Raw genomic sequence first — 72,089 nt, 5'->3', positions numbered from 1 at the left:
AGACGCAGCTGGAATAGAGGTGAGTAAACCTCACGTGGTTCATATTACGAACCCAATACATTTAATTACGTTATTTTATTGCAATCATATGAACTATAGTTGGTATTAATAGGCATTCCTGTGTGAATGTCTATATATATATTATTTACGTGAAATAATATGTATTGTTGGAGTTGTGTTGAGTTATTGTTGAGAAACAATATATTGTGAGAGGTATTGAGTTTATTGTTGAGAAACAATATATTGTGAGAGGTGTTGAGTTTTATTGTTGAGGAACAATAAATTGTTGTGATCTGTGGAGATCACTAGGTCACGAGGTGACCATGGCATCTATTAGTGAATCACGCTCTCGTACCGGGCTGGTGGTTATTAATAGTATTAAATCGTAATCACGTCTGTGGCCGGACGAGTGGTTACGTTCAGTTAGAGCTCTAGTCTGTCTGCCAAATGTGGAGTGACCTTATGAGTGAAATTGAGAGTAACTCATAAGTGTCAATATATATATGGTAACCTTATGAGGGAAATTGAGAGTAACTCATAAGGGTCTATATATATATGAGTTTGTCTACCAAATGTTGGGAAATCTTATGAGCGAATTTGAGAGTAACTCATAAGTGTCTATATATATATATATATGAGAGTGAGTGATCTTATGAGCTAAATTGAGAGTAACTCATAAGTGTATATATATATATATATATGAGAGTGAGTGATCTTATGAGCTAAATTGAGAGTAACTCATAAGTGTCTATATATATATATGAGAGTGAGTGATCTTATGAGCTAAATTGAGAGTAACTCATAAGTGTCTATATATATATATGAGAGTGAGAAAGTAACGTGGGTTTGTGGTGGTCTTGTAATTTAATAAATCAACAGTTCTTTCTTGTTTACTCATACTAGCTGTCAAAAGCTTACCGGGTTTTGTGTTGTTGCAACTCCCGGTACACTATTCAAATTGTGTAGCGGGTAATCCTACAGGACGGGAGAACCAGGACGGTGATCGTGCGGTTAGAGCAATTGTTAGAGTTTTACAGCAATTGTAAGTTGTGAGGCGTGTTATGCTCATTTAGAGCTTTACAATATTGCTTGTGAGAGTGAATTGTAATAATGAACTCGAGGTTTCGAGATTTGGAGTTTGTGTACCTTGTGGTGAGATTATATTGAGAAAAAAATTCAGAACGTTTATTTGATTAAGTGGTTTAATTCATGTTTCGGATTTGAATTTATTATTCAAAATTCGGGGCGTGACAATATAGAAGTCTGATAAAGGATGACTGAGAAACACCCAATAAAGAGACAGATATTTTTTATGATGAACCTAGGGCCGTAAGGGTTTGTCAATAAGAAAAATTTGATGGTACATTATGGTGCAACTATTTTTTTTTTTTTTTTCAAGCAATGATGGAGAAATTTTTAAAGATGTAAATCACATACCTGCACCTTGCACTAAATCAGAGATTTTCCTCCACAGTCAAGTTTCCATGCACAATATCGTCTTGAGGCACAAAGCCAATGATTCTCTTGTATGTCATTGGTTCAGCTTTTCCATTTATTAGAATTGAACCTGTCACAGTGCATCCAGTTACTTTTCCTGATAATGCAGAAAGAAATGTTGTTTTCCCAGCTCCTGAAGGACCCATGATTGCTGAAACTCGACCAGGGAAAAGTTTTTCGGTAACACTCCTCAAAAGATTTTTGTCTTTTCCTTTCAGAGTGAGAGTTAAATCTTTAAAATCTACTTCAAGCTACTATACTTAGTTTGATTTATGTACTGCTCGTGTGACAGAATGCAGTTAAACTTAAAGAAAGATATAAGCATGAATATAGGAACTGTGGGACTAGAGTTTCTATATCAAAGGAGCCTTTGCTAGTAAATTTAGAAGCAATAAAATTTCTATTAGAGGCCAAACTGTAACACAGAAAAGGGAATGCTCACCCCTTGGATATCTCATTCATCAACATCGATCAACCCCTAGAAGGGTAAAGCCTGCCCTGGTCAAAATATTTCCTTCATCCCGCACCTAACTAAAAAAAAAGGGTCACATACCCAAGTTTCAACAATCACATGCAACATTGCAAGTTTATGGAAGGAAAAGATTGTCAAGAGCAGATGACGTTACATACCATATTCACCAAATTGGCGACAGAGGTGGAGGGGAACATGTTGCTACTGCTGCTTCGATCAAGTGCTTGCACACGCCGCTCGGACGAGCCCGACACGAGAAACCCGGCTGTTGAATTTGAAGCATCAAGTTGAATCGGATTCGACAAGAGACGAGACTGAATTGAGATACCCAAAGCGAATAACCCCTGAATCCAGGTCAACCTAGTGGCCACCAAGTTCTTCGAAACTCAATTTGGTGGGTGACATTGAGATTGGTAAGAAAGGGAAAGAGGGGCTGTGGGAGAAAACGAGGGTTTGAGAGAGAATAATCATGAACCAAAGCATACAGATCTGGCCAGAAGAAAAGGTGAGAGATAGATCGAGAAGGAGAGAGAATCACCCATGGTGAGTGAATTTGTTTTCCTCAGAGCTAAAGAATCTGAGCTCAAATTTTGTTTGGTGCATTCGACGAGGAAGAGATGAGAGAGAGTGAGAGAGCGGTCAACTAAAATGTGTGCGGGAAAACAAAAATTGAGAATTTCAACTTTTGGCGAAAAAAAGGGCGGGGCTGCTCCTGTTTTTTTTAGCTCGTCCTCTTAAGGATATTAGGACACCTCAATAAAACTGTGTCCTTATAGGGTGTCCTAATAGCCCATATTTTGTAGTAGTGTTTTTATTAATTACCAAGAAACAATATGAACAATCATAAGAATTTTGTAATTAATTGCTACTAATCAAACTTGTCATGAACTCATGACAAAGATTTCAACTTGAATTTATAACAATATTAAAAGCTATTAAACATATTCCAACTATAGTTCCTTTTCTAATATGGATGTTTTTTTAGTCATTTCATTTACCCATATAATCTGATTTTAAATGTAGAAAAATTAGAATGTGTATTAAGTATCTAGGGATGTGTTAATAAAATTTCTCATATTTATATAACAGAAAACACACATGATACGTTTGCTCATTTTCTAATACTTTGTAATGAAAATCAAAGATTCATAAAATCTCCACGAAGGTGATAAAATTATTAACCTTGAACCAAAAACTTGGTAAAAAATGAAACAAATGTTTACATGCAAATGAGGTTACAAATTAGCTCAAAAGAAGTCCAAGTCAAGAGTTCCTTTCTATAGAGATATGTTTTTCAGGAATCCATACCTAAGGAATTCTTCAGGAAATGACATACAATTATGTGAACAATTCAAACGTGCATACATTTAACAGCTAGCATTGCATTCAACTATCTGAAAATTTGTTGGTAGAGAAGGACAGTGATTTCGATCAACTCGATCAGCAAAGTAGATGAAATTGAAAAAGGACAACCCTCATGAAATTTCTGACCAAGTTTAAAAAAAATTATTTCCCAGCAACCCTCAACTATATGTGTAGTAGCAACTAGCAAGTTAGAGAATCTGAAGAGGTCTTCATTATGAGTTGGCAGGTTGATGCATGAAGTAGTTCTTTGGTCAAATGAAAAAAATATGACCGATTAAATAATTAATTATTGGCCTGGTCTCCTGGAATATATATTATAAACTCAAATTTGATGACAAACTTCGTAATTGGGTCAAAGCAAGCCCCACTGGTGGCATAGATCTGTGATCAGACTTCAATTTGATGAGACTGGATCTTCCATTGGAATATGATATAAATGGAAATTAGTAGGAAATTGTTCAGAGATCAACTCATTTTTAATCAAGATCGAAGGTAGTCTCTCCAACACATTGTATGTTTGGTTCAAGGAAAAGATAGGCTTTCTTTCTTTTTTTCTTTGGTCGAAGTGTGCAGGGTTGGATTTCACAATTGTTTTTTCAACCTTACCATTTGTTTCAAAGTCAGTGATATTAATTAACCACAAAATAAGGATATTCAAACAAAAGCTGAACAAGCAAATTAACAGGTAACAAGAAAGAGAGTTTTGAATAAATTTTTGAAGAAGTTTTATACCGTTGAAAAGAAGTTATTTACATTAGTAGTTTTATATTGGAAAACTGAACAGTCATGATATATGAATTTATGACGATGAGTTGGTTTAATTCAATAAAACTCATTATAGTAATAGAAAGATATACTGAATTATATGTTTCTTGGACATTAGGGTAACTCATCATATATACTCTTGAAGAAGCTCGATCAATAAGTAGGTAGTCCTTCTCAGGCCGGAGCTAGTACGTGGGCATTTTAGGTAGGAGTTGAATTCTGACCAAAGAGCTAGCAGAAGAAAATAACATCTTGATAACCAAAGATTTGAGCCATGCTCGCTCATAATTTAGGTTTAACTACTGAGCCAATTACATATATAAGGTCACTTTTAGATATAGTGTAGCATTCAGTGAATCCAATTAAGTAGCAAGGGTGGTATACACGCAATCAGGTCGGAAACCAAAACCTAGTTTTCATAAGGGTACCAAGAACAATTTTTTTTTTTTTTGGAAGTCAAAAGATAGAGAAGTGTCAGGTGCGTTGAGTAGTGATACTAAAGTCAAATGTTCAAACATCAGTTTTCCTCGTCTTCCAAAATTAGTACCCTACACGTGAATTATTCTTGCAGTTACAATAAATATGTATCAAATTTCAGCTGAGTTAAGAAGGAAGGAAAATTTAACAAAACTATTAAGGGTATATTTTTTGGGAACAATTTTTTGCACAATATGGTAATATAACTTTATAGATTGAGCTTTCTTTTACTCAGCTGATCTATTCTCTTGTCGCCTAAACCCAATGCTGGCACTAATTATTCTACCAAATTGACTAAATTCTATATTTTGTAACTCTAAGTAATTGAGGTATTTGGTCGCCGTAATCAAATTAGATATATATTTTTTTTTATTGAAAATAAATTAGATATCTTATTCCTAAAATATATATATATATATATATCTTATATAATTAAGCTCAATTTTTAATAAATTGCAATGCACATGTAAAGATTCATGACAGCCACGAAGTCTAAAAATGATTCTCTAGGAATTATTAACTGCTATTGAAGGTACGATTTAGTACAATATAACAAAATCTAAGTCGAATCTTAATCGACAGTTTCTTTCCATCAATATTTACAGGAATGCATGGCTTAGAAGGAGAAATAGCAATCGCATGCAATCAATTAATTAACCATTCAAACCCACTCCTGTTTATTTCAACATACACATTGTATGTTAATGTGAATGACAGTTTGATTTTGATATACAACTTATAGTAAATTTCGTTCCAAGACATGAGACTATATTTTGAAAATTGGTTTGGTAGGACGTTTGGTTTATTTTTTTATATATTTTGTTTTTAAAATCACTCATTATAGTAAATTAAGTTAATCATTCTGTGTTACTTGGACATGCATTAGGGTATAAATTAATATACCAGAATTTCTCCCCAATTTCCTTAGCTCCACGACAATGGCACCCCTCAACTATGTCTGTATAAATAAGCACCTAAGGTAAAGCAAAAGTGATCCATATCTCCATCGCCAAGATCCTTGAGAAAATAGAAATATTACAAGCATGCCTTCTCCTCAGGAAGTGTTGGGAAAGGGTTCAGATGGACAGGGTGGTTCAAATGGAAATGGTGGCACTCGGCCACCGACTGCTCAAGATGTACGTGGCCGGCCGAAATGACAAGGAAAACTGTTATGCGAAGAATTCCTGAATGATACTCTTCTCTGTTCCGGTCTCTGCAGATATATGCATGCAAGTCTTAACTTATAGTTACAAATTATCTTAATTTTTTGTGCATATTACAAGTCTATTCAAATATGTAAACATATCGTTTTATTGTTGTGAAAAGGAGTGGCTGGTGCTCCCAGAATAAATCCCACTGGTTGTGTACTAGATCGAAGAAATTAATATATACAATATACATATTTATTATTTCAATGTGTTCATAACTTATGCTGTTTTTCAATATATATAATAATTCATGTGAATGGCTGCATTTTTACTTTACATTTATTCGACGGGGGATTCCAGATGGAGAGCAGACACCATGAAAGTATATGCTCGTTGAGTTCAATTGTGATCACATTACTTAATTTTTGAAAAACTGATAAAACGGAAGATCAAGAACAATTTCTATTTTTTTTTTTTAACAAACCAAAATAGGGCGACTATCATTCATCTAAAGTCATAAAGGGTCATTACATATTCTCCCTCTACTATCATAGGGTAGACAAAGAGTTTGTGGTAGTAGCACAGTGATACATAGATTAGGTCCAATCATTTGACGATTCCATGCTGAGAAAGGGAGCCTATAGACTATTGACTACTACATAGTAAATAGGCAGAGTAAACTAGACTCGATGACGCTCGCTAAAACCTAGAAGCATAGCTACCTAACAAAGTAGGGAATTATTTTAATCAAAAGACTAAACTAAAAAGCTAAAGGCCCAAATGAAAGGCTCACTGGGGTAGCTCAACGGAGAAAACCCAAACCCCCAAGGCTCAAACAGGATTTGGAGTAGGCCTAAACTTCATCTCCTCGTGCATCCGTGCAGAGCCATCCGCTCCCACCACATGTCCACCATATCTTGCCGCGCCGACCACGCTCAACCAAGCCGCTCCGGCTTGACACAGCATACAACGCCCACCGCTTGGCCTTGCCACTCACCCCTTCAGAATCCCAAGCTGCCCGGATGCCCGGAACCTCCAGATCCTCACCGCCGCACAGTTCCACAAAACTTCGCCGCCGCTCAAAACCATCAGATCCACGCCGCCGCCCGAATCTGCGGAACCCACGCCGGACCTTCCATCCCTGCACAACGCAAACACACCCAGAGATGTCATCTGGAACCTCACCCAGCCGCGCCCACCACCTTGAGCCTGACGCCTGTCCCTCTGACCTCCCAAGCAAATAGCGTTCAACACCCGTCCGGCAGCGGCCCAATAGCGGCGAGGCGAACCCTCACCTGCCCCGAGCGCCGCCGGGTGAGCAGAAGTTCTCAAAATCTCGACTTAGGGATTCCGGGTTTGTTGGAGCAGTAGGTGCATGTTAGTTTAGTCTATAAACAAGAACAATTTCTATCAATATAAATTCTAATAAGGTAATATAGGCTTCCCATATAGAGAGCAAAATTCATGGAGAGGTTGGTTCTGATAAAATAATCGAGGCATTATTGAGAATGTAGAATTGTAGAGTGTTGCCCAATATTGGAAAATTGTGACATTCAAAAAGAGTTTTTAAAAATTTGGTAATTCCACAACATTTAAAAAAAAAAAAGTTTTCTTGTGATTAGAGTGAATTACTTGTATATATGTATATCTTGAAAATTCTCCACAAGTCTCACTTGTTGAGAATGAGTACCTTAGTTTGGTTGATAACTTTTAACTCTTAATATATTTTGAATCTGAACGTTAATATTATGAATCTAACATGTGATGAGAACTGTTTGTCGGTCCTCTGTTGACTCTTGTCTCCATTATTCAATTAGCTAGAGATTCAAACGTTGAATTCCATTATTCCTTTTTGTCATTTGTGAAGCTTAATATTAATTTGTTAAGAATCATCAAATATATGTCAACTTAAATGGTTAACAGAATCGAATATAAATGCAAATATAAATGCATGTGTAAGTTCGAATCAATTGTAGTGCTGTAGATGTGTATGCGTGCACGTTAGAATTTAAAATAAAAATATATATACTGATTCGTATATGTTGGGACCAATAACTATTTTAAATTCATGTTAGATTCGAACTCATTATATATATAATGGGACACTATTTCAATCATGTGTTATTTGCACAGGGTTACTTGCTTTGATATTAAACCGTCAAGTACTTCTTGTAAATACCACATGAACTTTCTTTGCATATGTCTAATTGAGTTTCTTATCTTGAAAAAATTATGTGCATAAGTTTCTTTTATTTCATTTTCATCAATTTCTTTGCTTGATCGGTCACACGGTCGATTGAGAGCCCTTACACTATTTAGAAATTTTTTGGTCAGCTTTATATATAGAGTTTTACATATATAAGAATGAGATTCAATAGGGTTTTACATTTTGAGACGTCTGATCAATTTATAGTCCTTTTCTCTCTGGCTAGAAGCATTACGAGGGTTTAGGGGTTGAATTTTGACCTTTGAACGTGGAACTATATATATAGGCCTAGGCAATTGGCAAGAAAACCTAGTCTTCATGGGTGAGATGACTAGCTAAACTTCTTTTATTTGCAAGAATTTATACTTATTGGTAAATAGAGGTCAAAACATAGAGAAGTTTCAGTTAGAGTACTAAAGTCATATATTCAAATATTAGTTTAATTAGCCGCGTCTCATCGAATTCAAATTAACTATCTGCAGTGGATTCTCTCTTCATTATTACCTTTTCCATGGTCAGTAGCTATTCGCAAAATTCTACTCTGCAAATTGGCATGGGTAGATTTGTTGTATTCACTGGTATCTCTATATATATACATGTTTCTTACCAAAAAAAAAAAAAAAAAGGCTGGGTTCATTTTTTTGATACATTTTAATGCAAATGTAAAGATTCATAAGTAATCTCTAGGACGTTAAATAATCATTTAACAAATCAACCAATTCACTCAAGGAATTAAATTACATTTTAAGGTACCGTTTAGCTCAATAGAAAAAGTCCAAGCAAAAATTTCTTTCCGATTACTTTCCCCGAATTCATGACTGAGGACTAGTTCAAGCTGGCAAACTATTAATTAAAGCGTTCAGATTCACTTATGTTTAACGGCCAGACTAGCGTTGTATCTTACCATCTGAAAACTTGTTGGTATAGGAAGGACGGTCTCATTTTGATCAAAAAATAACGAAGACTATCGTGTTACGTGCTTTGATATGCAAACCGTCAAGTACGTACTCCTTGTCTAAGTTTGATCTATTTATTTATATGATCTTTTGACTGGTCATACCAGTAACCCTCGACTACGTATGGCTATGCATATGAGGCATTGGAAATAAGTTCACAAATTTTAACAATTTCTTACATTCAGTTTTGGATAACATAATTTTCTGTTAAACTTCTTCCGTTGGATATGATAATACAAACTCATATATGAAGTTCATGGGAAACAAGAAAGAAATATTCAAATTGAGAAATTTTTCAATAACTCATACATGTACCGTTGAAAAGAGCGACTCAGATTAGAACATTTGATACCAGTTCAAAAAATAAAGAGTTATATGTAATTTTATGTTATAAGCCCACCCACTCAACCGTCGACACGCCGGATCTATGTGTGACCATGATGCTTCCACAAAACTATAGTTGGCATTGGGTTGTAGTTTCTATTGCCAGCTAGGACGTACTGTTTGGTTCAATTTAACAAAATTCCCTTTAGTAAAAGAATTTCAACATTCCATGTTACTTAAACATTAGGGTAACTCGTTATAGAAAAGTTCCCCCACAATTTCACAAATTAATTCCACGACACCTGCAACCCTCATCTATGTATAAATACACATAGGGCAAAGCAAAGGATAACAAAATCCCTAGCTAAGACAAAAAAAACAGTATTCTTAAGTAGTTGTAAGTTGTAAGCATGTCTTCTCCTCAGGAAGCTTTGGGACACGGTTCAAATGGACAGAGCAGCAGTTCCAAGGGAAATGGTGGCTCTTCTAAGCAACCAACTGCTCAACAAATGTTCGGCCAGCAGCCAAAGCCAAAGCCAAAATAGAAAGGGAAGCAATGTGCCAATTAAGTGAAGAACAATTCAGAATGCTGTCTTATATATGTTTTAAGGTCTGTGCAGCTTGTTGTTAATTATTAGTACTTCTGTCATATACATATATTCACATTGATCGATTATGCATTGTAACAAATATGCTAAATTTACATTTACATCTCTTTATTCTTTCGATACATTACAATTCGATTAAAGATGTAAAAAGATCCAGCAGGTTATATATATTGTAGCATTCTGAATTGGGTACGTGGCTGGTGCCCCCAGAATAAAACTAGTGTAGTAGAGTGTAATAGATTGAAGAAATAAATACACAGTTATTCATCTCAGTTTGTCCATAAGTGTGTTGCTGTTTATGATATAATGAATTATAGAATGAATCGATGCTTATCTAATTTTTTTGACGGCGCAATCCCAATTGGAGAGCACAATCCATTAAACATCCATTCTAATGTCAAATGGGTCTGAGATAGATCTGATCAATTCAAGTGCATTTCAGTTATATATGGACACCAATGGCAGCATGCATGCAGCTGGTTTATTATCCAAATTAATTGTGTACGTCTATCTTGTCTCCATTCTTCAACGGGCTCTCAATTATTCAAAACAAAAAATGAAAAAATATATATTAGCCGATTAAACGATAATGTCAACCGTTGCGGTACCAGATAATTATTTGCGTTTTTATATATAAATGCCCTGGCTAAAATGGGAAATGAACTCTTAGTTAGAAAATTGAATAGTTTGCAGATCGGTACAAAGAAAGCTTTATTATCCATTTACATTCAGTCCAACTCTTTGCCAAAGAAAGAAAAAAAAACAGAAGAATTTTGAGTACAAGTAATGAATAGTCCTTATTGTCTGGCCGACTAGAAGCAGGGTAGGAGCAGTACGTGGGCATTAGGGTTTGAGTTTTGACCTTTGTCTGATAATTGTCGCGCAGGTGGGCATTTTATTGTAAAAGGATTTTAATTGTACGTTATTGTAGAAGCAAAACCAAATAGCTAGTAGAACAAACAACATACCAATTACGGCGATTATCGCATGTGAGAGAGCTCCAAAAATAGCGGAGGAGAAAACCTAAAGCGTTGAGAGTCATGCCCTGTCCGACGGCGCGCCCTTGCGGCGTCGTCGTCAGACAGGCTCAAAGGGACCGCGTGTCCGGAGGAGAGAGGCCCAGTCGAAGTAAGAGCTGCGGGGGATTGGCGGCGCTGTCAGGATCGGTTGGAGGATCCGATGGGGATGGACAACGACGGCTAGCGGCGGAGCTAGTGTCTTTTGACTCCAGAACGAAGCGCGGGCGGCTTAGGGGTGGGTTCGAGTTGATGTTGCAGGATTGGAGGTCGCCTGGTGGTGCTCTCTTCATGGCGGCAACGCTGGGATCGATGATACCTGGATCGAATCAATCGGATCCGATCTTCCTTTGGTTGATTGTTTTCATTCTGGGGAGGAACAACGACTCTATCCAATGTAACGGAGGGATCGTGATCACTCTACGTCAAGTTGGGGACGGTGGTGTTGCTGCCGATGGTCAGAAGACAAGGGTGGTACTGTTAGCATTGAAGTCACCCTCAAGTGCAAGAAGTACAAGTTATAGAATAGGGGATTAAGTAAGGATGTCGAACCCACGAGGATTGATAAATCCTTTCCTAGCTAAGGAACACCTAAGGAAAAACTAGAAAAATATGCAAATGTACAATCACAAACAAAGGCTCACAAGTGAACCAAAGTTCATGGTGAGTATGTGCAAGATGGTGTGTAGAGATTTGATTTTGATTTTGAGATTGGTTTCTATTCAAATTGAAACAATGAAAGCAAGTAATATAAACTAAGCTAAACTAAACAAGTTGTTATCAAATGGATGGGAGTTAGGGCATCGGGTTTCACCTTTTGCCTCCCTTGCAAGCATTAAAGCAATTGAATATGAATGATGCAAAGCTAATTGTCCAACTACCCTCTTAGCATCCGGATAGGACTACTAAGGCTTAAACCCCTTTCATTCTATTGACGTCTTCCAATCAAAAAAAAAAAAAAAACTCTAACTGGATAAGTCTAGAGCTAACTACCTAGAGACAAATTCAATTACCAGATAGGTCTCAATCCTTTGCCCCTAATGCATAAAGCTTAGAGTTTAGGTAACCAAGCAAGCAAACCAATCCTATCTCTAGGTGATTTTAGCTCACTATCCTCACATGCACACATGGTGTGCTTTCATGCTCCCTTTTTGCCTAAAGGTAATCAATCTCTAGGAAAAACTTCATGTCATGGAAAACACATAACTCAAATTGATTAGGTCTAAGTAATGCATTCAACTATTGACTTAGCATGTGAGAATGACAACATGAATTTGCATCAATTTATAAACAAAAGCATCAATACAAGCAAGTTTGGCTAGGGCTTTTAATCCTAGCCCCAACTAGTTCACTACTCACACATAGATAGATACACAAGCTTCAACATTCTATTAAACATCAAATACATAAAGAGATAGGGAGTAAAGGTGACTGTTGATGATGCCGGAAGAGGTGGTGAAGATGGGTCTCCAAGAACATGATGTGGTGGTAGTCACCTCCTTCTCCTTGCTCCAAGCTCTTGATATTGGTAAGAATAGTGAAATTTGGAATCTCTAAAGTGAGTTGTGGTGTTCAGTGGTGGAGGAAATGGAGATTGTAGTGGAAGAAATGGTGATTTAGTGGTGGAAATGGTGGTGTCTTCTCTAGAGAGAAAAATGGATTTTGGATAGGATGAAGATGATTGAATGGAGTCAAGAATGCTGAAGAATTAGTCTTTGGCCTCTCTTTGATCAGCTATGTATGTCCACTTTGGTCCCAAGGTGTGCAAGAGATGCTCTTACACCATTTTCCCCCAAATGGTCCAAAATTGGCAAGGTGACAAAAGGACAAAGTGTAGGGAGATATTTGAATTTCAAGTGATGGGATATTCTCACAACCATGGTCCCCCAGCAATGATGGGATATTCTCACAACCATGGTCCTCCTTTGCTGGTGTAATACCCGAAAAATCCAAATTAAATTCCGTGGATTTTTAGAAATGATTTCACGATAGTAGGAGCGAGTACGAAGCTTGGAGAAGTCGTGGAATTAGTTCGAACGATTTTATTTTCGAAAACGAACGTTTTTAGGGGGTCAACAAAGTTGACTTTTTATACGTTCAAAATTTGGGAAAACTTCCTTCATGAAAGTTGTAGAGCTCGTCGATACGAGTTCGTGGACATGTGGAACGCAATATTCGGAGTTCGTATGATTAAGTTATGAATATTTTAAAATTGGGTTTTTTCTATAAATAGAGAAATTTTCCAAATTCTTTCATTAAGGACGAAACTTTTCCCTTTTTGCTAAATAGTCCCTCCGGTTCTCTCTCTCTCTCGATCGAAAACCCTCAGACCCGCAACTATTCGACCGACCCGACCCGGACCCATCTCCGGCCTCCGGCGTCCTCCGGCCACGACCCGGCCCTCCTTGTGATCGCCGCAAGCCGCCCAGTCGCCTGGTGCCACTGCCTTGCACCGCCGTTGCCCCCAAACCTGGATCGAAGCGACCCCAGGCGAAGTAACCGACCCGACCGGATCTCATCGACGCCGGCGTTGCACGGGCCGATCCTCCCCATTTTCGTGATCTCCTCCTTCCCCTGATCATCCTCATATCCTCCTTGCTTGACGATTTGGAGTGTGGAGTGAAAGATCACGAGTTGAAGATTTCGACGTCCCTGATTCAATCTGGAATCTGATCAGACGCACGAGATTAATCCAACTTCAACGCTTGATCTAGGACGATCTAGGCCGAACCAGGCTTAGCTCCAGGTATGAAAGTCGACCACCCTTTCATTTTGAACCAGTTTGTAGTTGGTCACTTTGCCATCTGAGGTGGTTGACCGGCGTTGACCGCCGCGTTGACCGCCCACTGACCACCGCTTGTGGCGGCGCATCAGACCATATTTCGAGTTTTCATTATCTAGGTGATGATCTATGCATCCATACGAGCGTTTTGATATATAACATGGTCATGTTAGAAAAAGTTGATAAATAGTGGATTTTCGTTTTGACGTTACTATTTAACGTTTTTACGTTTATCTTCGGTTTACGATCTGTGAAGATCTGACCATCGGTTTTGCTTCAATTTTGGATATGTTGATCGTATGACTGTCCCGGTGACTTTGTGAGGTCACGGGCGAAGATCCGACCGTTGGATCTTCGTATAATTGAGAAATAGTGATTCGGAAGGCGATTCGTGAGAATCTGACCGTCGGATTTTCATATAATTTTATGGAGATGTTTGTTAGAGTGATTCAAGAAGATCGGGGTCTTCGTGAAAATTTTGGAGGATGATCCTAAAGGCGATCCGTGAGGATCCGACCGTTGGATCATCATTAAATTCAGATCCGACCGTTGGATCATCGTATAATTTCGATCTGACCGTTGGATCATCATTAAAATTAGAATCCGACCGTGGGTTTCCGTATATGTGTGCTTTTGAGTTGTTGGCTAAGTTAAGATCATTATTGGATTAGGTGATCGATGGATTTATTTGGCGGACGATTCGTGAGATTGTTAATGGAGCTGTTAAGAAGACGCAGCTGGATTAGAGGTGAGTAAACCTCACGTGGTTCATATTACGAACCCAATATATTTAATTGCTTTATTTTGCAATCATATGAACTATTGTTGGTGTATTAGACATTCCTGTGTGAATGTCTGTATATATATTATTACGTGAAATAATATGTATTGTTGGAGTTGTGTTGAGTTTATTGTTGAGAAACAATATATTGTGAGAGGTATTGAGTTTATTGTTGAGAAACAATATATTGTGAGAGGTGTTGAGTTTTATTGTTGAGGAACAATAAATTGTTGTGATCTGTGGAGATCACTAGGTCACGAGGTGACCATGGCATCTATTAGTGAATCACGCTCTCGTACCGGGCTGGTGGTTATTAATAGTATTAAATCGTAATCACGTCTGTGGCCGGACGAGTGGTTACGTTCAGTTAGAGCTCTAGTCTGTCTGCCAAATGTGGAGTGACCTTATGAGTGAAATTGAGAGTAACTCATAAGTGTCAATATATATATGGTAACCTTATGAGGGAAATTGAGAGTAACTCATAAGGGTCTATATATATATATGAGTCTGTCTACCAAATGTTGGGAAATCTTATGAGCGAAATTGAGAGTAACTCATAAGTGTCTATATATATATATGAGAGTGAGTGATCTTATGAGCTAAATTGAGAGTAACTCATAAGTGTCTATATATATATATGAGAGTGAGTGATCTTATGAGCGAAATTGAGAGTAACTCATAAGTGTCTATATATATATATGAGAGTGAGTGATCTTATGAGCTAAATTGAGAGTAACTCATAAGTGTCTATATATATATATATGAGAGTGAGAAAGTAACGTGGGTTTGTGGTGGTCTTGTAATTTAATAAATCAACAGTTCTTTCTTGTTTACTCATACTAGCTGTCAAAAGCTTACCGGGTTTTGTGTTGTTGCAACTCCCGGTACACTATTCAAATTGTGTAGCGGGTAATCCTACAGGACAGGAGAACCAGGACGGTGATCGTGCGGTTAGAGCAATTGTTAGAGTTTTACAGCAATTGTAAGTTGTGAGGTGTATTATGCTCATTTAGAGCTTTACAATATTGCTTGTGAGAGTGAATTGTAATAATGAACTCGAGGTTTCGAGATTTGGAGTTTGTGTACCTTGTGGTGAGATTATATTGAGAAGAAAATTCAGAACGTTTATTTGATTAAGTGGTTTAATTCATGTTTCGGATTTGAATTTATCATTAAAAATCCGGGGCGTGACAGTTTGGTATCAGAGCGTAAGGTGCATATTTGGTGATGTGTCAATACCTTCCGAGTGATGGCCCGTCTGCAGCGGATCCCCATCGTGTGCTCTTCGGTATTGGCTAAGTCATTGGGTATGCGTGAGTGTTGGGAGTTGTTTAGGCCGCTAGGTCGTTTAGGGAACGTGAATACCTTCCCTATAGTATTGACTTGGTTAATATGAATTTGTATTTGACTTATACTGTGTTTTAAGTGTTATACATGTATTAGCCAAGCATACTATACTCCTTAGGTGATGGATATTCGAAGGGGTTGTACTTAGAACCTTACAGTTGTCTTGTAAGTTCGTATTAGAATAAGTTTAGTTTCCGCGAGTTGTGATCTTCGAGGAATAGGAACCTCTGGATTTAACTCTGATGAGTCGGTGAGGTAGAGGTCGAGTCTGATGTAGGGACAGGATCTTTCTATGGAGACAGTTGAGGATGAGGTGGAGGCATTAGAGGTTGAGTTGCCTAGTCTACCTGTAGTTGATGTGATGGATGTTATTCTTGGGTTGAAATGGTGAAAGAGATTGAGACCCTAGGAATAGTTGAAAAGAGAATTGATCTCACCAACTCAAGATGATAGGAGTGTGAGAGATTATGAGGCAGAATTCTCAAGACTATATTGGTGTTCGAGTGTAGTGATGTAATTTGGGAGATACTTATGTTACCTTTAATAAGGGTAGTATGTTAAGTTATCATGGCATAGGTTGACTTGTAAGTGAAGTGGTGGAGCTTGTGTAGCTTCTTTGTGTTATAATGGAGCATTCATTCATGCACAGTTGTTTGGTGTTTAGGATAGCTACTATATATTAGCTAAATGTCGGGGTGTGGTTTGAGGTCTGCGGATGGTATTGGAAATTATTGTGGAGTGCTGCTTCACTGACTATTGTTGAGTAGTAATGCATAATTCGTTGTTACTATGATGGATTTTGTGTATGGTTGACTTATGGAAAGATTGATATGACCTCGTGATAGGATTGACTGTGAAGAGACATTGTGTTGATGTATGAGCTTAGGTAATAACGTTGTTTTCAACTCTAGGAGTGCTAGGGTTGTATAACTAAATTATGAGGCCAGATACTGTTGTGAGGACAGATTATGGATTATGACGTGGTTAGTGTGAAGTGCTATAATCACAGAATTTTGACCCACTAGATGTTGACTTACCACCAAATGAGCAGTGAGGTGATTCGTGGGTGAGATACTGAGTGTTGTACCAGTATCGATTAGTGGACGCTAAGATGGTACATATTGCTTGTTGAAGCAATTGATAGATGGAATGATCGAGATTTTTTTTAGAGTTGTAAGTGTAACTCTAAAGATGTGGGTTTTTCCTAGCTAACTCAGGAAGTGTTTAGCTTTATTAATCCCTAATTCTAGCGACGAAATTATTGTGTTTGGTTTGACTCAGAGGATACTAGCTTGACCTCTGTGTGACTTAATTGATTGCTAGGTTTTGAATGATTGTTTGTGATAAATCATTTTGAAAGATGTGTGCAGCAGAGTTCTCGATGGTTTTGAAAAGAGTATTGGGTGACCAAGGTTCGATCCTTGGTGTTGTTGTTGGTTAAACAAAAAGAAAAGAAAACATGCACACCATCTTATTGATTTTACATTACAAAAAAAAAAAAAAAGGAAAACAAGGACTATGCTATGCTAAGCCTAGTCAGCAGCTCCGGATGGATTGAGGCTGAGCTCAAGAGAAACGTTTGAGCCACTGTGGTAACCGCCTGAGCCACCAGAATAGTAACCAAAAGCGCTACCTTCCTCGGAAGTAGCCTTCAGGTTACCAAAGACGTCCTCGCCGTGCACGGGGAACAGAGGAAGAGTTTGAACCTCCTGGTGATCTCCTCCTCGTTGTTGCAGGGATGTTTGTCCTCCTGTTGTGCCAAAAGAGTTGTACTGGTATTAGTGTTGAAGTGTGAGGAAGAATATGAAACAAAATTTAAATCAAGAAATCCTTCATTACCAGTAGAATAGGTGGAACCAAAGTTGAGATCAATGGATCTACCATCATCAGTAGAACTAGTGGACCCAAAATTGATGTCAATGGATCCACCAGCTGGCCCAAAATTGATGTCGATGGATCCACCAGCACCAGTAGAACCAGTGGACCCAAAATTGAGATCAATGGATCTACCAGTACCAAGAGAACTAGTTCCCATGGGCACTGGAGCAGCCTGATTACACCTATTCATCTGCTTCTCTCGAGCCCTGACGTTCTGGAACCAAAAGTAAATGTTCTTACCCTCAACATACCCATACTGGTTCAGCTGGAGACAGATCTCGTGAATCTGCTCTGTAGTTGGGCACTTAAATCCCTTGACGTAGTAAAGATCCTTGAGGATTCTTATTTGTTCTGGAGTAGGAATCCACCTGGTACGGCTTCGCCAGAAATCCACGTTGGCACTACTTCCAGCTGCTTGGGTGTTTCCTCCCTCCTCTGTTGGTTGCTGTTGTTGTGGTTCCTTTTGTTGCGGGGTTTGGAGCTCCATTAGTTGCAGAGTTCGTGGCTCTTGGGTCATGGGGTGAGAGGATGTGAAAATCGAGGAATACATGGTTTAGTGTTTGAGGGAGATTTTGTTAGAAGGATTGGAGTTGTTGAACTGGTGATTGGAGATCTGAGATTCTCAGAGGAAAGATGAGATCGAATCTTCAAAGGGAAGAAAAGATCTGAGAAAGAAGGATTAAGGATTTGGAGGAAAAGATTGAGGATCTGAGAGTGAAAAACTGGGGATTTGAGAAGAGAAAGGCTGAAGAGTTGAGAGAGAAAGGCTTGAGCTCGGAAGAAAATTTCTTTTCTTTTGGAGTGAACAGTTTTTCCCCAGAATGCACCTATTTATAGAACAAGGTGAGCAGATCTCCACCGTTGGATGAACGATCTCAGAATTTGAATCCACGCATTGGATTAAAGTCATCCGAAAACCCGGAAAAGTTGTTGGCGCGTGGAGAGCGTGTAAGGGGACAGGCCGAACCTCGAGATGCTGTGGCAGACAGCTTTAGCCGAAAGCAGATTTGACTGCCGTAAATCACGGAAGGGATAAGCCGTGACACAAGTGGGCCGTACTTGGGCCTGTCTCGGATCAAGGCATCACTGTAGCTGTGGGTGGAGGCCTGATGGGCCGAGTTTCAGAAACAGTTTTGGACATGATGGGCCGAGTTTCTGAAACAGTTGGTTTAAATAAAAGGATTGGTATGGATAATAACGTGAGCAGCCGTGCTCGAGTGGTTGAGTGTACAGTTCGTGTACAAGAGGTCTGAGGTTCGAACCTCGCCTCTCGTTTATTTTTATTATGTTCGTTTATGACATAATAAGTATAAAATTTGTACACATTATATTAAGCACAGCTTGTGCTCCAGTGGTTGGGGGACAAAGGTTTCGTGCGGCAGGTTGAGGTTTCGAACCTTGCCTCCCCCGTTATTTTATTTATGTCGCTTATGACATAATAAATATAACACGTGAGCATATATTAATGAAGGCAGCTCTTGCTTCAGTGGTTGGGAGCAAAACCTTCGTGTTTGAGGTCGGGAGTTCGAACCTTACCTCTTACAAATATTTTTGGATCTCGTATATGCTTGATATACGGACGTATATACGGTATGTGCGGTATACATACGTATATACAGTCTGTACGGTATGTATACTTTTATACAATTGTACAGTATGCATACGTATATACGGTCTGTACGGTATGCATACGTATATACAGTTGTACGGTATGCATACGTATATACGATCTGTACGGTATGCATACGTATATACGGTATGTACAATTTCATACCGTAGCCGAGCTGGAAGTTGGTGGGCCGATTGGTAGGCCCAAATAGTAAGCCCAAATAGTAAGCCCGAATGGTAGGCCCAAATGTTAAACCCAAAGTGGTTTGGGCCGGTTCGAAATGTGGATGGTCCGATTTCTTCAGGCCCAATTGGCCAGCCCTAGTGCTTAACCCAAGGATTGAGCAAGCCCAAGTCATCATCATTGGATGACATAATTTATTGGCGTGCTTTTGGGGATGATTTGTTTTGAGTGATGCATCTTAAGTTTTACTATGGAGATTTACCGTGATGCTAATTGAGTAGCGAAACACTTTGTGAGAGTGTTTACTGTGCTTGTATGCCAGTACAGAGTGATGATCTATGTGAAGATCTATGTGATGATCTATGTGAAGATCTATGTGAGGATCTATGAGATGATCCATGTGATGATTTTGTGTAATTGATGTGGATTGATGTTGAACAGTTGTGTTGTGCGTTTACGTTTGTGATGAAAGGATTTAGTGGCCATAGGAATGTATTTTTATACAAAGGGTTGAGGCTCTGTAGATTACTACAGATTTGGAAAAGATGGAGATTCTATGGTTAGGTCAACCTTAATCGAGAGGAATTGACTTACGCTCAAATTTCGGGACGAAATTTCTTTAAGGAGGGTAGATTGTAATACCCGAAAAATCCAAATTAAATTCCGTGGATTTTTAGAAATGATTTCACGATAGTAGGAGCGAGTACGAAGCTTGGAGAAGTCGTGGAATTAGTTCGAACGATTTTATTTTCGAAAACGAACGTTTTTAGGGGGTCAACAAAGTTGACTTTTTATACGTTCAAAATTTGGGAAAACTTCCTTCATGAAAGTTGTAGAGCTCGTCGATACGAGTTCGTGGACATGTGGAACGCAATATTCGGAGTTCGTATGATTAAGTTATGAATATTTTAAAATTGGGTTTTTTCTATAAATAGAGAAATTTTCCAAATTCTTTCATTAAGGACGAAACTTTTCCCTTTTTGCTAAATAGTCCCTCCGGTTCTCTCTCTCTCTCGATCGAAAACCCTCAGACCCGCAACTATTCGACCGACCCGACCCGGACCCATCTCCGGCCTCCGGCGTCCTCCGGCCACGACCCGGCCCTCCTTGTGATCGCCGCAAGCCGCCCAGTCGCCTGGTGCCACTGCCTTGCACCGCCGTTGCCCCCAAACCTGGATCGAAGCGACCCCAGGCGAAGTAACCGACCCGACCGGATCTCATCGACGCCGGCGTTGCACGGGCCGATCCTCCCCATTTTCGTGATCTCCTCCTTCCCCTGATCATCCTCATATCCTCCTTGCTTGACGATTTGGAGTGTGGAGTGAAAGATCACGAGTTGAAGATTTCGACGTCCCTGATTCAATCTGGAATCTGATCAGACGCACGAGATTAATCCAACTTCAACGCTTGATCTAGGACGATCTAGGCCGAACCAGGCTTAGCTCCAGGTATGAAAGTCGACCACCCTTTCATTTTGAACCAGTTTGTAGTTGGTCACTTTGCCATCTGAGGTGGTTGACCGGCGTTGACCGCCGCGTTGACCGCCCACTGACCACCGCTTGTGGCGGCGCATCAGACCATATTTCGAGTTTTCATTATCTAGGTGATGATCTATGCATCCATACGAGCGTTTTGATATATAACATGGTCATGTTAGAAAAAGTTGATAAATAGTGGATTTTCGTTTTGACGTTACTATTTAACGTTTTTACGTTTATCTTCGGTTTACGATCTGTGAAGATCTGACCATCGGTTTTGCTTCAATTTTGGATATGTTGATCGTATGACTGTCCCGGTGACTTTGTGAGGTCACGGGCGAAGATCCGACCGTTGGATCTTCGTATAATTGAGAAATAGTGATTCGGAAGGCGATTCGTGAGAATCTGACCGTCGGATTTTCATATAATTTTATGGAGATGTTTGTTAGAGTGATTCAAGAAGATCGGGGTCTTCGTGAAAATTTTGGAGGATGATCCTAAAGGCGATCCGTGAGGATCCGACCGTTGGATCATCATTAAATTCAGATCCGACCGTTGGATCATCGTATAATTTCGATCTGACCGTTGGATCATCATTAAAATTAGAATCCGACCGTGGGTTTCCGTATATGTGTGCTTTTGAGTTGTTGGCTAAGTTAAGATCATTATTGGATTAGGTGATCGATGGATTTATTTGGCGGACGATTCGTGAGATTGTTAATGGAGCTGTTAAGAAGACGCAGCTGGATTAGAGGTGAGTAAACCTCACGTGGTTCATATTACGAACCCAATATATTTAATTGCTTTATTTTGCAATCATATGAACTATTGTTGGTGTATTAGACATTCCTGTGTGAATGTCTGTATATATATTATTACGTGAAATAATATGTATTGTTGGAGTTGTGTTGAGTTTATTGTTGAGAAACAATATATTGTGAGAGGTATTGAGTTTATTGTTGAGAAACAATATATTGTGAGAGGTGTTGAGTTTTATTGTTGAGGAACAATAAATTGTTGTGATCTGTGGAGATCACTAGGTCACGAGGTGACCATGGCATCTATTAGTGAATCACGCTCTCGTACCGGGCTGGTGGTTATTAATAGTATTAAATCGTAATCACGTCTGTGGCCGGACGAGTGGTTACGTTCAGTTAGAGCTCTAGTCTGTCTGCCAAATGTGGAGTGACCTTATGAGTGAAATTGAGAGTAACTCATAAGTGTCAATATATATATGGTAACCTTATGAGGGAAATTGAGAGTAACTCATAAGGGTCTATATATATATATGAGTCTGTCTACCAAATGTTGGGAAATCTTATGAGCGAAATTGAGAGTAACTCATAAGTGTCTATATATATATATGAGAGTGAGTGATCTTATGAGCTAAATTGAGAGTAACTCATAAGTGTCTATATATATATATGAGAGTGAGTGATCTTATGAGCGAAATTGAGAGTAACTCATAAGTGTCTATATATATATATGAGAGTGAGTGATCTTATGAGCTAAATTGAGAGTAACTCATAAGTGTCTATATATATATATATGAGAGTGAGAAAGTAACGTGGGTTTGTGGTGGTCTTGTAATTTAATAAATCAACAGTTCTTTCTTGTTTACTCATACTAGCTGTCAAAAGCTTACCGGGTTTTGTGTTGTTGCAACTCCCGGTACACTATTCAAATTGTGTAGCGGGTAATCCTACAGGACAGGAGAACCAGGACGGTGATCGTGCGGTTAGAGCAATTGTTAGAGTTTTACAGCAATTGTAAGTTGTGAGGTGTATTATGCTCATTTAGAGCTTTACAATATTGCTTGTGAGAGTGAATTGTAATAATGAACTCGAGGTTTCGAGATTTGGAGTTTGTGTACCTTGTGGTGAGATTATATTGAGAAGAAAATTCAGAACGTTTATTTGATTAAGTGGTTTAATTCATGTTTCGGATTTGAATTTATCATTAAAAATCCGGGGCGTGACAGCTGGAGAAAGGACCCTCCATGAGTGGCGGCTCGCTGGAAAAGTCGCCGGAAAAGTTTGCAGGAAAAATCGCCAGAAAAGTCGATTTGCAATTTTCTTCCAATCTCCGTGTCTTCTTTCCCTAGCTTCAAATCTCCGCATTTCAAGCCTCAAATAATCATTTTATTCTCAATGCAAGGTTTCCTACAAATAAAAGGAAATGGATTAAAAAGGGTAAAAGAGCATGGAAGACAAATCAATTTTCATAATTATGGGGCACAATTGCATAAGTAATTTGTGACTCAACAGGTACAGTCAAGACGGTGGCATGGCATCTCCTGCAGGCTTGATTGTTTGCTTGGGCACGGTGATATTTGGGCCTGGGCTTGCCCAAACAGTTCTTATTTTATGTTTTTTACTTGTTATTTTTAGTTAAATGTGGCTTGATGCCGGAAATAAGTCCCTATCACTATTTGATAGGACGATGTGGGCTTGGTCCCGGTATGCACACTCAATGTGCCTTGTCTGGCCTAGCGAGGCGGCGAGCTATTTGCTTGATCAAATGGACGCAACCTCCTAGTGGCAGGATGAAATTGAGTGTCGCCGGATTTATTTCCGTGCGGCAACATAGTGGGAAAGTTGTGCTATTTGTAATGATGCTTCTTCGGGATAGATAACTCTTTTCGGTATGTCACCGCTATATCAAAGCAAATAGAGTAGCCATTCGTGCACTCTTTCCTAATTGGTGCTTGTTAGAATACATAGATTTTGGAGAGAGTTTTGGTATTATTCCAGGGTGTTCTCTTTATGCTTATTGTAATCTGGGGTTCAGGCTCTACGTCCCCCCCCCCCCCCTCTTGTATTCTGCAATTTCATTAATCAAGGCTTGAGGGCAGCTGCACCAGCCCCTTTTCAAAAAAAAAAAAACAACAACAACATACCAATTACCGATGGCTTGAGACCTTGAGTTATAATTTTATTTTATTTTATTTTGGGCAAAAGAACAAGCTTAAATTAAGGGAGCTTCTATTCATACCTCCAAAATTGGTATTTGGACCTCTTCCTTTTTTCAAGTAATAGTTGACTTTGTCAACTCATGTCAAATTATCAATAAAGACACTAATAGGGGGGGGGGGGGGGGGGGGGGGGGTTGCGGGGAATCTATTCTTATCTCTACGAACAGTAATAGTCTTCAACTTGGGAAAAATATTCTCCTCCAATGTAAACCCTAAAATATATATCGCCAAACGTTATATAACATTGAAGTCAAAATTTTCTGAATTTGACTTTGTCCTAGTAAAGTGATAGACTTCCTTGCTCACACAACTGACAATTTAGAAGATCTATCATTGCGCTAGCTATAAAAAAAATATATATAATAAAAGGAGAGAAAATGAGAAATACAAAGACACCTCAGTTGATGAAGCCCTATTTATTTTGAATGCAATCAAACATATGAACGAGCGGCGACAAAAAGCAGTAGTACTCCAACATGTTTATATGACAAACACAGCAATAGGTAACGTCCACAAGATCTTCCCACACATCATCAGTGCAGAGCAATTTTATGTGGAACTATTCTATAGATATGATGAAAAATTCAACCCTCTGATATAAATCTATGGAGAATGCACTAGTCCCATGGTTGATTATTGTAATTTCCTCCACTATCCCATACATATCTAAAACAAAAGGACCATGCATGTTCATTTCAAGTTGCTATAGAAACAAGTAGGAGAGAATCAGTTTAGGGACAATGACACCTAAATGCAATGAAAATAATACTTGGAAAACATATTTGTACGAGATGATGAGCAAACATGGTATTGTTGCCTACTCTAACCAAGAGTCGACAATTCATTGAAAAATGCTAGCACCTCTGTTACTCGTATATGGAGGATGAACTTCCAAAAAAAAAAAATTGCCTTCCAAATCTTCAAAAACTGAAGGAGATCCAACTACTGATTTTGAAAGTATGAATAGAATCTTAAAAATAAATAAAAATAAATAAATAAATAATAAAATAAAGGTATTTTATTGATTTTATCGAATGATTGGCATTATAGGAAAATCAGAGAGGTGTAGATAGCAAATTGGTTATTTGTAAAAGTAAGTTGGAGGTCTATTAAGTAAGGTGGTCCAAATGCCAAATTTGGACCTATGAATAGAAGCTCCCTTAAATTAAAGATAAAACATTACTGAGACAAAATCTCAACCAATAAAATCACAAGCAAAGAAGGATAAAGACTTAACTTTTACCCAAATAAGGCAAAATAAAGAAAACTCCGTAGGCCCAAACTAGGCAAGCCCACAAACTTGACCACCAAAACACGTACCAACCCATCAATGAGGAAGAAGCATCAAAATCAACCGCGCCGACAGTTGGTTTGGTTTGGCTCCAGTTGTGTTTGAAACTGATTGCCTACAGTTAATTACAGTCCTGATCACATGGTCGGCAACTGACCATGGATTTTCTGAGATTGGACGGTTGACAGCTCTCATCTTAAATCTCATTACTTAGCTGTCAACCGTCCGATCTCAATCGAACGGTCAGTGACCAGAAAATCCATGGTCAGTTGCTGACCATGTGATCAGGATCGCAGTTAATTAATGCCATACAAGCTGAGGGTGAAGATACTTCGGAGTTTGGTAGGTTGGTGGATGACATCTCGATCTCATTCTCCATCTATCTTACAGAATTGTCTGTGTTACTAATGTTGTTAGGGAAGCCAATGTATTAGCTAATAAGTTGGCTAAATGTGCTCTGGGCACAGGTTTGTTACTCTCTTGTGTGGACTTGTTCCCACAATATTAGAGAAACTCCTCTCCACCTAATGTACTCTCCTTGATTTCATTAATATAGTTTGTCATTTTGAGTTCAAAAATAAAAAAGATAATTAATCGTCTTCGTAACCAACTGTTTAGGACTCTCAAGGAATTAAAAGTCAAATGGGAAGAAGGTAATATAAGGAAACCAAGTGAAGTGTACGTTATATTGCATACATATCTGCAGCTTATATAGCAAAAGGTTATATCGTACGTTTGTAGTTTTCTATAGATAGCGGAGAAATATATACGTCACTAAAGAGCCTGTTTCTTTTGAGTTGTCATAAACTCTCAGAACAAATCGATTCCTTTTTTTTTTTTTTTGATCGGGAGTGAGATAGTAAGTTACATCCGTTACGTTAGCGAGTTAATAACACACCTACCCACCTCAGAACAAATCAATCCCTTTGCATATGTAATATTATATATTCTTTGATTCCGTTCATAAATGATGTACTTAACTTCAATACTAAATAAAAAGCCAAAGACCATGAAGGCTTGTTTCTAATCCATGTACGTAGCAATGTTTTTATTCTTAACATTCAAGTTCTTTTTTAACCATTTTGCTGAGGTTTAGATTTTTTTTCCTCTGATACACGATTGATTAATAATTAATCAATAGTAACCAAAAGTAAAATCTTCAAATAGTGATCTTTGAATACGACAGGAACCTCAAATAACCAAACCTAGTCGATCCTGTCATAGAAGGAATATCAAGTTAAACAGTGAGCAACTCAATTACATTGACGATAAAAATGTTGTATTGAACACCAGTAAAATATATAATCATCTAACAGTTAATTGGTTAGGAAGATGATAAGAATAACAACTATATATAGTTAGGTCATGACTACCTCGCATATGAAGCCATGAAACCATAGTCATAAGAGACGAATTATCACCATATATAGTTAGGTCATGACTAACTCGCATATGAAGCCATGAAACCATAGTCATAAGAGACGAAGTATCAACGCAGGTCAAGAGAGGTAGGCATTCTGGGCTGTTTAGGGACGTTGTGCTGGTTCAAGCTTCTTATTGGACCTCTTGCCCTTTAAGTAACTCTGTGAGTCTTAAACGATTGCTGGTATGTTTGGGGTTGTCAATCTAAAACTTGTGAAGAATGAGCTGCACCTAGATTCAAATATATCATTGTCGGTATATGCAACTTTGTAAATGAATAAAGCCATAAGCCCTAGTTTCAGTCCAATATTTAGTTTTCATCCATTTGAGGATTTGTACTTTCTGTTTTACATGTGCTTGATTTGTTGGGTGTGCAAAATTGTTTCTCTAGTGGTATATTGGTATTCATGTTGTACCTCTGAAGTGCATAAAAGTCGTTAAGATTTTTTTTGGTTTTTTGAACTATATAGTTTGAACTATATAGTAAAACTATAGATGATCACTCCTAGTACAACCAATGCCTGATAGATCAAAAGTGATGGCACGTTTTACTACTTGGAATGAAAAAATATATGAATTGAAAACAACTAGAATGGAATAAGTCATGAATCGGAGATAACTGGAATAGGAGAAGAAAATAATCGGTATGGGAATGATTCCTAAACCCATGTCCCCCTTTGGTTATCAAACTCCCCCATATTCAGGAATTGATTTCTAGTAACGAGGTGACCCACAGCCATTCCAGTACCTACATATGTTAGTAAATGCAGATATTTCATATATGTTAGTAAATGCAGGAAATCTCATACACCAGAATCATTCCCTTCATTTTCATCACTGTTCCAGGTAAGTAAACGTGCCATGAGAGTAAATGGCTGAAAATGGAAAACAGTTTCTCCAGCTAGATACATTTGCAGAATGGCCAATACTAGCTAGTGCATCGATCCCCTACGAAGTAATTAGCTTCTCGTCAAATGTGACTGAAGATTATGGAATGGAAATTTGCAACAAGCTGAAAAATATCATTCAACAATAAATTTGCTTTTCTCTCAAAAAAAAAAAACAATAAATTTGCTTGATATGGACGGATGCACCTTTTGTGTTAGAAAATAAAAAATAAAGAAAAAAACAATAAAACCAATAAAAACTCTGACACGGAATCTATTTAATATATAGTGTGTGGTTCAAGTTTATAACACGGTTTAGATGCAAGTTCCGGTGCAACTCATAGGAAGCCCTTCTGGCCAAAAAATTTAGACCATTGATGGTTTGAATGTTAAACCATATGGTTCTTGAGGACTTCACATTTAATCACATATTCAGCAAACTCTTACTTTCCGAAACCTGTAAGTACGTCCACACACACACACACACACACACATATATATATATATATATATATATATGCAGACTCGACGTGTTGCCACCTCTCTATGGAGGTATCGTGTTGGCTTTAAACATGGGTTAATTAATCCCCAATCCCCAGATATCATCTACGCACTTGCTCCATCCCTTCCTTACAGTTATCTGCGCAGCTGGTTATTTCCGATTTTTTTCCTAGTCATCGGTCCAAGTCCCTGTTTTCGGGGAAGATATACAGTGAGAAAGCGGTGGGTATGAGATAGAATTTGCTGCTGGTTGATCGGTCTTGACTATATCATCTATAATTTGAGAATTTCCATGTTGATCAGTTTAGATAATCCCTATTTTCTGGTAAACTTCTTCAATTGAATTCAAACTTTCAAAGTCGGTAATGTTAGCTATTCACATATCAATGAAATTTAAATCATCAAACGGGTCGATCAAGGAAACTAATCGGAAATATGAAAGAAACTTCCATGGAGGAAAATCCTTCAAGAAACCCTAGACTTCTGTTTAACAGCAATGAATTCTTTGCTTAGTTGGGTAATGCTATAATTGGTAAAGGTTCACCCCAATTTCCCAAAACCCCACTCGATTTGCTATAAATAGGCAATTCATGTATTGATCCATAACCAAGATTCTTAATCAACACAGAAGAAAATATTTCTACAGTTAATTACAAGCATGTCTTCTCCTCAAGAAATGTATGACAAGAGTTCAAAGGTAAAGGGTGGTTCAAATGGAAACGGTGGCTGTTCTCCACCAACTGCTCAAGACATATACGGCCGAAAATAGAAAGTGAAACATGCAATTCTGCGCAGCCTTGTCTATTGTCTATGTTTTAAGGTATCTCAGCTCATTGTTGTTGCAATTCTTGTTGATAAACATTTACATATCTTTATTCTTTGTATTCTGCAATTAAGATGTAAAAGTTTTGTTTCAGTTTGTTGTATTTTTTTTGTTGAACTGGGTGGCTGGTGCCCCTTGAATAAATCTCACTAGCTGTGTAACAGATGGAAGAAACGAAATACACATGTAGTTCATTTTTTCATACTTATCTTGCTTTATATCATTTTAAGAATTAGTACGTAGGGATGTCCTTCTAATTTAATTTGAAGGCGCATTCCAAATGGAGAGTGAAAACCATGAAAGCTAGGTTTTTTATTGCGAAGGCTTGCTCTCAGCATCGACCAAACGTGTTGGAATATGCTGATACCAATTAATTACTAGCATACCATTGCAACCGAATATATATACATATAGAAAAACTGATGAGACGAATGATAAGAATAATATGCATTTTATATAGGGAAGTAACGGCTAATCACATAATGAAACAAACGATGCAATTGGTATGCCAGTTTGTGCACTCTTAATCTTCTTAATAAATATTTGCTATGCCGGAAGGTCTTTTCTCCTTGAATTTGAAGAGAAAACAAAAATATCAGCCCGGCCATTATTATTATTATTATTATTATTATTATTTTTTAAGGCAATTTACCCAGAAAGCAAAGGAACAAGAAATCAGCTAGCTAAGACGGCTACAAGCCTACAAATAATCCTCCTAAGTCTATCTCAGTAATATCATTTAGAAGGGCTTTAGTTAGAACATGAGGGTCATTCATTATACATAGGCCACTATACATCTACACTTCGGTAATCCAAAGCTTGCTTATTTACAGTTTCCAAGTATATGAGTGGCCTCGTTCACTTTTATTTAAAGTTCAAGCTTGGACACGTAATTTCTTCTGGTCAGGTGACCCTCTCAAGAAAGGGTCTACATTAATTGCATGGACTAAATGTTGTCTTCCAGTTGATCAAGGAGGATTGGGCCTAAATAATTTGTTCACTCTTAACCGAGCCTTGCTCCTTACCAGATGCTGGGGCATTATTCAATTATCTTCCCCTTCAGCTCAATTCTTGCGGGATAGATTTTTTACACTTTCTTTTCAAGCACTACAGTATTATCAAAGATCTTCGGTTTGGATTGGCCTGAAGAAGCTTTGGCCAATGTTTTATTCTAAGATTCATTGGCTGGTAGGAGATGGAAAACAGGTTCGTTTTTGGTTAGATAATTGGCTTGGCAATCCAATTTCAGTTACTCATAATCTGGGTCCGGAGTTGAAACCTTTCATTAAGGAGCCAGTGTGCAATTTCATCACAAATGGAAATTGGTCGTTGCCTTCTCTATTCGTTTCTTCCTTCCCAGACTTGGCCAACCAAATTTTGGAGGTTTCGCTGCCCATTAATAGGATGGTTGATCAAGCAATTTGGCCTGTTTCAACGTCAGGTCAGTTCACAGCAAAGGATGCTTATATTTCTATTTCTACCTCCCACCCAATTATACCTTGGTGCAAATTCATTTGGCATAAAGCAGTTCAACCACGTAAAAGCATGGCTACTTGGAAAGTTCTCCATGGTAGAATGCTCACAGATGAATTGCTATAGTAGAGAGGTTATTCACTTTGCTCCAGGTGTGATTTCTGCTGTGAAAATGTTGAATCTTTATCTCATTTATTTTACAACTGCAGTGTGATACATAGTTTTTGGAGTTGGATTTTTCAGCTTTTTCGCTTGAGTTTTTCGAATCAGACAGAGGATCTTGGATTATTATCACCAATGGTGCTTGACTCTTTTCCAGCTCCGTCTAGAAAACTCTGGTGCTTTGCCGTTTGTAATGCCATCTAGTGCATCTGGACTGAGAGAAATAAATTGAGGTTTGATGATAAGGTTTTTTCCTTGGCAAATTTCAAACACTTTTTTCTTCTTTCATTCAAGGACTCTGCTTCTCTTTATTTTGCACCGTGCTCTTCGTCTCTGGGTTCTCTGCCAGCCTTCCAGTTACTGAGTTTATCACCTCTGCGGCTCAAAGCTCCAAAATTTATTCCAGTAAGATGGGCCCCTCCTCCTGTGGGTTGGCTAAAGGTAAACACTGATGGGTCATTTCGTAGCCCAGAGGTAGCAGGTTTTGGAGGATTATTTAGAGATTCGGATGGTTTATTTAAGGGTGCCTTTGCCTATAGAGTCATTGTTAATAGTGCAATTGATGCTGAGATTCTGGCAGTCATTGAGGCTCTTCGTGTTGCCTGGGCAAGAAGTTGGACACATATTTGGCTTGAAACAGACTCAACTCTAGTACGTAGTTCACTATTTCAATTCGCCCAATCTAATACCTTGGAGGTTCAAAGTGGAATGGTTGAACTGTCTGCACTTTACTCAATCCATACATTTTCGTGTTACTCATATTTATAGAGAAGGTAACTCTTCAACTGATGCTCTTGCTAATTATGGTGCTCAAAATGATGGTTCTATTTGGTGGACTTCACCTCCTAGGTTCATTGCTGGATTCTATGGTCGGGATCTATCTTATGTTACTCATTATCGCTATGCGTAAAGACATAGGTTTTTATTTGCTTTTACCAAAACTAGTGTCTAGGAAGGGGGTTTGTCTCTTCCTTGTCTTGTTTTTGGTGGTTGGGTTTTGGTCTAATCCCCCCAACTTTTTTTTTGTATTTGTCAACTATTCTTCTATTAATAAAATAGGGGGATGGGGGGTGGGTTCCCAGAGTGTGGCAGACCCTTCTCCTTCGGGATTGAGGGTGGGACTTGTTCCCTACATTGTCTGCCTCCGAGGAACTAATATCGCCTAATCCCTTATTATTTAAAAAAAAATTTAAACAAAAAAATGTTGGGAAAAAGATTTGTTAACAAATTTTTCAATTACTTTCCAGAATTCAAATTGTATACATGCATGTTGGCTGGCATACAAAATCCATAATACTTTCCTAGCTATAACAGTGGGAAATGAAGAGTTGTTAAGGTCTTAATTTCAAACATGTAGTTTAAATATATAAATATTGACCTTAGTTTTTCACATTTCATATTTCTAGGTCTAATTAATCTATGTAATTTCCACCAAATTAAGCTCCAAGTAAAATCATATAGCTAGCATTGGGTTGAATTTTTGAACTTGAAGATATTAGTACGAAGAAATTCAGCTTGGTACGAAAAAACAAAAAAAAAAAACAAAGCTTCACATATATATGAATGCCAGCTACAACTCCGTGCATGGGAAATATTGGGTTCACACTTGAGCTTTGAAGTTTGACGCTATGCCTACGACCTCAGCTTTACCTAAAATGGTATGTAGAGGATCAAAATTAAGATCTAGAAGTTTCAGCTAGATAGAGTGATTCTTCTAAAGCGACATATAATAAGGTTTTGCATTTTGAGTCTGAACAATTTGTAGTCCTTTTCTCTCTGGCTAGAAGCATTACGACGGTTTAGGGGTTGAATTTTGACCTTCGAACGTGGAACTATATATAGGCCTAGGCAATTGGCATGAAAACCTAGTTTTCGTGGGTGAGATGACTAGCTAAACTTCCTTAATTTCTTTCCAAAAAATTTTACTTATTGGTAAATAGAGGGTCAAAACATAGAGAAGTTTCAGTTAGAGTATATTCAAACATCAGTTCAATTAGCCGCGTCTCATCGAATTCAAATTAAATATCTGCAGTGGATTCTCTCTTCATTATCACGTTTTCCATGGTCAGTAGCTATTCGCAAAATTCTACTCTGCAAATTGGGTAGATTTGTTGTATTCACTGATCATGGTCTTTTGGTCACCAAAACAAATGAACTGGCATGGTATGTATATGCATATTTCTTAAATAAATAAAAAAATAAAAAAATAAATAAATAACTGGGTTCCTTTTTTTGATATATTTTAATGCAAATGTAAAGATTCATAAGTAATCTCCAGGACGTTACATAATCATTTAACAAATCAACCAATTCACTCAAAGAATTAAATTACATTTGAAGGTACCGTTTAGTTCAATAGAAAAAGTCCATGCAAAAATTTCTTTCCGATTACTTTCCACGAATTCATGACTAAGGCTGGGACTAGTTCAAGCAAATGGAAAACTATTAATTAAAGCGTTCAAATTCACTTATGTTTAACAGCAAGGAGCTAGCGTTGTATCTTACCATCTGAAAACTTGTTGGTATAGGAAGGACGGTCTCGTTTTGATCAACTCTTTGAAAAATAACGAAGACTGTCGTGTCACATGATTTGATATGCAAAACGTCAAGTACTCCTTGTCTAAGTTTGATCTGTTTATTTATATGATCTTTTGATTAGTCATACCAGTAACCCTAGACTACGCATGAATATGCATATGTGGCATTGGAAATAAGTTCACAATTTTTAACAATGTCTTAGATTTTAGGGTTATGATCGTATCCACAGTTTTGGATAACATAATTTTCTGTTAAACTTCTTCTGTTGGATATGATAATACAAACTCATGTATATATGAAGTTAATCGGAAACAAGAAAGAAATATTCAAATTAAGAAACTCTTCGATAAGTCATACATGTACCGTTAAAAAGAGTGACTTAGATCATAAAATTTGGCACCAGCTCAAAAAAAATAAAGAGTCATATGTGACGTTATGTTGTAAGTGCACCCACTTAAGTTCTCTGTAGAACCACGCTCGATCATTTGACATCTCAATTAGCTAAAGTAATCGAGAACAGAACGAGACGTCAGATCTGTGTGTGACCGTGATGCTTCCACAAAACTATAGTTGGCATTAGGTTGTAGTTTCTGTTGCTAGCTAGGACGTACTGTTTGGTTCGATTTAATAAAATTCACTTAGTAAAAGAATTTCAACATTCCATGTTACTTAAACATTAGGGCAACTCGTTATAGAAAAGTTCCCCCACAATTTCACAAACTAACCCCACGACACCTTCAACCCTCATCTATGATTGTAAAGAGTATTTTGACGCTTTCCAATCCATTCGAATCCGACATATTTACCGTGAAGCAAATGGTGTTGCAAATAGGCTTGCACATCTTGCTAGTAGCTGTTCCGTTGATGATGTTTGGTTAGGGGAGACACCTGCTATTGTCATTGTTTATCTGTAGCTCGGGGTATAGGTGCTATGTCCCCCCCCCCTCCCCCCCCCCCCCCCCCCCCGATGCAAAATTTTACTATTAATATAATAAATGGAACCGGGCGTGGGGTTGAGCCTCCTAGCTAGGCTGGGTTCCAAACCCCTTTAAAAAAAAAAAAAATACATAGGGCAAAGCAAAGGATAACAAGATCCCTAGCTAGGACAAAAAAAGTATTCTTAAGTAGTTGTAAGCATGCCTTCTCCTCAAGAAGTTTTGGGAAAAGGGTTCAAATGGAAAGAGTAGCAGTTCCAAGGGAAACGGTGGCTCTTCTAAGCAACCAACTGCTCAACAAGTGCTCGGCCAGCCAAAGCCAAACTAGAAAGGGAAGCAATATGCCAATTAAGTGACGAACAATTCAGAATGCTGTCTTATGTATGTTTTAAGGATAAAATTCTACTTACTACCTTGTACTTTCAATGGTTCATCAGTTTAGTCTCTGCACTTCTAATTTAATCAGAAAAGTCCTTGCTGTAATACCCGCAATTTTCCATTTCGTCTCGTGAAATTGTGCGAATTGATTAAAGTGCTTTTGCACGAATATTACCCGAAATAATTCAATTTTTTGAATTATCGAAGTTTCGAAATATTCGTTTTAACAAAAGCTCGAATTGTGCGATTCAAGAAAAATCGACTTTTCTACGTACGGAATTTGGGAAAACTTCCTTCATAAAAGTTGTAGAGCTCGTCGATATGATCGCGTGCATATGTCGAACGAAATTTTTGGAGTTCGTACGATTATGTTACGAATTTTGGAAATATGAGATTCTTTTTATAATCTCTTTTCCTCGGATTCTCTTTTAGAAATTTCTTTTTCTTCCTTTTCCTTTTTCTTTTCCTTTCCTCCGGGTCTCCTTCCTTCTTTTTCTTTTTCTCTTTATTTTTCTTCTTTCTCTCTCTCGCTCGACCGAAACCGAAAACAGAGCAAAGGCTCTTCGGTCTCTCTCTACCTCCACCGGCCACCAAACGGCGTCGAACCACTTCCTTTTGCTTCGTCTCAGCCTTGCGCAGCTGCCAGAGGCAGCCTTGCACCGTGACACGGCCACCAGCGGCTGCGGGAAGCTCCGCCCGGTTTGAGCTCGTTTTGGAAACAAGCTTGATATCTCTCGATTCCGGCCACCAGTCCTCGTCAGACTTCTTCCATTGGCTTCGCCTTGACCTTGCGCACCTGTCTGTGGCAGCCTTGCACCGCGGCGCGGCCTGTAGCGGCGGAGGGAAGCTCGGCCCGATTTGAGTTCGATTTTGAGTCAACGCTGATATCTCGAGTTCTAGGCGACCAATCTTCAATATTCTTGGACTGGTGAACTCAGATTGAGGATATGAACAAGTTTCATGAAGAGATCGAGCTGAGTGGTGGAACTTTTTACGTCGAATGGAGCACCCGCCGGTTTCTGGAAAATTTCCGGCCAAACCCAACTGTTCTAGGTAATTTCCGACCACTTCCTTTCGTTTTCAGACTTCATGCTAGTTACGAAAATGGTTAGGCTTGATGATAGGAAGAAGAGCAGCCCGGCCCCGACACCATTGGTGGTGGTCGGCGGCGGCTCTGCCACTAACTCCGGCGGCCCTTTCCGGCCACCTCCGGGGATCAAAAATATGGTTTCTGTACATTTTCAGATTCTATATTTCAATACGATCATTTTGATATATTATACGCAATTTTTGGATATCGTATGATGAAGTTATGAATTTTTAAGTTTCGATCGATTTCGATCGTTAGATTTGTGATATGTGAAGTTAGGACCGTCAGATGGACTTGTAGTTTTGATATGATGATCTTATGACTGTCCCAGTGGCTTTGTGTGGTCATGGGCGAAGATCCGACCGTTGGATCTTCGTATAAATGCAAAACAGTGATTAGGAAGGCGATCCGTGAGGATCCGACCGTTGGATCATCATTTAATTTCAATCCGACCGTTGGATTGTCGTTTGATTATGTTTTTGAGTTATTGGCTAAGTTAAGGTCATGTTTGATTAGGTGATCGACGGTTTGATTTGGCGGACGATTCGTGAAATTGTATTTTGAGCTGTTAAGAAGACGCAGCGGGAATTTAGAGGTGAGTAAACCTCACGTGGTTCATATTACGAACCGAGTAAATTTAATTACTTTATTTTGTCGTAATTGTGTGAAAATATTTATGAAATAAATATTTGTTTTAAATCATATGGGCTTGATCAACTACGGTCCATAGGTAAGTAAAATGATTTAATTATACAAAATGAATTTCACGATTTTTATGCTTGGACTATAGTTGGTATTAGTGATTATCCCTGAGCGGATAATTACGTATATATATATTTACGTGATTATATATGGATTGGTGTGACATGGAGATGTGTGATTTTATAATGATGATAGTGATTGGTGAAATTATATTGGAAATTTATGAATGACGTGGTATTGAGTGATGATATGATTGAGTATGGATTGGTGATTTTTGGAGTTGTATTTTGAGTACATATATATACACAATAATAGTACGTATCATGGTATTATTGATCCTATTGTGTGAAAGAATATTATTGTACTCGATTGGTTGAGTTTAGGGTCAACATAGTGACCAGTATGGGGGAATCGGATGCTCTAATACTAGGTGGATGATGGGCTACGATTGGTCGAGTGTAAGAGACGCCCCAACCCTTATTGGGTGATGGGCTAAGTTGAGTATGTGTATCGGATGTTCTAACCTATGTTGATGAACTACGATATTGATAATCATGTCGGATGCCTTAACCTAGGCCAGGTGATGGGCTACGATTCAGTTAGAGCTCTAGTCTGTCAGTCACCGTATTTGTATAAATACGCTTTCGGGGTTTTGGAAAGAAATATGTGAGTTTAGATCCCGTATTAATCCTTGGTGATTTAGAGTGGTGATTTTAGTGACTGATTTTGGGGATTGTGGATTGCTTTGTGGTTGTTGTGATTGTTGGTTGTTTTGCTGGAGTTAAAAGAAATATGATTTAATAAATCAACCGTTCATTTCTTGTTTACTCATACGAGCTTTAAAGATTTCTTTAAAGCTTACCGGGTTTTGTGTTGTTGCCAATTCCCGGTGCACTATTAAATTCAAATGGTGTAGCGGGAAATCCTACAGGTCAGGAAGATCAAGGCGGAGATCGTGCGGGTTAGAGTTTTTGTTTCAGTTTACAGCTTTGTAAATTGTGAGATGTATTATTGAGAGTTGTGAAGTGTGGTTGTTGTGAGAAAAAAATTCAGGACGTTTATTCTATTAAGTTGTATAATTCATGTTTTCGGATTTTAATTGTATTTAAAATTCGGGGCGTGACAGTTTGGTATCAGAGCGTAAGGTGCATATTTGGTGATGTGTCAATACCTTCCGAGTGATGGCCCGTCTGCAGCGGATCCCCATCGTGTGCTCTTCGGTATTGGCTAAGTCACTGGGTATGCGTGAGTGTTGGGAGTTGTTTAGGCCGCTAGGTCGTTTAGGGAACGTGATTACCTTCCCTATAGTATTGACTTGGTTAATATGAATTTGTATTTGACTTATACTGTGTTTTAAGTGTTATACATGTCTTAGCCAAGCATACTATACTCCTTAGGTGATGGATATTCGAAGGGGTTGTACTTAGAACCTTACAGTTGTCTTGTAGGTTCGTATTGGAATAAGTTCAGTGACCGCGAGTCACAATCCTTGAGGAATAGGAACCTCTTGATTCAACTCTGTTAAGTCAACGAGGATTGTTTTATGGAAATGAAGTTCTTTCGTATGTTGAAGTGTTTGGTTGGAGGCATGATGTTGACCTATGCATGTACCTAGGTTGGATACGAGTATAAATTGATGGAGATTTTTCCTTCTTAAGTTGGATATACAGATGTTTTTGGATGGGATGTACGTATCAAGGACTAAATATCTTGTTTTGTAATGAGATGTCCTTGTGGAGTTTGTTAGTAGGGTTGAGGTTAGGGAAGAAATTATTGTGGTTACTTCTTCCTTGTGCTTGTAAGTTGTTAAGCAGGGTCTAAGGTGCGAGACAAGAGTTTTATTTTGTGCTCGATGGTTAGAGATGAGAGACCATTGTTTTGGGTTGTCGTTGAGTACTATAATTCCTTCAGAATCAGGATTGTTGGTAGAATTGGAATTAGTAGTAGTTTTGGTGATTCGGAATTTGAATTGAGTTCGCGAGATGTGTCTTATATACGTGGTTGATGTTGCTTGCATCATTTTGGAACGATACGTTACGATTCACAAGGAAAACTGGATTTGAAATTTATTCATTTGAACACCATGGGTTGATGACCTGACCGTGACTTGTGAATATAGTTTTGTTCAAGTGAATGAAATTGAATTTTGTGGCCCTTGTGTGGTGAACTAGTTTTCTTAAGTTTTGGATCGCAGTATGGAGATGGACTGCAGTGAATTTGAAGTTGTTGTGTGTTTTAAGTTTAAGTAGGCGGGACACTTAAAGTTTTGCAATGGAGTTGATTTTGGTGTAATTAATTGGGAGAGTTAGAATCAGTTCTTGTGAATGATGTTGGATGAGAGTGTGTGCCTTTGGTGATTGATTTTAGGTGATATAGTTAAACGCAATTTCGGATATTGATTTTAGTGACTTTGTTAGGTATCCATAGTGGTTCAAGTGAATTACTATGTGATATGGAGTTTGATTCGATTTCTGAATCGCTAAATGTTAGGGATTGAATTGTGGTGAGTTTTTGTTGAAGCAATTGATAGATGGAATTATCGAGATTCTATAAGAGTTGTAAGAGTAACTCTAAAGACGTGGGTTTTCCTAGCTAACTCAGGATGTGTTTAGCTTTATAAATCCCTAATCCTATCGATGAAATTGTTTGTGTTTGGTTTGACTCAGAGGATACTAGCTAGATCTCGATGCGACATATTTGATTGTTGGATTCTTTTTGAGTGATTGTTTTTATTGCATCATTATGAAAGATGTGTGCAGTAGAGTTGTTTATGGTTTTGAAAATAGTATTGGGTGACCAAGGTTCGATCCTTGGTGTTGTTGTTGGTTAAACAAACAGGAAAGAAAACATGCACACCATCTTATTGAGTTTATATTACAAAAAAAAAAAAAAAAAAAAAAAAAAAAAAAAAAAGGAAAACGAGGACTATGCTGTACTAAGCCTAGTCAGCAGCTCCGGATGGGTTGAGGCTGAGCTCAAGAGAAACTGGAGATCCACGGTTGTAACCGCCTGAGCCACCGAAATAGTAATCATGTGCACTACCTTCCTCGGAAGTAGTCTTCAGGTTACCAAAGACGTCCTCGCCGTGCACGGGGAACAGAGGAAGAGTTTGAACCTCCTGGTGATCTCCTCCTCGTTGTTGCAGGGATGTTTGTCCTCCTGTTGTGCCAAAAGAGTTGTACTAGTATTAGTGTTGAAGTGTGAGGAAGAATATGAAACAGAATTTAAATCAAGAAATCCTTCATTACCAGTAGAATAGGTGGAACCAAAGTTGAGATCAATGGATCTACCATCATCAGTAGAACTAGTGGACCCAAAATTGATGTCAATGGATCCACCAGCTGGCCCAAAATTGATGTCGATGGATCCACCAGCACCAGTAGAACCAGTGGACCCAAAATTGAGATCAATGGATCTACCAGTACCAAGAGAACTAGTTCTCATGGGCACTGGAGCAGCCTGATTACACCTATTCATCTGCTTCTCTCGAGCCCTGACGTTCTGGAACCAAAAGTAAATGTTCTTACCCTCAACATACCCATACTGGTTCAGCTGGAGACAGATCTCGTGAATCTGCTCTGTAGTTGGGCACTTAAATCCCTTGACGTAGTAAAGATCCTTGAGGATTCTTATTTGTTCTGGAGTAGGAATCCACCTGGTACGGCTTCGCCAGAAATCCATGTTGGCACTACTTCCAGCTGCTTGGGTGTTTCCTCCCTCCTCTGTTGGTTGCTGTTGTTGTGGTTCCATTTGTTGCGGGGTTTGGAGCTCCATTAGTTGCAGAGTTCGTGGCTCTTGGGTCATGGGGTGAGAGGATGTGAAAATCGAGGAATACATGGTTTAGTGTTTGAAGGAGATTTTGTTAGAAGGATTGGAGTTGTTGAACTGGTGATTGGAGATCTGAGATTCTCAGAGGAAAGATGAGATCGAATCTTCAAATGGAAGAAAAGATCTGAGAAAGAAGGATTGAAGATTTGGAGGAAAAGATTGAAGATCTGAAAGTTCAGAGGAAAGATGGGATTGAATCAACTAGATGGGAGAGAAGATCAGAAGAGAAGGATTGAAATTGATGAAGAAAGGATTTGAGTTTCGAGAGGAAGGCTGCAGAGTTTGAGAGAGAATGGCTGGGGAAAATTTCTTTTCTTTGGTGTGAACAGTTTTTCTCCAGGATGCACCTATTTATAGAACGAGGTGAGCAGATCTCCACCGTTGGATGGACGATCTCTGAGATTCAATCCACGCGTTGGATTAAAGTCATCCGAAAACCCGGAAAAGTTGTTGGCGCGTGGAGAGCGTGTAAGGGGACAGGCCGAACCTCGAGATGCTGTGGCAGACAGCTTTAGCCGAAAGCAGATTTGACTGCCGTAAATCACGGAAGGGATAAGCCGTGACACAAGTGGGCCGTACTTGGGCCTGTCTCGGATCAAGGCATCACTGTAGCTGTGGGTGGAGGCCTGATGGGCCGAGTTTCAGAAACAGTATTGGACATGATGGGTCGAGTTTCTGAAACAGTTTTGGATGAGTTGGGCTGGATTTCTGTAACAGTTTTGGATACGTTGGGCTGGGTTTCTGCAACAGTCTTGGATGTTTTGGGCCGAATTGTTGAAACAGTTGAAACAGTTGGTTTAAATAAAAGGATTGGTATGGATAATAACGTGAGCAGCCGTGCTCGAGTGGTTGAGTGTAAAGTTCGTGTACAAGAGGTCTGAGGTTCGAACCTCGCCTCTCGTTTATTTTTATTATGTTCGTTTAAGACATAATAAGTTTAATGTTTGTACACATTATATTAAGCATAGCTTGTGCTCCAGTGGTTGGGAGCGAAGCATTGGTTTAGGGGGTCTGGAGTTCGAGACTTGCCTCCACTTATATTTTATTTATGTCGCCTATGACATAATAAATATAACAAGTGAACATATATTAATGAAAGCAGTTCTTGCTTCAGTGGTTGGGAGCAAGACCTTCGTGTTTGAGGTCAGGAGTTCGAAACTTACCACTTACATTATTTTTGGAATCTTGTATATACTCAGTATACGGATGTATTTTTATACGTAGAGCAGTAGTTTCGAAAATTTCTACAGTTTATTCTGTATAAACTACAGAAAACTTTAAATCGGGAGAAATGGACTCGCGATTAAATTTCGGGACGAAATTTCTTTAAGGAGGGTAGATTGTAATACCCGCAATTTTCCATTTCGTCTCGTGAAATTGTGCGAATTGATTAAAGTGCTTTTGCACGAATATTACCCGAAATAATTCAATTTTTTGAATTATCGAAGTTTCGAAATATTCGTTTTAACAAAAGCTCGAATTGTGCGATTCAAGAAAAATCGACTTTTCTACGTACGGAATTTGGGAAAACTTCCTTCATAAAAGTTGTAGAGCTCGTCGATATGATCGCGTGCATATGTCGAACGAAATTTTTGGAGTTCGTACGATTATGTTACGAATTTTGGAAATATGAGATTCTTTTTATAATCTCTTTTCCTCGGATTCTCTTTTAGAAATTTCTTTTTCTTCCTTTTCCTTTTTCTTTTCCTTTCCTCCGGGTCTCCTTCCTTCTTTTTCTTTTTCTCTTTATTTTTCTTCTTTCTCTCTCTCGCTCGACCGAAACCGAAAACAGAGCAAAGGCTCTTCGGTCTCTCTCTACCTCCACCGGCCACCAAACGGCGTCGAACCACTTCCTTTTGCTTCGTCTCAGCCTTGCGCAGCTGCCAGAGGCAGCCTTGCACCGTGACACGGCCACCAGCGGCTGCGGGAAGCTCCGCCCGGTTTGAGCTCGTTTTGGAAACAAGCTTGATATCTCTCGATTCCGGCCACCAGTCCTCGTCAGACTTCTTCCATTGGCTTCGCCTTGACCTTGCGCACCTGTCTGTGGCAGCCTTGCACCGCGGCGCGGCCTGTAGCGGCGGAGGGAAGCTCGGCCCGATTTGAGTTCGATTTTGAGTCAACGCCGATATCTCGAGTTCTAGGCGACCAATCTTCAATATTCTTGGACTGGTGAACTCAGATTGAGGATATGAACAAGTTTCATGAAGAGATCGAGCTGAGTGGTGGAACTTTTTACGTCGAATGGAGCACCCGCCGGTTTCTGGAAAATTTCCGGCCAAACCCAACTGTTCTAGGTAATTTCCGACCACTTCCTTTCGTTTTCAGACTTCATGCTAGTTACGAAAATGGTTAGGCTTGATGATAGGAAGAAGAGCAGCCCGGCCCCGACACCATTGGTGGTGGTCGGCGGCGGCTCTGCCACTAACTCCGGCGGCCCTTTCCGGCCACCTCCGGGGATCAAAAATATGGTTTCTGTACATTTTCAGATTCTATATTTCAATACGATCATTTTGATATATTATACGCAATTTTTGGATATCGTATGATGAAGTTATGAATTTTTAAGTTTCGATCGATTTCGATCGTTAGATTTGTGATATGTGAAGTTAGGACCGTCAGATGGACTTGTAGTTTTGATATGATGATCTTATGACTGTCCCAGTGGCTTTGTGTGGTCATGGGCGAAGATCCGACCGTTGGATCTTCGTATAAATGCAAAACAGTGATTAGGAAGGCGATCCGTGAGGATCCGACCGTTGGATCATCATTTAATTTCAATCCGACCGTTGGATTGTCGTTTGATTATGTTTTTGAGTTATTGGCTAAGTTAAGGTCATGTTTGATTAGGTGATCGACGGTTTGATTTGGCGGACGATTCGTGAAATTGTATTTTGAGCTGTTAAGAAGACGCAGCGGGAATTTAGAGGTGAGTAAACCTCACGTGGTTCATATTACGAACCGAGTAAATTTAATTACTTTATTTTGTCGTAATTGTGTGAAAATATTTATGAAATAAATATTTGTTTTAAATCATATGGGCTTGATCAACTACGGTCCATAGGTAAGTAAAATGATTTAATTATACAAAATGAATTTCACGATTTTTATGCTTGGACTATAGTTGGTATTAGTGATTATCCCTGAGCGGATAATTACGTATATATATATTTACGTGATTATATATGGATTGGTGTGACATGGAGATGTGTGATTTTATAATGATGATAGTGATTGGTGAAATTATATTGGAAATTTATGAATGACGTGGTATTGAGTGATGATATGATTGAGTATGGATTGGTGATTTTTGGAGTTGTATTTTGAGTACATATATATACACAATAATAGTACGTATCATGGTATTATTGATCCTATTGTGTGAAAGAATATTATTGTACTCGATTGGTTGAGTTTAGGGTCAACATAGTGACCAGTATGGGGGAATCGGATGCTCTAATACTAGGTGGATGATGGGCTACGATTGGTCGAGTGTAAGAGACGCCCCAACCCTTATTGGGTGATGGGCTAAGTTGAGTATGTGTATCGGATGTTCTAACCTATGTTGATGAACTACGATATTGATAATCATGTCGGATGCCTTAACCTAGGCCAGGTGATGGGCTACGATTCAGTTAGAGCTCTAGTCTGTCAGTCACCGTATTTGTATAAATACGCTTTCGGGGTTTTGGAAAGAAATATGTGAGTTTAGATCCCGTATTAATCCTTGGTGATTTAGAGTGGTGATTTTAGTGACTGATTTTGGGGATTGTGGATTGCTTTGTGGTTGTTGTGATTGTTGGTTGTTTTGCTGGAGTTAAAAGAAATATGATTTAATAAATCAACCGTTCATTTCTTGTTTACTCATACGAGCTTTAAAGATTTCTTTAAAGCTTACCGGGTTTTGTGTTGTTGCCAATTCCCGGTGCACTATTAAATTCAAATGGTGTAGCGGGAAATCCTACAGGTCAGGAAGATCAAGGCGGAGATCGTGCGGGTTAGAGTTTTTGTTTCAGTTTACAGCTTTGTAAATTGTGAGATGTATTATTGAGAGTTGTGAAGTGTGGTTGTTGTGAGAAAAAAATTCAGGACGTTTATTCTATTAAGTTGTATAATTCATGTTTTCGGATTTTAATTGTATTTAAAATTCGGGGCGTGACACTTGCACTCTCCAATTTCATCAAATCGATCCAATCCGTCACTATTCCATCAATTTTCGTTGTTAAAATGCTAACGTGGGACCTTCTCACAAGAAAAATTCCCAAACTCCCATCGCTAGACAACCCGCCGACGCGTTAGTGTTGTGAATGCAAATGGGTAGTTTGGAAATTTTCCCTGAAAATTGATGGAGTGGTGACAAATTGGATCGATTTGATAAAATTGGAGAGTGCAAAGACTTTTCTGATTAAATTAGAAGTGCAGGGACTGAACTGATGAACCCTTGAAAGTACAGGGTAGTAAGCAGAATTTAGTCCATGTTTTAATGTCTGTACAGCTTGTTGTTAAGTATTAGTACGTACTTCTGTCATATACATATATTCACATTGATCGATTATGCATCGTAACAAATAAGTTAATTTTAATTTACATCTCTTTATTGTTTCTATACATTACAATTCGATTAAAGATGTAAAAAGATCCAGCAGGTTATATATATTGTAGCATTCTGAATTGGGTGGCTGGTGTCCCCAGAATAAAACTAGTGTAGTACTGTGTAATAGATTGAAGAAATAAATACACAGTTAGCCATCTCATTTTGTCCATAAGTGTAATGCTGTTTATGATATAATGAATCATAGAATGAATCGATGCCTATGAGCCTATCTAATGTTTTTGACGGCGTAATCCCAATTGGAGAGCACAATCCATTAAACCTCCATTCTAATGTCAAATGGATCTGAGATAGATTTGATCAATTCAAGTACTTTTCAGTACGGTATACATGCATGCAGCTGGTTTATTATTCAAGTTGTGTACGTCTAGCTTGTCTTCATTCTTCAATGATCGTGTCTCAATTATTCAAAACAAAGAATGAAAAAATATACATTAGCCAATAAACAATGATGTCAACTTATTTGCGTTGCGGTACCAGTTAATTATTTCCGTTTTTATAAATGCCCTGGCTGAAACGGGAAATGAACTCTTAGTTATGAAGAACTTGTTATTCTTAACTCTTGGGTTCAAGAAATCGAATGGTTTGCAGATTGGTCCAAAGAAAGCGTTATTATGCGTTTACATGCACCGAAGCTCGATCAAGTAGTCCTTATTGTCTGACCGGCTAAAGCAGGCGAGCAGCAGTACGTGGGCATTAGGGTTTGAATTTTGACCTTTGTTTTGATAATTATCGCACAGGTGGGCGTTCTACTGTAAAAAGGAGTTTAATTGTGCGTTATTGCAGAAGCAAAACCAAATAGCTAGTAAAACAAACAACATACCAATTACCATAGGCTTGAGACCTTGAGTTATGATTTTACTTTATTTTATTTATTTATTTTTCTTTTTTGTGCAAAAGAACAAAGAGAAAATTTTAGGGTTTTTATCCATTTACCCCATTTCTAGAGATTTTTTTCCCACTTACACCATTAAGTTTTTTTAAATTCTCTCTTACCCAAAACACTCTAAGGAGGTCTTCCCTAATACCCCATTAAGATTTTTTTTTTTGTTTTTTTTTTAAATACCATTTTACCCTCACCCCTTTGTTACTTAGAGAGAATGGAAGAGAGAGAGAAACCATAGGAGACTTCGCCGGAGCCGGTCACCGGCCGCCGGATTTCGGTCGCTGGCCGCCGGAATCCGGTCACCGGATACCTGCTAACTTTCGTCAGATTCCGGTCAACTTTCGCAGGATTCCAATCACCGACCGCCGGCTACCGGAATTTTCTAAAAACGTCTATTGCCCCCTAATAGACATCTATTTCCCCCCAATAGAGGGGCAATAAATTATAAACCTCTATTGCCCCCTAATAGACGTCTATTGCCCCCCAATAGAACTTTTGGTTGGTGGAATTATAATTAATCTTCCTAAAATTAGACAAATAATTCTTTGATTAAAGAAAAAAACGAGGACATTACATCAACTCAAAACGTTTATTGCCCCCTAACAGACGTCTACTGCTCCCTAATAGTAGGGCAATAAAAAATGGGTTATCTGAGTTACAGAGAAAATAAGTACAGTTAAATTACCCACAATGTCAAAAAATATGATCCATCATAAACTAATAACAAAGTTGACGTTTTATCAAAAAAAAAAAAAACAAAGTTGACGTAGTTTAGGCAGAAACAAAAATGGGTTATCTAAGTTTCCTTCTTCAAGCCCATGAACTAAACTGTAGGGGATAATTATGTTTTGTCAAGCCCAAGAACATAGTACTACTTTATTCTCCAAGCCCTTCATCAATTAGCTGGTCAACTATGAATGAATGATCAACTATGAATGAATGAATGAAGAAATGAAAAAAAAAGAAAAAGTAACAATGTGTCAGAGGCATTCCATCAAACAGGCGGTCAGCAAGATTATCAAATCAGTTGCTATATACATATATATAGTGAAAGACGGAGTCAGTGATCATTCAAAGTGACAAAAAGCAAACAAAGGGAAGAAAGATGAAGACCCAGATAATTCAAAGTGCTATGTTGTATAATTCAAATTGGACTAATCGGAGTCGTCCGTCGGCGTCGACTCTTCGAAAATGAGAATGAGGCCTCCATCCCACTCTTGCTGCTTCGCGGTTCGTGTCGATTCTTCCCGGCGAAATAGGGACGGAGTCGGAGACCAGTGGCGGTGTGGTCAGTGAATAAGAAGGCATCGTACCAGGCAGAGAGAGAAGGAAGGAAGAGGGGGGGGGGGGGAGAGGAGAGAGAGAAGAAGTCGCCAGCAGAGAGGGAGGGGAGAGAGATGGCAATATGTAATTTTTAACTTTTTGGAGCCCAAAATCGTCATTTAAATTGGGTTAGTGGGAACAAAATTCTCTTAGTTGTGTAAGGGCAAGTTCACCGGGGCGTGTGGTGCCCGGGCACCACGTCAAAAGGTGACTGAAGTCACCAGAAAATCACTGTTCACCGTTCCACCGAGCTGGGCTTCCCCAACAGTAGATGACCCAGGACAACAGCTCGGGCAACTTCCTCCCCGAGCCCGTGACCCAGGCCTCCAGCTGGCCCAAAAAGATGAGCTGAGGGGAGACGCGCCAGGAAGGTAGAGTAGCGGCCACTCGCTTGTCTTCTAGCGGAGGAAACGCTGCAGCGCGTGGGAGGCCGGATTTTGTCCGGTTGTGGCATGTGGTCTTCCTGACGTGGCGTCTAGCCGTTGGTTTGCTTGGAAAATTGAAGCCAACGGTCCACAGATCTTGACCGTTGGTTTTAATTATGAATGAGATCTGATGGACATCAATTAAGGAGTTAGATAAATTGAGAAAAGGAAAAATATATATATTGTTTGTAACCGTTAAATTACAACGGTAATAAAATAAAAAAAAAACCAAAATTTCCTATAAATACCTCACCTCCTAATTTACCTCTCACACCAAAAAAATCATCTATCTTACTTCCTAAAATTTTTTTGCTCCTTCTCCTCATAGCTTTCATACTCTACAATTTTTTTATTCGAATATGAGTGTACGAGGGAATACGATTGTCCAACCCGTAGGAGATCCAAGTATTGACGGGACACGTTGGCAGACTATTGAAGACATTCAATTGTGCAAGTCTTGGAGGGCTGTTAGCCAAGATCCCGCAAAGGGTACGGAACGAAGAAAAGATGATCTATGGTTAGAGGTACGCCAACACTATGCCGAACATTGGGATGGATATGTCCGATCATTGCAAGCTTTTCAAGGGAGGTGGAAAACCTTGAAAGTCGAACTCTATGCTTGGCATTGTGCGTTAAGGCAAGCGAAACTTTGATACAAGAGTGGTGCTAATATGATTGATGAGGTATGAATTTGTAGTGTAACACAAATATTAATTTTTATTATTCTTTTAGTGTATATTAAAATTTAATTAGTTGATACATCTTACTTTAAATAAGGGAAAATTACTGGTCCCCCCTTTAACTTTTGGTGCGTCGACAGTTCAGTCCCTGCTATTTCAATTTTAACAGATAACTCCCTACACATTCAAATTTCACACAATTTGGTCTAAAATGACCATTTTACCCCTCACTTCCTTTTTTTTATATATCTAATATATACACACACACACACACATATATACATATATCTACACATACATACATACATACATATATATATACACATACATATATATATATACACACACACATATACATTATATATATACACACACATATGTATAAAATTATACATATATTTATATATCTACATATACATACATATATATATATATATAGATATACACACACACACACATTAGATATATAAAAGTCGTGCATTTTTTTTATAATATGAAACATAAACATAGTATATAGACTTACCAAATACATAAACACATTAGATATATATGTATATATATATATATATATATATATATATATATATATATATATATATGTAGATATATTTGTATATATCTACATATACACAAATATATCTACATATATATATATATATATATATATATATATATATGCATATGTGTATGTATATATCTGCATATGTATATGTACACACATATATACATATAAATATATATAAAAAGAGAGAGAGAAGAATAAAAATATACACACACACATATACATACATATATACATACATACATACATACATACATATATACTCACACACACACACACGCACACACACATATATATATATATATATATATATATATATAAAGAGAGAGAAGAATAAAAAATATATATACATACACACACACACACATATATATACATATGTATAAAAGAGAGAGAGAGAAGAATAAAACAAAAAACAAAAAAAAATAAGTGAGGGGTAAAATGGTAATTTTGGATCAAATTGTGTGAAATTTGAATGTTTGGGGAGTTATCTGTTAAAATTGGAATAACAGGGACTGAACTGTCGACGCACCAAAAGTTAAAGGGGGGACCAGTAATTTCCCCAAATAATAATTACATTCTAGTTTTAATTTGTTGGTCTCTTAATTAAATTCACAACACAATGCAATTCCTAAAAGCCTTGATTTATGCGCAGTGATGAAAAAGATTGCAACAAAAAGTTAATTCCATAGCATAACAAAATAAAGGGTGATAATCATGATTCGTGAATGATAAATAATAGTTGATATAGAAGGTCGCTTGGATTCCTTTCCATGGCTTCCAACAGATTTCATAGGAGGTGAGAGTCTTTCCAACTCTGAACTCAAATTTGTTTAGTTTCATAAAGAAATCATCAGGTTTTCCTCTCTTCGGTTACCTTTTATTTACTTAAATCATCAAAAAGATGATCAGGGGTGAACCAAGATGATGAACATGGTTACATGAAGTGGCTTTGTGAGAGATGACGATGAATTGTTTCATTGAAGAAGACGATGAACTAGGTGGTGGTTGAGGTGGATTTGGGCAAAATAGGTAGTTTATGGAAAAAAAATGAAGACCAAAAAAATTGGAATGTGTATTTAGTAATTGGTGATGTGCGGAAAAAATTTTGGGTTCTTGACCTATAGCACTAAAATAGGTTAAAATTAGCTCACTTAGAGCAAGTTCACCCGTTGGGTTACCAGGTCACGGTCACCAGGGCACCAGGGCAGGAAACTATTCACTGCCACTGGATCTTTGCTTCCACCCATTGGGTCAGGGTCACCAGTCAGTTACTGTTCATCGAATATTTTACAAATTTTTTTTTGGAAAATGAGAAATGTATGATGTAAATAAATAGTATTGATAAACAATTTGAAAATGCAACCAAAGAAAATTTTATTGGTAGACAAATTATATGTCCACCGACACTCTTTTTTTTTTTTTTTTTTTTTTACTCCACCTACAGTTTTATCATATATACACTACCGACAAAGTTTTTGAAAAGTGTGAAAATATTTAAAACTCCACCGACACTTTTATCATGTACACCACCGACAAAGTTTTTGAAAAGTGTGAAATTTTTTTTAACTCCACCGACACTTTTATCACATGCACACCACCGACAAGTTTTTTGAAAAGTGTGAACAAATTTTAAAATCCACCGACACTTTTATCACATGCATACAACCGACAAGTTTTTTGAAAAGTGTGAACAAATTTTAAAATCCACCGACACTTTTATCACATGCACACCACCGACAAGATTTTTGAAATGAGTGAGTGATAACCCACCGACACTTTTATGTGTGGAAAATTTCAATAAATAGACATGATGTTTTCACTACATACACACACCATCCGAGCTTAACAAAACTTCACCCTTTTCATATCTCTAGCATTACATATTTCCTAAATTCCCCTCGTTGCAATGAACAATTTGTGGGATCAAATTCGACAGTCTCAGGATGAGGATGATGAAGAGATGATGGCCACCAACGCCATTGTCATGGTTGCAGTCACTCAAGAATCTGGAAACCAACACCGAGGGCGCGGTTCTCATCCGGGTCGTGCACCAAATGAGGAACGATTTAGAGAAGAAAGGGGCAAAGGTATGTTGGCCGACTACTTTGTCGACCGGCCAGTGTTCAAAGATGCGGAGTTCCGAACACGTTACAGGATGAGTCTCGATCTCTTCCAGCGTATATCTATTGACCTTTGCCAGTATGATCGTTACTTTGTTCAAAGGTCAGATGCTACTGGCAAAGTCGGACTGCTTCCGGAGCAGAAGATGACAGCTGCCTTGCGAATGCTTGCGTACGGTGCAGGGGCAGATCAATGTGCTGAGTATTGTAGGATGGCGAAATACACCTCCGTTGCAGCCCTTCAGCACTTCACACGAGGAATTGTTGATCTTTACTCAACAAAATACCTCCGCGCTCCAACTGCAGCCGACCTCAGACGACTTCTTACTAAAGCTGAGAGGAGAGGTTTTCCAGGAATGATTGGAAGCATCGACTGTATGCATTGGCAATGGAAGAATTGTCCGACAGGTTGGGCTGGAGAATATAGTGGTAGGAAACAGATCCCCACTATCATCCTGGAAGCAGTCGCATCTTACGACACCTGGATTTGGCACGCATTCTTTGGAGTGCCTGGGGCATGCAACGACCTGAACGTCTTGGCAAAGTCTCCATTGTTTGATGAGCTTACCGCCGGTAGAGCACCTCTTGTCCAATTCCAAGTTAACAACAGAGCTCACAATCTAGGGTACTATCTCGCCGACGGTATTTATCCTCGATGGGCGACTTTCTTGAAAACTGCTCGAAATCCTACACGCCCCAAGGAAATCGAATTTGCAAAGGCTCAAGAGGGGTATAGGAAGGATGTCGAAAGATGTTTTGGTATATTACAGTCACGGTTTGGTATTATTCGAGGAGCTGCTCGTGGGTGGCATAAAGAGGACCTTCGATACATTATGTTGACGTGTATTATATTACACAACATGATTGTCGAAAATCAACGACCTGAAAATAGCGATGATGAGTTGGAGTCCGATGATGAGGAGGATAATAATATGAGGCCCAGGATTGCTGAGGTATGGGAGGGACCAACCGGTATCGACTTTGATCCTGTTGGTAGAGATGCTCATCATATGAACGGATTCATGGACCGCTACCAACAAATTAGATCTGAGCAGTGTCACTCCAACGTTCAGGAAGACCTCATTCAACACTTTTGGGAATTTCAAGGCAATAGGCGTATCTAGATCTGCTATTTGTGTTTGTTTTCTATTAGTTTTTATGTTTTTAATTATGTTTGTGTGGTTTCTACTTTAGTTTTCATATTTTTAATTATGTTTGTGTGGTTTCATTTCGCTTTTCATTTGTAAGGGTATTATTCCAATAAATTTTAATTTCAACAATCTAATATTACATAAGTCAAAAACCAAGCATTGGAATCATAACAATACAATTATTTAAAATATATAACTCCCTAATTTTCCTAATCCTCATCTTCATTAGGAATCCAATTTGTGTTTGTGGGGTCATCCATATGGTTGGGGTTGGTGGATTCACCCGAAGAGAAAGGTGGGGAAGGGACACCACCGGTGAATGGTGGTTGTGGGAAGCCACCGGGGAAAGGAGATTGTGGATAATACCCACCGGGGAATGGTGGTTGTGGATAGTCACCGAGGAAAGGAGGTTGTGGATAGCCACCGGGGAAAGGAGGTTGTGGATAGCCACCGGAGAAAGGAGATTGTGGATAGTGCCCACCGTGGAATGGTGGTTGTGGGATGTTAGATCCACGGGTTGCATCTTCAGCTTCTTTCTCTGCAATTTTTTTTTGTTTTCTTTGCCAGTAATTCTTTTTGGTTGGCGTCATCTTACTTGTGTCCATCTCCATAATACGCTCTTCCCTCTCTTGAATTTTGAATGTCTCGTTTCACATATCCATTTGCAAGCGTATATAATCTCGTTGTTGTTGGTCACGGAGATGTCGAGCATATTCCTCATCACGTTTCTCCTTGGCAGACATCATTGATGTTTGGTTGGTTGTTATAGTCTCCACAGCGGCTGTCAGAGGACTGGAATCATTAGATGCTTTCTTTCCTTTTCGAAGAGCTTCTTTGGCAGCCTTCTTTCCTTGAGGCCTCACCGAAGGATTGGGAGTTGCATCGGCGTTTACCTCATCTGCATCTATGTCCAACTGGACATGAGAATCAGGAGCGGATTGTTGTGTGTGCATCCGTTCAGTTCCTCCCCTGGAGGTTCCTCCAGCCGAAGAGGAATGGTTTGGAATGTCTTCAAATTGTTGAAACCCCTTAACAATCTCGTAACATTCTAAATTAATGAAATCACCTTTTTTTTGTTTTCCTTTCGATTTGGTCATCGCAGCTCTCCACAAATCTTGTGCTTGACGTAGCTATTTAATTTAAACAAAAAAGTATATTTATATTAGTACAAATATAAATGAGGTACAATGTATCAACTATTTAAGTATAAGGTGAGTATAATGTATAATTTAAATAAAATGAAGTCTAAAGTATGATTATGAAGTACTAATTTGAAGTATAATTATCAACTAAATTTTAATATATCAACTAATAATTTAAAGTATAATTATCAACAAAATATTTCAACTAATAATTTAAAGGGGAAATTACTGGTCCCCCCTTTAACTTTTGGTGCGTCGACAGTTCAGTCCCTGTTATTCCAATTTTAACAGATAACTCCCCAAACATTCAAATTTCACACAATTTGATCCAAAATTACCATTTTACCCCTCACTTATTTTTTTTTGTTTTTTGTTTTATTCTTCTCTCTCTCTCTCTTTTATACATATGTATATATATGTGTGTGTGTGTGTATGTATATATATTTTTTATTCTTCTCTCTCTTTATATATATATATATATATATGTGTGTGCGTGTGTGTGTGTGTGAGTATATATGTATGTATGTATGTATGTATGTATATATGTATGTATATGTGTGTGTGTATATTTTTATTCTTCTCTCTCTCTTTTTATATATATTTATATGTATATATGTGTGTACATATACATATGCAGATATATACATACACATATGCATATATATATATATATATATATATATATATATGTAGATATATTTGTGTATATGTAGATATATAAATATATGTATAATTTTATACATATGTGTGTGTATATATATAATGTATATGTGTGTGTGTATATATATATATGTATGTGTATATATATATGTATGTATGTATGTATGTGTAGATATATGTATATATGTGTGTGTGTGTATATATTAGATATATAAAAAAAAGGAAGTGAGGGGTAAAATGGTCATTTTAGACCAAATTGTGTGAAATTTGAATGTGTAGGGAGTTATCTGTTAAAATTGAAATAGCAGGGACTGAACTGTCGACGCACCAAAAGTTAAAGGGGGGACCAGTAATTTTCCCTTATTATTTTTAGGTTTTTAAAAATTGGTCATAGGGTAAAAGTGTAATTAAAAAACTTAAAAAAAAAAACAGAAATGAATTAACTGAAACTAGAGGCGGTATGTACAGCGTGGCGTAATGGTGTTGGATGGTTGATGTGTCCTCCTGTCTTTGCTACATTTTCCCAATTCATTCTACCATTGAAGAGTTCTACAAAGCAAGTCTCTACCCAGTCCCTCCTGATCCATCACTCTTCTTTCACTCTTCAACCGCCCTCGGAATCTCTCCGTTTCCGGCCCAAAAGGTAACCTCAAGATTCCGTGATAATCACTCTCCGTCTTCTTCTCCTATCGTTGAAAATTTTCTCAGAATTAATCGGAGTCGAATTCTGTGTGTGAAGAACCAGCAACCGAAGGAATCGTCGCGGTTGCAATGGCGGTGGAAAGAGGAGGAGGGACGCTGTCGGAGATATACCAGAGCGCGAAGAAGCTTTTGCTGAGAACGCGAGACGGCCTCGAGAGGCTGGAGAGGTTGGAGTACTCGAGCGGCATCGACTCCCCTGACCTTTGCATGTCCATCAAGAACGATCTTTCTCAGATCCAATCTCTCTGCGCCGATATGGACCGCCTCTGGCGCTCCGTCGGCGCCAAGTCCCAACGCGATCTCTGGAAAAGGTTAGGGTTTTGTTCGGATTAATGCTGTTTCGATTTCGTCGCTTTCTTCAGAATTATGAAATTGAGCCTTCTATTTTTGATTTTGGTGTGTAGAAAAGTGGAACAAGTAGCGGAAGAGGCCGAATCGTTGAAGGAGAGTTTGGATAAGTATAATTTGAGGAACCAGAGGAAGATGAATGAAGCCAGAGAGAGGGCGGAGTTGCTTGGAAGAGCTGTAAGGAAATCTAGCATGCCTTTGTTGTCCATGGTTTTACTTTTTGTTTTGCCATCACATTTCTGATGCCGCTCTGTTGTTTTGTGCTGTAGAATGGAGAGTCTTCTCATGTTATTAGAGTCTTTGATGAGGAGGCACAAGCAATGCAGTCGGCTCGTAACTCTTCTCGCATGCTTCACGAAGCCACTTCCGTCGGGGAAGCTATACTTTCCAAATATGCAGGGCAAAGGGAACACATAAAGGTATCTTACTCATATGCTTACTGTTATGCACCTTATTTTTCACTATTGTATTGCGATTTGTCTCTATGATATAATTAGTAAGCTAATTGCAGTTTCTCATAGCGATCTGTGATATTTCTTGTATGTAGTAGTTACTCAGGTTATGTGTAGCAAATTTGAAAGTATCACTCAGACGGTTATTTGAGAAATTGGTTCACTATAGGTCCGACAGGAGTATATGTGATGAATATAAGTCATAGCAAGGTCCATCATTTTAGAAGAGTATATGTGATGCAAGACACCGTAGAGTTAAAGAGGATATAGAGAGAATAGGAAGAACTAAACAAGAATCAAAGTAGGAGACCTCAAATGTATTTGAGATGGAAATCAATACCATTGTGATAAGTTCCCTACCATTGTCCTAAACCCTAACAATTGGGCCATAAATCACTTTAAATAAATGCTAATAAATAACCAACTCCCCTCTATTTCATCTTATTGAGTGAAAAGCAAATGGCAGTAAAGGTTCTGAATTTGTTCTTATTCTTGAAACTGATCTAGGACCTTAAGCACAAGATGGGAGTTGTGTGGTGAGCTACAAACTTGCGAAATCAAAAGTGATTTAGAAGAAAAATTGTTTAGGGTTAATGTTTATTGTTTATTTCATAGGTTTGAACTTTGAAGAAAAGAAGGGGTGTTGCTCACCAATTATTGTTATTTTCTTTTTTGTTCTTTTTAATCTTCATGAGCAGCAACTAGTGCCTCCAAAGGCCTAATTAACAAGAAAGTTCTTGATGTGTTTTAGATTTGTTTGATGTCAAATAGGACCATATATAGAGCTAATTTCATGACAAGTGATTCTTGATTTCATGAATGAAACAATTACAACTTTTCTCATCAAGTTGAGAGGGTTCTGTTTTGAAAATAAACTTGAGTTGTTGAGGTACCTTGAACTGTCAGTATCATCTATCTGGATATACATCAGTGACCAATCATCAGAAATACAACAACATTGTTGCAACTAGTTCTATACGATTCATACTCAATGATTGAAAGCTAGCCACCTCAATCACTTTTTAGATATATGATAATCTTCTCGACGTAACCAAATAAGGAAATACTTTGACATAGCTCTTCCCCAGTCATAGGATAGAAGATATGATGATGAAGTAACTAAGAGAACTCAGTAGCATAACGGACCCTGCACACAGTTATACATTAATGATGGACACACCTACACAATACTTTGATTAGCATTCTCCTGTTATAGGATAGAAGATACGATGAACTTTAGACAATAGAATTTGTGTCTAAAATCCAAAATTTGATGTTTCAATGATGGTTGGAATCCAAAATTTCTCCAAAATAGTATTTCACAGGACCTAAACTAGCTTTCTTGCTTTATCTCTTATTTTATTTTATTTATTTATTTATTACTTTTTGTCCCTTCAGCAATGAATTTCGAAGAAATGCAATGGAACTTGATTGGCGGAAATGAGATAAACAGTCCATACAACATTTAGGGCTGTTTTCTATCATGTTTGTTGCTACTGAGCTTGTTTAAATACCTCGACACCTTTTTGAATCATTCTTTGTCTTGTTTTCAGAGAGCACAACGAAAAGCACTTGATGTACTGAACACAGTGGGTCTGTCCAACTCTGTACTGAAGCTTATCGAGAGGCGGCACCGTGTTGATCAGTGGATCAAGTATGCAGGCATGATTTTGACAGTCGTTATTGTGTTTTTCTTTTGGAGGTGGACACGATGATCTATGCCTCAAATGTTGTCATGGTACTTGGTTCTACTTCTGCAAAGAGGATATAATTTTCTTTTGTGATTTGGTCTCCATTGGAACGAAAGGCTAACGATCAGTGTACATGGCCCTATTTTAGAAGACAAACATATATAAATATATGAATTTACATGGAATAGCCATCTACCTTCTCTTTGATTTTGTTGGCTTTCTTAATATCGATGGTTTAAATCTCCTAGTCTGATCACGCTCTTTGTTACAAAAAGTCATGTAATTTACAAGACCCAACCATACCACTCGGCCATGTGAGCTCTCTCGGTTGCTGAAATGTCTTTCAACTGCCAAAATGTAACCTTTTTTGTATTTTTTGAATTCATCTCTCTACGAGTAAAAATTCCACCAGACTGGTCTTTAGGCCATTCTTATTGGCTTTGTGCCATCATGGTAGCTCAACAAAGTTTTTTATTTTTATTATTTTTTTTTTTAGGATGTGGTCTATAAATTTTTTTAATGTCGAGATACAATTACAAACAGAAATCCAAATACAACACATGGGATGAATAGAAAACCAGATTCAAGTCAAGGAACTTCACGGTTAAAGACATGAATTGGTTCATTGAATCTATGATCATTTTGGCAAAACTAGTTAATACTTGAGGTCACACTGGATCCTATTTCTTTTTTTCTTTTTTTTGGTACAATCACTGGATCCTATTTCTCTCCTACTATTTCTGACAGTATAATATGATGATATGGGCAATCCTGAGCCAGTAGAATACATTGGTCATAAGACATTAGATATCTGGAAAATGAGTGAACGGGAAATTTCAAATGATACTGAACTTATTGCTGAAGCTAGTATACATTTTCCAGAAGAACAATCCTAAAGTGCAGGTGTAACATCTATAAATAAACAGCTGCTTGCCTCTATTTCTTACAAGCTGGGAGTGGGGGGCACTCAATCTTTACGATACCTGGCCCAAAACCCCTTCTTCCTAGCTGAATCATTTTCCGAAAGTGGTCTACTCCACTTGGATCCAAGTGAAAAGTGCCGTTTCAAGAAAGGCTTAGTAAAGGAGTTCCTTGTACTGGAACTGGGTTCTAACTTGGCTACTACTTTTCCTTTTCTATCAGTGTTCTTTTGATGATCAAAAACATCATATTCACCATCAAAGTAGCTATCCACAACTCTATTTTTGGATATCTTGTGGTTTCTTGCTTTTAAATCAGATTCTGACCTCATCGCTTTTCTTGACATCTTCCAGACTTGCTTCTCTCCTACCATACAAATTGGGCAAACCGGGTCGTACCTATCAGTCTCCAATGTCACAGTCTCCAAGCACTCAGCATGGTAAACATGTCCACAAACTAACACAGCCGCCACAGAGATCTCACTGCTGGCAATAATTTTCTGGATGCTCCATGAAGTTCTCTCAGTTAGGAGCTTTGAGCAGACCCCACAAGACTGCATATCTACTGAAGGAGAACATGAGAACCTGCTGCTACAACCACTTTGCTTTCCATGGATAGAACCAAAGTGCTCACTGTCAAAAGACCACCTTTCCCTTTGAGATGAAGCCACAAGCTCAGAGAAGGTGCGCATAGACCACCCATCAGATGACCCAGCTTGGGATCCAGTTGCCAAGTCATTGCTGCAACTAGAGAGTACAAAAGATTGTCTTCCTTCAGATATTGAGTTGTTATTTGGAGATTTCAAACCCAATATTCGACTGTCAGAAATCTGTCTCAGTAACTGATGTCCTGGTGAACGACGGGCCCGCCTTGATGGGGTTGAGTTGGAGAAAAGTGGATAGCTGGGGGCAGGAGAAGGTTCAGCAGTTGGTATTGAAATAGTTGTAGGGATGGATAATGAAGGATTTAGAGCGGATGAATCTTCAATTCCCGGTGATTCTGCCAAATTTTTAACCTGAAATCCAATTGAAAAGAGTTTAATCTAATGACAAAGGGTAAAAGGCTACAGCATAACAAATGCAATTTTGATTTGGTCAAACTCACATCTGGAGAATAATTGCTCATCATGGATAGATCTGCACAAAGCACATACCCATCTCAGTAAATCAGAAACAATGGATGCAACAAATTAATAGCTTCCGATAATAAATTATGATCACTTAACATGGAAGTATCCCTGATGTGTGCGTGTGTGGGTGTGGGTGTGGGTGTGGGTGTGGACGTGGGCGTGCTTATAAACATCCTGAGACCTAAACTGATCAGAACTTATTTGACACAATTAGCAGTTTCCATTGAGCAAGTAATTGCAAAGCAAGGAAATACACGCTACCAATGACCTTGTTTACATTACACGTTGTGTGGCAACAAGACGGGGTGAGACTTCAATGGTACCCAAAAGTTTGCATGTATCCACTATTGTGGAAGAAATAAATCAGCACACAGCTTTATAAGTTTGAAACTAGTTCTAAGACAGCAAGGTTTACAAACTCCTTTTAGATCAGTCATTTACCGATATAAGAAAGTCCTACCAGTTCACACGGTAGGTTCTTGTGTCCTTTTCATTACCAGAGAAAATTTTCTAATGTGGAACTTTATAAACCAAGGATCAAGAGACCGTTGCAGGTGCTCACTCCATTTTAATCTTTTGCAAACCAGTCTTCTAAACAATATAGCACAAATTCTCTACTTTCATGATTTCTAATTTAACTAAATAAATTTCATGAAGAGATCACAGTATTTCAGTTTCCAAAAGTTGATATGATATTGAAATAAAATGTACACCTGAAGACGGAGTCCTCAGACTTGCACAAATTCCACCACCATGAACGGGGGACTTTTGGGAGATAGGTGTACCAAAATTCTCCAGTGGGCTCCCCAAATCAGAAAAATTGCCTCTTTCAGAACTCAATGCCCCTTTTAACTCCATGCTAGCATTCCTACTAGTTCCACGAGAAGCACGATATGGAGTATCAATTTCACCGGCAACACGCCTTCGATTATCATATCGGAAACTCCATGATGGGGAATATAAGGCATTCCTGCGCAATGTTTCATTTCCAGTTCTGTTCGGGTCAGATCTCTCCCTTGCAGCAACACAACAAGCTGACCCCATGATTGCCAAGTAACTGAAAGTCTATTGCAGTGGAGTCCACTATAATTATACACAGAACCAACACAAGGCCAGCCTTCCTGTTATGACAAAAAGTTCAAAAAATAAAAATTTGAAGGATTGAAAGAAACACAACTAAAATGAAATTGCATGTAAGGAAGGAGGAAAACAAGAAGATTGCATTCAATAGTAAAACACATACACAAGAAATCTCAAAAACTGCCTCAAACCATTTTTCTCACAGTGAACTCAACTCCCCTGAAAAGTGTCAAAAAATGTGTGGGCGAGAGTTTAATTCCATTGGTAATGCTTAACCATCCAAAGTAAAACTTCTTCAGGCCCTTGGCTCTCATATGTACCAAAAAGAAGAAGAAGAAGAAGAAAAACCATGTAAGTAGAAAATTGCGGTAACAGCTTTTATACGAAAGGAAAGGGCAACACGGCTGTAACATTATCTGTAGTATTCAATAAACCGCAAGGCTAGTTTAGTGTCATCTTCTTTTCCTTTCAGCTCTGAATTATTCAGTATAACCAATTTCTAGGTTATGTGCTTGATTTGCTGCAAACACTGTTTGCGGGATTCAATTGACCCGTAAGGAATAGATTTGTGCACACTAGTGCTTTCTACTAAAACAGTTCACATATTTGCAACACATTAATACTAAGAAACACACTCAATCCTGACATTACCATCTAATCCATAAGATAGAACCAAAAATAGTTGCTTTAGATGATACAAACATATTATAACACGGTCGAAATGAGGTTAACATGAACATTCATTCATTCAATGCAAGAGTCAACCCCGATTCTTTAGTTTCAATCCCACAAACAAAACCGAATTGAAACCACACAAGCACAAAGAAACAAGCCTCAATTTGGAAATTGAAAAATGAGAGCCAAGTAAAGTAACAACAATCTTTCATAGATAAAATTGGCTATGGTTGTAACAATAAGAGGAATGAAAGCTCATTAGCAGTTAAAGAGTAGTAAAACCAGAAAGCAGAATACCAAGAAAAGCATTCGAGAGTTGGATTAGAGAGTTCAAACCAAAAATGCCCAAAAGAAATTGCAGGAAAAACCCTAGAATTTGAGACTGATCGGAGTAGAGAAATTGAAGAAGCGAAAGTAGTCGGAAATGGGGAAGTCGCGGATGTTTTACCTTTTGAAGCGATTAGGGTTTCAGAGGCGAGAAAGGGAGGTCTTCATCTTTAGGGGAGAGAGAGAGAGAGGGAGGGATTTAAGCGGTGTGAGAATAACGGCGAGGAGGTTAGAAGGGTCTGATTTGGCGGCAGAAAGGGACGACGATTGTTGTGACGGAGTTAGGTGAGGGAAGGGATGTTAGTGGAAACGCATGGGGACTTGCGCCACGTCTGCCCCTTGCCCCTCTGTAATTTTTTTTTTTTTTTTTTTTGCTAATAAGAAATCTAGAAAAGACTAGAGCAACAAATTAGATACCATACGGATTAAAAAAAAAAAGATACCATCATCGCCCTTAGAGCCGGCGCGTTTGTTACGAGGAATTTGATGAGATTGGACATCTTTATCTAGTGTAACACAAAGTAGTTTGTGTTTGGCAACAATAAGAACTATTAAATGAAGCTCTATGTATAATCCTAAAAGCACTCCAACTCCTTCTACCATATCAACACCAAAAATCACGGGACTGTGGAAGCTTATCTCATTCATTCTACTCTGTACTTCATTTCATCATTCTCTCATCATTCTTACCTCCTTAAACTTGCAATTCAACTCGGCCCCATCTATTACTTCATTCCCAAACCCCCATGGTGGCGCCACCTACTCCAACACCCAACCAGACCTAGCTCTCATTGCCAATGACCTCCTCACCATCCTCGAGAAATCAGATAGTGTTGAATCCTTGGTTTCACTGCTCTCCGATAACAAAATCATCTCTCTCGGATCTAAGAACATTAGACAAACCCATAATTGGTTTTTCGACTCTTTATTTGGCCACCCAAGAATTGAAGCTTTGTACCCGAATGTGTTATTTAACAGTGATCAACATGCTCATGCTGGACAATAATGCTTTCAAAATCTATTGGAGGAGTCCAGATATTACAGGATTCGAATCAGGTCTAATGCATTTTTTGTGCTAATCAAAGGGTATGATAAGTTGAGCATTGCCGAGAGCTGGAGACTTTTGCAAGGATGAAGGATTTCAATTGTAAGCCTGATGTTTATACTTACAATGCGGTTTTATATGTTATAACTAGTGAGGAAGGAAGTGTTTTTGTAAGCTTTAGCTTTGTATAACCAAATGTTGATTTTAGAATTAGTATGATCAACACTTATATGATGTCTTAAGTCCATCAAAAGTGGTTTGTCTTTGAATCCACCCAACATTCTAGCACGTATGTTAACAAATTGCATCTGGATAAATATAGTAGAATGTGGGATTTGGATTTTGTTGCCTAGTATTAGTTATTAATCTGCTCCTTAGGCATATGCAGCACCAAACATGAGTCAGGTATTTGCATAAGCTAGGTTATAAGAGTCTAGAACTCTATAGAAATTAAGATGGCACATGACAAACCTGTGAAACAAACATTGCCCCAGCATATTAAATTCATCCTTCAAGACATCAAGCAAGACAACTACACAGTGCCAAGTTCCAGCACATGAAGCAAAATTTCGAGCCGATGTTATTGCAGATACCGATCACAATATCAATGCAATGTTTGGAGGAATTCTTTTCCCCTTTGAGCTTGTAATGCTTTGAATTTTGATAACTTTCATATTGGTTGTTAAGAGGATTTTCCTTGTAATTTTATTTCATTAATTGTAAATAACATAAATTATATACAATACTCATTAAAGCATCCTATGCCAAGCAAGTTATAAAAAATAAAAGCTGAGAGAGCAAATAGAGGAAAATCATGTTGTAAAATTTAATTGTCTTCAAGGGATGACCATTATTTGCCAATATATATCCCATTATCCCTCATAAAATTTGCTTATCGAAAATATGATGAAATTAAAGAACATGAAGAGAATGAATCTTTGAGTTTGAGAAATCCTGGATAACCATTTTAGTCCGCCACTATCAATGCAATCAATTATAAGTTTGGAATCTCCATCTACTTAAATATGCTGAAAACCATCATTCTTTGCGTGAATAAGATTTTCTCTTAAAGTCAATGCTTCGGTAAGAGAAACCGTTATTCTTATCTTTTTGACCCCGGCAAAGATATGGGTCTCTTATTCATCTATGATAACAATTTCTTCTTTCTTTTCTTCCTTTGAAATTTAGAGCTTTTTCTTTTATGCCCCTCACCTTTTCTTTTCATTAATTATCAACAGTTTATGAACTCATATGCAAAGGAATCCTCCTAAATTCTAGTTGTCATGGCTTTGAGTTTCAACCACTACATACAATGCTAGACCCAGAAGACTTTCTTTTATCTGCATCTTACTATTTCATTGCTCATCCAATGTCTTTCTAGTTCGGTGATTACCCAACCAATTAAGTGCATTGAATTTTGAACCTTCATTCACTGAGGAGTACTTTCGCCAGTGCGAGCTTGTTGTGGATGGTGAGTTTGATAGCTTGGCTTGGAAGGTCTGACTGAGTAGTGCGCATCTCAATGTTCCTGGGGACCAAAATTTTTAAGGATTCGGTTGTTCCTTGGAAGTGAATCGGGTTGCGTGGCCAAGGATCATGGCACATGTCGATAAGAAGGTGTTGTTTCTCCTAACCTTAAGGCTATCAGTGATACCTTTGTTATGTTACATATTGTGGTTTCTCAAGCTTGGGTAGTTTTTCTTTGATCCTATGCATGGAGGGTAATGGTTGCTATGCTTCTCGGATTTTGCTTTAGACAGTGCTAGCTTGTTGGGATCATGGGAAGGCTATTAGTTCAATAGTGGGCTAGTGGTGGAAGTCTTTGGTATTGGATTCTGATATGAAATTTATGCAGGTTCCTCCTACACTCAATTCGGTGTCCATAGTAGGGGTTGGATGCTTTTCAAATCTGGGTCAATCTTGGACTAGTCTAATGGGCATTTAATTTTTTGGGATAGATATTTGGGATCTCGGAAAAATGATTCAAGTCAATGTTCTTCATATTGGAGTGGCTTCTACTAGCAGACTTTCGGCCATCTTAATAATCAAGCCATCAAGGAGACTGATTTCGGTTGTAGACCAACTGCATTGTGGTTTGGCATCAAAAGTGTTCAAGTCTCCTTTTACATTTCTTTACTTTATTTTTCATAAAAACTGATTTATTCTCTATTAGTACATTGAGTCTCAGTTAGACTACTATATTGTGAGCGCCACAATTGAATACATTGACGAACAACATAGTCAATTTTTCTAGGATGATAATAGTTTACATCAAATTTTAGGTGCTTTATTATTCTATTTCCAATAAATGAGCTAATCTATGTAAAGAACAATGTCTTTTGACAACTTTCGATTTGTTCAACATTAAGATTTCATATTAACCATCATAGGTTAAATTACTTATATGGTTTGTTTCTTTACTTAGTTGTGACTTCATTTGTTCAATGATTGTTTTTTTTTCTTTTTTCCTTATGTGTCATGTTTCTTCGTTTGAGTTTTAGTTGTGAAGACAACCTTTGGTCTTGGTGTTGTTTGTGTTTCAATCTTGGTTAGGTTGTGGGTACTCGTATATTGTCAACCTTCCCTTCGGCTATGTTTGAAATGCATCTGCTAATTGGTTCTGCTCGTTGGTGGCTGTTGATATGAATTGGATGGTGGATACCATTTGTCCATAGGGCGGTTTTGTGTATTTATGAATGTCGTTGATAATGTCTTTCTAGGGGCTTTAGCTTTTTAAGATTAATGTTTGAAACTATGTGATAATAAATATATTAAGGTGACATTGGCTTCTTATGTCAATGGCATATTCTTCTATTCTTTGGCTTGAAGGCTTTTAATGGGTAGGGTTTTGTTGGGTTCAAGTCGTGTCAAGGTATTAAATGTGTCACAATAAACAAACTCAAATCCAACTCATTTAATAATCGTATCGAAAATACAAACTCAAACCCAACATGTTTATTAAACGGGTGACCCACGATACCTCACCTAACCCGTTTAATAAATAAGTTGTGTCGGGTTGAATTCAATGACCCATTTAAACCATATAAACATGTCCCCATTTAACCCATTTAAGACATGTGATTGAAAATGATGCATAAAATTTTGAAATAATAGTACATAACTTCACCACATGACTCATATAAAATGTTAAACCCTTGAATATTTAAATGATTACTTATTTTTAATAGGCCTTGTATGTGAACAACTAGACTCGATTCTTTTAATAAATGGGTTACACGGGGTAATTTCGTGTTAGCGGATTGACATGCAAATGACCCATTTATTAAATGGATCTTGGTGGGTTGAAATACAACTGACCCACTTTATAATCATGCAGGTTCAATCCTCTTTATTTTATACGGGTTTCGGATTGTGTTGGAATTAACAGCTCTTGGCTTGAAATTTGACCCCAAAATTGCAATTCAGTAATTTCAAGCTCATCAATATGTTTCTTTTCTTTCACGGATTCTTGGTCTAAATGTATTTGGAAAATTTGTTAAATGAGCTTTGTCTAATGATTCTCTTGCCAATTTTGGTGCTTGTAGCACATATTTCATTAGTAGTTTGATATCCTCGATTCTTTAGCTCATCTTTATGGTCGAAATATTAATTGCTTCTCATTTCAGTTATCATTTCCACTGGGAAATTCTACGGTACCTGTATGTATGTGATACACTCATTTATAAATCTGACAACAATTTTGTTGTCATTGTGGTAAATAGAGTTATTTTTTGGGTAATTTTAGTTCTATTACAGGTAATTACTCCACTTACGATATTTTTACAAGTTTATTAACAAATTGTTGTCGATGTAGTAACTTGGTTCAATTATATGTAAATGTGTAAAACAAATGTGATAACTTTGTTGTTAATGTTGTAAATTTGGTTCGACTAAATTGTAATTTTGGTTCAATTAGATGCAAATGAGTGTATGATAAACATCCAAGTACTCTAGACAACCCCCATTTCCACTACCCTATGTCTTGTGCAATGTCTCGTTTGTCAATCTGATGCAATTTTTCATTTTGTTAGTGCTTTGGTGGAAACAAACTTGTTCATCCTTATATTCACTAGGCCACTACTTGGTGTTGTTCGTGTAATCCACGCACATACGTAATTTAATTTCCATTTGCCTTTTTTACCATCACGACGTTCGACACCATCGGGGGTAGTCCACTTGTCTTATCAATCCATTCTTTAGGAGTTTGTCAACCTCCCTCTTGATGGTAGCGTATCTTTCTGAATCGGACGGCCTTTGCCGTTGTTTGATCGGCCTAGTCCTCTGGTCAATGCTAAGCTTATGTGTGATAATCTCAGGTTTGATTTCTGGCATGTCATCATGGGACCATGTGAAGACATCGACATTTTGTTGCAGGCAGCTAATGATATCCTCTCTTACGTGACCGTTAAGTTTGCACCAATTTTCACCACTCTTTTCGGGGTGATCATTCGAAAGAACAACAATGATCAACTTTTCTACTGGCTTGGGTTTCAGCTTTCTTTTCTCTTCAAACGCCTCTTGGGCCGGGATCACCTCATTAGTTAATTGAGTGCCTTCTATTGATATCATCATGGTGTCCATCTTTTCAGGTCCTGCATTTTGCTTGGAGTCCGCAACGTAGCAAGCTCATGCTAGCGCTTGGTCTTCTCTAACTTTCCCTACACTGCTTGGTGTTGGGAACTTCAATGTTAGGTAACAGTATGAGACTCTAGCCATCAAGTCTCCAAGTGCTGGTCGTCCAAGAATGACATTATAAGCTGATAGGCACTCACTTATCACGAACAAGGTTGTGCAGGTTCCAACGTTAGGCCAAGTCCCTAAAGAGAGTGTGAACGGCATGTGACTGATGTGTTGGATCTTTACACCTCCATAAGCAGTCAGCGACGTGGTTCCTCGTGTTAGTATTCTTGGCTCGACCCCCAGTTTTGTAAACTCTACACCCAAGATAATGTTTACCGCACTACCACCGTCGACCAGGACATAAGCTACCTCGCAATCTGCAATCAATGCAGTGATGATGATTGGGTCGTTATAAGGGTAAATAAGTTCTTCTCGTTTGGCTTCAGTGAAGGTGATGGGCTCTGGTACCAGTCATCTCGCCTTGGTTGGCCTGGCATCCACTGAAAAGATGTTCGCATTGACCAAACAACCATACACCTTGCAAGACCTATTAGAGTTTCCTGCCAGGGTTGGACATCCAGAAATTGTGTTGATGACCGCCCGGGAGTACATTGTTGGGAGCGAACCTCCTGACCCATAGGTCTTGGATTACCAGCTTGGTTCCCATCTATTATAATGAAGCGTTGTATGCTTGGGGCACCTATGTCTATCAAAGCTAGGTATGCATCTGCCAAATGCATGCATTTTTCTAGGGTGTGCCCATATTCCCTGTGGTATTGGCAATAGTGTGATTCATCCATTCTTCCTTTCGTTAGAGGCCTGATCTTTTTAGGTTCCAAAAAGTCTCGTTCGATGACAGCAAAGATCTATGTTTTCGAGCCAACTAGTGTTTGAACCAAAAAGTAAATAAATGAACAAATAAGTAAATAAAAAAATATAAAAATTACAAAACAGGCAAGTCGCTGTAAACTAGAGAAGTATGTAGCAAAGAATTCTAGCTACTGTAGCCAACATGATTATTGGTCATGCCAATCATATCTCACAAAAAAAAAAACAGAGAGAGAGAGAGAGAGAGAAAGAAAAGAAGAGAAGTTTGGGATAAGTATTTCAGGCCGTTCCATCCTACATGGACTTTAAAAGCCTCACGAGTACTTCCCTTGGAGAACAAACTGCTGACCATTGCATTTTGACTTGAAGACAAACATTTGTTGATCAATTCAAAATGAAATTCAGCCTCATATAACCACTATATATAGAGGAGGAGAGAACAGAAAAAAAATCCATAGAGAGAAAGAAGATGAGACCCCTGCAACACATCAGAAGTAATTTCCAGAAAAGATGAGCAGTTCGTTTTTTACAAGGTTCGAATGGCAACCTTAATTTCTCTTTATGCAATGTTAATAAAGGTCTCGTTGCCTTTTCAATCCCTCGCGAATGGTTCTCTTGTTACTCGATTACTCAAGGCCTCATTGCCTTTTAATTCATCGTGGATGGTTACTATGGTTACTATGGTTCTTTGGTTACTGGTTACTCTGGATACTTTTAAATCCCTTGTGGATGGTTACTTGTTACTATGGTTCTGGTTACTCTTGTTACTACATTCTGATTCTACAAAAAAGTTACTGAAACCAAACACAAGCCTTCATCGGTGTTGTAGGATGGTTGTTTGTGAGCTTCATTACTTGTACCCTCACTTTTCCGTTCGGCAGGAGAATTGTTTAGGAAATGAGCAGCTAGATCTGCCCTACCAAAATCAGGGAAGAAAGCCTCTCCCTGCATGGCAGTAGACACCTCTCTTAAAGACTTTATCACGAAAATATTGTCTTGCCTTTCAAGGGGGCGTTCTTTAGAGTCAGATAAACAAAAGACCTGGATCAACCTAAATAAAGTGCACACGTTCTCATCCACCACATACAATACGTCCAAGCACATGTTCCATCGTATGAGGAACGAGGAATATAAAAATGGGTACCAGTACTACCTCTGAGAAGTACGTTTTGAGCCTTTGCTAGATCTTCGATACAACACTTCTTCCTCTCCTCAATGTTGAATTGAAGTTGATTCGATGGAACTCCCTGATCAAAGCTGAATTGGCGAGCAAATCTATTTGGATAATATGGCTCTAACCAGAGATTGTCACCAATTCATACAAGAAGTAATGCAGAGCGCAGACAAACTAGCAACTCAAATTTCTCTTCCAGCAAGATCCTGTCATCAATCAAAAAATAGCATTTATGTTGGATAAATGGACTGGGACGATACTCTACTGAGTCTTTAGTTCTGAAGACGAGCCTAGCTGAAGTAATATCTAAATCCTGAGCTTTAATACCGGTGTATCTAGCTAATAGGGGTAATTATCAAGAAACTCATTATCAACATGGCGGCTATATAAACAGGTGAAGTGTTCTCCCCAACCAGCCAATCACATAATGAATAGGAAAACAACTCCATGACTCTCCAGGCACTTGTGGGTTGGTCACAATCTCCTCAAGACCATGATAAATGTGGCCCAATACTGACGGTGCAAGAGAAACTCTAACTCCTCAAGCTATCAAACACGCCATGGAAAAAGTTTCAAGTCTAATTTTAAAGCACTAAGAAGGCAAGACAAACCTATTAAGCCAATAAGCTAGGAAAGCAGTCAATTCCTCTTCTCTCGAAACCTTCAAAGTAGGTCGGGAACTCATAAATTTTTCGTGCTGTGCATGGCTTATTTGTTGTGTGTCCTCGCCATAAGCTGTGTATAGTAGCTGCCCTCTATAAAATTGTCTGACCCATCCCTCCCAACGTACAAATTTCTGCTTATTTGAGACACATAGTTGGGAGTGAATGCATAAAAGCTCAAAAAGTGTAGCAGGGTATGGCCCATCTCGGTGCAACTCTTTGTTCTCAAGAATGAACTCTTCATAAGGATCAACTCCTGAAATTGGTAAACCACCAATAAGTTTTAGGTCATACAATGATATGCCCATATCCCCATTCCCATGGTGTAAAGTGTTCGTCAAATGATCCCACAGTTCTAAGAATTCTTTCCATGTATTCAAGCCTAATTCAGTGTCTCTCCTAAGTTGGCTAGTATGAATTCTGTCCACTCCATTACGCCTATCTCAAATGTAGAACGACCTTGAAAACAAAGATGAGTAGACCAATCTTGCTTGGTGTTGAGCATCATGTGGAGGATATGATAGAACTTATCTTCAAAAGTAAAGAGGTCTCTGTTCTCATCATTATTAACTTTTGATGCACATATTGAGAGTGTCCATATCAAAGTTGGGTGATACACTCAAAGTGAGTGCCAATTTAAACCCTGCATCGAATAGTAATATATAATAAGTAGGGTATCGTTCTAAGCCGGGGATTGGGGTACACTTCCTGACAAAAACGTTAAACAAATTAGTATTATTCACAAAGTATAAAACAAAAATAAAACAAAGTATAAGTATATATTTACAAAAATTACAAGATAGGGGATTTTGAAAGTATTTATATTCTAATCTAATTAAACTAACTACAATGATCAATCAATCCATGAATCAAGGAGAGATAAAGGGGACGGCAAAGATGCATGATGTAGTCAACCACTATTAACACGAAAACAGAACACCAAATAATAATTCACAAATCAAAACATGCAATTGGAAGAAATTAATCAAGAACAAAGATGAACGCATACAAAGTCTTTATTACTTCCCTTAATTAGATTAACTAGATGAACGCACCATAATTTATCTTATTAATCATGCAAAGCTAGTGAATTCCCTAACAAAACACAATCAATGCATTAAGAACATGTGGAAGTTTGATTGATTTAAGAAGAACACACAAGTTAGAACGCTAATCAAGCATGCAAATCTCTTTGTTGATTTACCTAAGGAACTATAGGTTTTCCACTTAGCAATTAAGACCTAGAACGCTAGCATATCTTAATTTGGATTCAATTACATGCAAACCCTAATTGTTTCGAACCAACTAAGATAAACACATAAAAGGTGGGATTGAAGCACAAAATCAACAAACATCCAATAACACATAAAGAAATCGCAAATTATTATCTGAAAATCCTAAAACGTTTTCATGCTTCATAGTATTCGAAAACTAAACATCAAAACATGCTCTTTATTCTAACAAAAAGTCGAAACATCCAATTAAAACAAGGTCCAAGAACGCAAGTGAAATTGTTTACAAGGTTACATGAACATAAAACTGAAAACAAAAGAATAGAGGTCATGGTTACAGTTTTGAAGAGATTCAAGGATGCAAGAAGGTCTTCAAAGGTGGTGGAGGATGATGAGGCTCACGACAAGGAGATGATGAATGGAGGATGGAACTTGCTTCACGGCTTCAAGTCTTGAACAATTGGAGAGGTATCAAAAATTTGGGAGTAAAGGGGAGGAATTGCATTTTGATTCTGAGGTTGATGATGATAAAAACGTTGCTCAATGGTATAGAGGAAGCTTTAGACGTCAACCCTAGCTCTCCTTCGTCAATTCTGATTCACTTTCCTTCTTTGTGTTGATGTAGATTTCCTCTTGAATTTTCTCATTGGTCCACATCATCATGGCTGCAATATATCCTCAAAATCAGATCAAATATGGAGTAGAAACCTTCCCAAACTCGTTCCAAAAGATATTCACGTCCAAACTCTCCTTATTCGCGCAAAACAGATTTCCGGGCAGATTGACCTTCATGTACTAAATCGGCCACAACTTCTTCTAGAAAATTTATATTGACAAAGCATAAAAATATCTAGAAACTAGACATCCATAGCTTTCCAACCATATATGGATCATAATTTTCTTCAGTCTGAGCTGCTCTCAGGACTCTGTCGAAGTTGACTGATCTGCACAGGCAGATTCCTAATTTGATACGAAATTGACTTTGATGCATTGTATCTTGTGTCCAATTAGGATTCCTTGTCTAATCTTGATTGCTTTGCCGCCACATGCCTTGCACATGTCGTCCATGACATCATCTAGAAGCTTCATGAATGTTCTTGGGCTCTCCTAGTCCACTTAGGTATCCTAGTATCATCAGGACTCCTAATGCCAACAGGTTTCCTAGTCCAATTAGGACTCTTGCATTTTCGCCATTTGTCATCATTTCCACGAGCTTGACTCCTAGTTGACTCAGGATTCCTACTGCAACTAGGATTCCTTCTCCTAGTAGAATTGGGAAAACTTCATTTCTCCATTTCTGATCATTTCTACGCCTCATTTCCTCCTTGCCTTCATTTTCAACTCAAAACTACCTAAAAACACAAAACTAAGTTAGAAATGATAATGTTAAGAGAATAACTTAGCAAAATGTAGAGAGAAATGTCTTAAAAACATAGTAAATATTAGTCTCATCATTGGGCACTGAGAAGACTATTGGGTGCACATAGTAAATCCGGAAGAAGAGGCTTGAAAACCGTGAAACGCTCTCTCAGAGTTCTCTTGATGTGATGGGTGTCCATCCAAATCAAAATGCCCGAAATCCTGTTGCGTTCAATTTTCCTTCGGAACCTAAAAAATACAAAAACAAAAAAAAATCACAAATGCCCAAATGTTTTTAACTATAATGGTTTGATCCCTTCACAGGGTATGTAGGCGATCTGGATTTAAATCTGGATGCAACAACAACTTAAATCGAATCCCTGGTTC

At 38.2% G+C, this 72,089-nt stretch overlaps 4 protein-coding genes and 2 long non-coding RNA genes across 8 annotated transcripts; 5 read left to right on the top strand and 1 right to left on the bottom strand.

Annotated features, from left to right (window-relative positions):
* Positions 1-30,194: 30,194 nt before the first annotated feature.
* LOC133730712 (uncharacterized) lies at positions 30,195-31,335 on the top strand. Its single transcript, XM_062158252.1, has 4 exons — positions 30,195-30,388; positions 30,473-30,611; positions 30,720-31,144; positions 31,194-31,335. The coding sequence occupies exons 1-4, from the start codon at positions 30,195-30,197 to the stop codon at positions 31,333-31,335; spliced, it is 900 nt and encodes a 299-aa protein (XP_062014236.1).
* A 3,136-nt stretch (positions 31,336-34,471) lies between these two features.
* LOC133733222 (uncharacterized) lies at positions 34,472-39,359 on the top strand. The gene is made up of 3 exons (XR_009857564.1): positions 34,472-35,329; positions 35,883-35,961; positions 36,985-39,359. It is a non-coding gene; the product is annotated as an uncharacterized LOC133733222 (long non-coding RNA).
* Positions 39,360-41,323: 1,964 nt separating this feature from the next.
* LOC133733098 (uncharacterized) lies at positions 41,324-44,050 on the top strand. Its single transcript, XR_009857491.1, has 3 exons — positions 41,324-42,190; positions 42,744-42,822; positions 43,846-44,050. It is a non-coding gene; the product is annotated as an uncharacterized LOC133733098 (long non-coding RNA).
* A 6,240-nt stretch (positions 44,051-50,290) lies between these two features.
* On the top strand, positions 50,291-51,628 carry LOC133730710 (uncharacterized). The gene has a single exon (XM_062158251.1). It carries the CDS (start codon positions 50,291-50,293, stop codon positions 51,626-51,628), a length of 1,338 nt encoding a protein of 445 aa, XP_062014235.1.
* A 2,314-nt stretch (positions 51,629-53,942) lies between these two features.
* On the top strand, positions 53,943-56,857 carry LOC133734282 (membrin-11-like). 2 transcript variants are annotated; one of them, XM_062161907.1, is made up of 5 exons: positions 53,943-54,100; positions 54,197-54,470; positions 54,564-54,684; positions 54,777-54,926; positions 56,513-56,857. In XM_062161907.1, the coding sequence occupies exons 2-5, from the start codon at positions 54,229-54,231 to the stop codon at positions 56,672-56,674; spliced, it is 675 nt and encodes a 224-aa protein (XP_062017891.1). In that variant the 5' UTR covers positions 53,943-54,100; positions 54,197-54,228; the 3' UTR covers positions 56,675-56,857. The 2 variants fall into 2 exon arrangements, with proteins under 2 accessions (XP_062017891.1, XP_062017890.1); XM_062161906.1 differs by having other exon boundaries at positions 53,952-54,470.
* Positions 56,858-57,473: 616 nt separating this feature from the next.
* LOC133733012 (uncharacterized) lies at positions 57,474-61,114 on the bottom strand. Of its 2 annotated transcripts, XM_062160617.1 has the most exons (5): positions 60,904-61,114; positions 59,944-59,999; positions 59,414-59,821; positions 58,676-58,707; positions 57,474-58,586 (listed from the first exon to the last, which is right to left on the bottom strand). In XM_062160617.1, exons 3-5 carry the CDS (start codon positions 59,742-59,744, stop codon positions 57,618-57,620), a joined length of 1,332 nt encoding a protein of 443 aa, XP_062016601.1. In that variant the 5' UTR covers positions 59,745-59,821; positions 59,944-59,999; positions 60,904-61,114; the 3' UTR covers positions 57,474-57,617. The 2 variants fall into 2 exon arrangements, with proteins under 2 accessions (XP_062016601.1, XP_062016600.1); XM_062160616.1 differs by lacking the exon at positions 59,944-59,999.
* Positions 61,115-72,089: the final 10,975 nt, after the last annotated feature.

Source organism: Rosa rugosa, chromosome 2 (genome assembly GCF_958449725.1).
Source record: "Rosa rugosa chromosome 2, drRosRugo1.1, whole genome shotgun sequence".
In the NCBI taxonomy this organism is placed as follows: Eukaryota; Viridiplantae; Streptophyta; class Magnoliopsida; order Rosales; family Rosaceae; genus Rosa; species Rosa rugosa.
Note: the sequence above shows the minus strand (reverse complement) of the source record. Positions and strands in the feature narration are given on the sequence as shown.

What these genes read in the sequence shown, in the direction of transcription:
- LOC133730712 (XM_062158252.1), top strand. Translation starts at nt 30,195, where the DNA reads ATGGTTGATCAAGCAATTTGGCCTGTTTCAACGTCAGGTCAGTTCACA. An exon ending in CTCACAGATGAATTGCTATA is followed by an intron (nt 30,389 to 30,472) that starts GTAGAGAGGTTA and finishes TTACAACTGCAG; the next exon opens with TGTGATACATAGTTTTTGGA. An exon ending in CAAAGTGGAATGGTTGAACT is followed by an intron (nt 31,145 to 31,193) that starts GTCTGCACTTTA and finishes TCATATTTATAG; the next exon opens with AGAAGGTAACTCTTCAACTG.
- LOC133730710 (XM_062158251.1), top strand. Translation starts at nt 50,291, where the DNA reads ATGAACAATTTGTGGGATCAAATTCGACAGTCTCAGGATGAGGATGAT.
- LOC133734282 (XM_062161907.1), top strand. Translation starts at nt 54,229, where the DNA reads ATGGCGGTGGAAAGAGGAGGAGGGACGCTGTCGGAGATATACCAGAGC. An exon ending in CAACGCGATCTCTGGAAAAG is followed by an intron (nt 54,471 to 54,563) that starts GTTAGGGTTTTG and finishes TTTGGTGTGTAG; the next exon opens with AAAAGTGGAACAAGTAGCGG. An exon ending in GGCAAAGGGAACACATAAAG is followed by an intron (nt 54,927 to 56,512) that starts GTATCTTACTCA and finishes TCTTGTTTTCAG; the next exon opens with AGAGCACAACGAAAAGCACT.
- LOC133733012 (XM_062160617.1), bottom strand. Translation starts at nt 59,744, where the DNA reads ATGGGGTCAGCTTGTTGTGTTGCTGCAAGGGAGAGATCTGACCCGAAC. An exon ending in TCTGAGGACTCCGTCTTCAG is followed by an intron (nt 58,708 to 59,413) that starts GTGTACATTTTA and finishes TGCTTTGTGCAG; the next exon opens with ATCTATCCATGATGAGCAAT. An exon ending in TGAGCAATTATTCTCCAGAT is followed by an intron (nt 58,587 to 58,675) that starts GTGAGTTTGACC and finishes ATTGGATTTCAG; the next exon opens with GTTAAAAATTTGGCAGAATC.